Source organism: Miscanthus floridulus, chromosome 6 (assembly GCF_019320115.1).
Source record: "Miscanthus floridulus cultivar M001 chromosome 6, ASM1932011v1, whole genome shotgun sequence".
NCBI lineage: Eukaryota > Viridiplantae > Streptophyta > Magnoliopsida > Poales > Poaceae > Miscanthus > Miscanthus floridulus.
Window position 1 is genome coordinate 106962033 of NC_089585.1, and position 71105 is coordinate 107033137.

The window sequence follows — 71105 nt, forward strand, 5'->3', positions numbered from 1 at the left end:
TTCCCAGGAGCTGGTTTGAAAGGCCCGATCATGTCTAGTCCCCAGCATGCGAAGGGCCAAGAGGCTGGAATCGTCTGGATCTCATGTGCTGGTACATGGATTCTCTTGGAGAAGAACTGACAACCTTCACAGCGGCGGACTAGCTTCTCTGCGTCGGCCACTGCTGACGGCCAATAGAACCCTGCTCGGAAAGCCTTACCGACCAGTGTTCTTGAGGCCGCGTGGTTGCCGCAGGAGCCAGAGTGGATTTGGTCTAGGAGATGCTTGCCTTCCTCCTGGGTTATACACTTCATCAAGATTTCCTCCTTAGCGTTTTTGCGCCATAACTTGCCATCAACGAGCAGATACTGCTTACTACGACGCATCAGGCGTTCATTTTCTGTTTGATTGATATAACCGCTACCGTCTGTTAAGTACTTGATGAAAGGTGTTCTCCAGTCCGGCTCATGAGTGATCGGAAGCGGCTCGGTTGAGCTCAGCGCCGTAACCGTAGCCACTAATTGCTGGTCTGAAACTTTGTCGGTCGTTGAATCCTCGTCTTCAATGGAAGGCGTGAGCAGGTCTTGGACGAATACGCCATGTGGGATTTTGGCTCGGGGTGATCCTAACTTTGACAACGCATCCGCTGCCTGGTTCTTGTCCCGGACCACGTGTATGTACTCGATGCCATAGAACCTGCCTTCCAGCTTTCTTATCGATTTGCAATATGCGTCCATCTTTTCACTGGTCGTGTCCCAGTCCTTGTTGAGTTGGTTGATGACCAGAGCCAAATCTCTGTAAACATAGAGACGTTTAACTCCAAGCTCAACCGCAATGCGTAGACCATGCAGGCATGCTTCATACTCGGTGGCATTATTAGATGCTGGGAAATAAATCCTGAGGACGTACCGGAGCTGCTCCTTGGATGGTGATACGAAAAGAACTCCTGCTCCCGCACCGTCAATGTTGAGAGAACCGTCGAAGTACATCGTCCAATATTCGTCGGATCCCGAAGAGGTAGGCGTGCTTAAGTCTGTCCACTCGACGATGAAATCGACGAGTGCCTGAGACTTGATTGTAGTACGGCTTGCAAATTCCAAGGAAAAGGGGCATAGCTCCATTGCCCATTTGACGATGTGCCCGTTCGCATCCTTATTGCGAATAATGTCCCCCAAAGGATACTCGGTCATGACCACCACACGATATCCGTCGAAGTAATGTCTCAACTTTCGGGATGTTATCAGTATGGCGTAGAGCAGTTTCTGAATCTGTGGGTACCTGGTCTTGGATTCGTTAAGTACCTCACTAATGAAATAGATTGGCCGCTGTACCGTGTAGGCGTGGCCCGGCTCGTCGCGCTCGACCACCATTATAGTGGAAATCACCTGATCGGTTGCCGCAATGTAAAGTAGGAGAGTTTCGTCTTCTCTGGGAGCAGTAAGTACCGGAGGTGACATGAGGTATTGTTTCAGCTGCGTGAAGGCAGCGTCTGCTTCCTCCGACCACTCGAACTTCTTGGACGATTTGAGCAGTTTGAAGAACGGTAGTCCTTTTTCTCCTAATCTTGATATGAAACGGCTTAGAGCAGCCATGCAGCCGGTGAGCTTCTGGACATCCTTCACCTTTTTTGGGGGCTTCATGTCTAAGACAGCTTTGACTTTCTCCGGGTTAGGGCGTATGCCGTCGTAACTGACGACGTCGCCGAGCAGTAAGCCAGAAGGGACACCAAAGATGCACTTCTTTGGGTTTAATTTCCATTGGAACGTATTAAGGGCTGCGAAGGTGCGTTCCAGATTGTCAACAAGGGTATGTGCTTCCTTGGTTTTGACAACTACATCGTCGACGTAAGCCTCGACGAGGCCGTCTTTTATCTCGTCGTTGAGGCAGGCCTGTATAGCGCGTTGGTAGGTAGCACCGGCGTTTTTGAGCCCGAACGACATAGTCGTATAGCAGTAGGCGCCGAAAGGCGTGATGAAAGATGTCTTGATTTGGTCGTCCTTTTTGAGAGCGATCTGGTGATAACCAGAGTAGCAATCGAGAAAGGAAAGCAGCTCGCAACCGGCGGTTGAATCTACGACCTCGTCTATGCGAGGCAAGCCAAAGGGGTCCTTAGGGCAGTGTTTGTTGAGATCAGTGTAATCAACGCATATTCTCCATTCATTATTCTTTTTGCGTACAAGAACCGGGTTGGCTAACCATTCCGGATGATACACTTCTTTGATAAATCCGGCTGCCAAAAGCCGTGTAACTTCTACCCTAATCGCCTCCTTTTTGTCGCGAGCGAACCGTCGTAGCTTCTGCTTGATTGGTTTGGCTTTGCTGTTGACATTTAAGGAGTGCTCAATCAAGTCCCGAGGTACACCGGGCATGTCAGAAGGTTTCCATGCAAACACATCCACGTTGCCCCTCAAGAACCTGACGAGCGCGTCTTCCTATTTGGGATCCAGGTCGGCCCCGATGAGGGCTGTTTTGCTGGGATCGCCCTCGACCAGCTGGATCGTCTTGTGCTCCTTGGACCTGATGTTCTTGCGTGGGGCCTTGAGCTCTGGGATCTCCAAGTGGTCGGCTGTGGTCTTCTTAGCGTCGAGCATGGTCTTGGCCATGCGAATAGAGAGGTCGTGGGCCTCTGCTATTTTGAAGCTGTCGTCCTCGCAGGTATAAGCTACGTATACGTTGCCCCTGAGGGTTAAAACTCCTTTCTCAGTAGGCATCTTGAGCACCAGATACCTGTAATGAGGTATGGCCATGAACTTGGTGAGCGATGGTCGACCAAGAATAGCATGGTAGGTGCCGTCGAAATCAGCGACCACGAAGTTGACGTAGTCGGTGCGGAAGTGATCCGGAGTCCCAAACTGCACAGGTAGCGTGATCTGCCCGAGAGGTGTGGAGCTCTGTCCGGGGAGAACGCCCCAGAACTGTGCCTCGTACGGCTTCAGGTCCGCCTGGGCTATTTTCAGAGCGAGCAGGCTATTCTTGAACAGTATATCAATGGAGCTGCCGCCGTCGATCAGTACCTTGTCGAATTGAACCTTGTTGATACAAGGATCGAGGACCAGGGGAAAACGCCCTGGCTCGGGTATGGCGGCCCATTGGTCCTTCCTGCTGAAGTAGATTTCACGGTGAGACCACGGGGGAAGCCGCGGATCGGTGAGAAGAATGTCGGTGTTTGCCACGTTCAAGCAAGCGCGGGCGAGCAGCTTGCGTTCTCGTTTGGTCTCAGTGGACACCTTGCCGCCGATGATGGTGTGCACGCGATCAGTTGGCTTGACGTATTTATGACGAGGATCTGCATCGTCGCCGTCGTTGTCCTCGTTGCGCTGTTCCCCCGCGTCGTTAGGCTTGTCGGACGTATCCGGAGCCTGTTGACGCGTGTAGATAGTCTTGAGGACGCAGCAATTCTCCATGGTGTGGTTCGATTTAGGATGGAGCTGGCAGGGTCCCTTCAATGCTTTGGCGTAGTCGTCCTCGTAGTTTCGACGTCCGCTGCCCTTTTTCACAGTATTGACCTCGCCGTCGTCTTCCCGAATGCGCTTGCCCCTGTAATCGTCGCGGCGGTTGCGCCGCTGATTACATTGATCACGGTGGTCGCGGGAGTCGTTGCGCTGGCTGCGGCGGTCAAAATTGTCATTCCGACCACGATTGCCACGGTAATCGTCGCGGTGTGGGGGGTGGTCGGAGCGTGGAACCCTTGCTGCTTCTTCAACGATTATCTTTTTAGCGTCGTCAGCGTCCGCATATTTCTTGGCGGTGGCCAAAAGCGCTGTGACCGATTCGGGTCTCTTCCGGAGGAGCTTGTCTCTTAGGGTGTCGTGGAAGCGGAGGCCGGTGACGAAAGCCTCGATGGCTTCATTGTCGGATATTGATGGGACCTTGATGCACATCTCCGAGAAACGCCGAACGTACTCGCGCAGTGGTTCATCCTTTCGATCTTGGATCCGCTGCAGATCGTACTTGTTGCCTGGTTGTTCACAAGTAGCGATGAAGTTGTCGATGAAGGCCTGCCTGAGCTCTTGCCAAGAGTCAAAATAGTTCGCTGGCAAGCTAACCAGCCATTGGTGACCTGCATGACCAACAGCGACTGGGAAGTAGTTAGACATGACGTGCTCGTCAGCCATGGCTGAGCGGCACGTGGTTTCGTAGAGCATGACCCATAATTCGGGATTTTCCTTGCCGTCGTACTTCTGAAGCTTCTCGAGCTTGAAATTCTTGGGCCATATGACTTGGCGCAGGTGTGGAGTGAACTGCTTCAGACCCGGCGGACCGTGGGCGGTGTCGTACTCCATACGGCGATAGCTTTCATGGGATGCACGATCGTCGGCTCTCTGGTTGATGCGAGCACGCAGATCACGTCCACCGAGGTAATGGCGGAGATCGTTATTGCCATCGCGGCGATCTCGATTGCCATCTGGATTAGCCCTGCGACCGTGGTTATCACGGCGATTGTCGCGGTTATCTCGGCGGTTGTCGCCTCGAACGTCGTGGCGGTTATCCTCCCGGCGGCGGTTGTCGTCCCGACCACCATCATGACCACCGTTTCCGCCTTGTCGGTTGTCTGATGGGTCGTTATTGCGTGAGCCACGTAGGTTGAGTGGCTGTGAGCGACTTGAGTATTGGCGGCTGTGGCTTGATTCGACAGAAACGGATGGAGCCCGGGCTTGGTTCATCTCTGCGGTCTGAGCCATAGCAGCCGTCAGATAAGCTTGTATGTCATCACGGATTACTTGAGTCTCGGGAGTGTTGGGCAGCCGCTGCATTGTCGCCATGGCGACGGCTACGTTGGCACTTGGGGTCTTGAAGACTTGTTTATCCCCCACCCTGTCGAAAGCATTGTTGAGGTCACGCGGTTGGACCCTTATGCGTCGTGGCTCCTAGTCTGCTTCAGCTTCGGTTTGCCGGCGATTAAACTGGTCAATATTGCGTGCTTCGCGTGCAGTCTTTTCTTGTTCTGTTTCGCCAACTGCTGGCGGCTCGTCGTTGCTGACAACATGGATCAAATCCCCTCGTCTTGGTGGGAAAGACGGAAATTGGGGGAAACCCGGGGCGTGGTCTGGTAGATCCAGATCATATTTGACGCCTTCATCTTCGTGACGCTGAAGCTCGGTGTGGATAGATGCATTGGATGCGATGCCAGATGAAGAGCTGGAGTCACCTTCTCGGACTGTGTGGACGGATCCTTCCTGATAATCTTCAATCCGGACCATGTTGACGATGTTGCATGGCTTCGGCCGAGATCGGTGTACAGGACACAGATCCGAGCGGTGTCATAGGTTGTACGCGTAGCTGGAGGCAGCGTTTTGCAGGCCGTAGGGCTGGACCTGGTGGTTCTCCGTCGGGGCTTCGTACTCGCAGAGTCGGAGACCCGTCGCGATGTCTGGCCGGCGATGAGCGAAACGCCCCTCAGGAGTTGATATGACCACAAGATCTGTTCCAAGTCGCACAGGACGACTGGTCCGAGCTGGTCGGATAGATCTGTCGTGGAGAGCTGTTACCTGCTCGTTAGGTTGGATTTGAATCGTACTTACCAGAGCCAGGGTTTCAGCGAGTTGGATGCCGACCCGATCAACGGAGTCGAGCAGGTCGGTGTTGTCGATCTGCTTCCCTCTGTAGCGGGGAAGCGGACGACGGGTTGTTGGCATGGCTGTAGGCGTGGTCGGAGCCAGATGTCCCGTGGTCGGAGCCAGGTCCATCGTGGTCGGAGCCGTGTTCACCGTGGTCGGAGCCATAGCCGATGCAGGTGAAGTAGTCGTCGGCGCAAGCTGAATCCATGCCTCCTCCGTGGCCATGGCGATGGAGTCATCGGAGCTGGTGGTCCAGGTGATCTGGCCGACGGTGAACGTGAGGCCGTTGGGCGTAGCCATGGAGCCAGAGATGATGACCATCTTGTTTGCTTGGAGAGCAGTACGCACACCCCCTACCTGGCGCGCCACTGTCGACGAAATATGGTCGGCAGTCTACCTAGGGGTATGCCCAAGGTAGTAGATTATCGGCAGACAGATGCGCAAGCCCCAAACAAGACGGTGACGTAAGACAGACACGAGGTTTTATCCAGGTTCGGCCGCCAAGAAGGCGTAATACCTACGTCCTGCGTCTGATTTGTATTGTTGTATGTCAATGAGAGATCTTTTTTAGAGGGGTCCCCTGCCCGCCTTATATAGTCCGGGGGGCAGGGTTACAGATCTGGAAACTAATCCTGGTCAGTTACAATTGCCATATCTGGCCGGATAAGGATTCCTATTCTAACCGACCAGGATCCTGCTTGGTCGCCAAATCCGTCTTGATTCCTTGTGCGGGACTCCGATCAGGTTAACTGGGCCGCACGTCATCTTTCGGGTGGACTGAACCCATCGATCCGGGCCAGCCCAAGCTTAGCCGTAAGGGTATAGGGGTTAATACCCCCACAAGGTGTGTCTACACATGCACGACCCACGGGAACCTCACCTTGCAGCTCTGAAAGTGGATTTTTCGCTATGTTCGTGGTACTTTGGACTTGGGCCTTCATATCCGTGCCTCCAGTTAGTCTGATCTTGTGGTCTACTCAGATGCAGATTGGGCCGGTTGTCCTGACACTCGTAAGTCCACCTCGGGCTACGCTGTGTTCCTCGATGACAACTTGGTCTCCTGGTCCTCCAAGCGCCAGAACACTGTCTCCCGCTACAGTGCTGAAGCTGAGTACCATGCTGTAGCTAATGCGGCTGCAGAGGCTTCCTGGTTGCGCCAGCTATTGTTCGAGCTACATACACCTCTGCATCAAGCAACATTGGTGTATTGTGACAACATCAGTATAGTTTACATGTCTTCCAACCCCGTTCAGCATCAGCGTACCAAGCATATTGAGATCGATCTTCACTTCGTCCGAGAACGAGTGGCTCTTGGTGCTGTCCGCGTCCTTCACGTCCTGACGACGTCTCAGTTCGCCGACATCTTCACCAAATACTTGCCTTCTTCTATCTTCACGGAGTTTCGGTCCAGTCTCAACGTTCGCAAATACGACGCTGTGATTGCGTGAGGGTGTTAGACTGTAAATGTATATATGCGTGTGTATATGGGCCTGGGCCTTGGTATAGCCGGCCGGTCCTCTATTTGGTTAGAGAGATATGAGGAGATCTCGGTTTGGTTCTATTTCTATAAACCACAGGATCTTCTCTCTCATATATATATACATACATAGGTCTCTTTAATCAATCAATCTATTATTCCACGTAATTCTTATTGCTTTCGGGCCTCAATGGAGTACACGCCGGAAGTGAAAGTTGGAGAATGGAGATAGAGATGCGATAAGCATTAAGCAATATCCATCCACTAGTGGCTGGCAGGACACGACTAGAGGAACACGGGGTTTCGTGTGTTTATATTTCTGTATACAAATATAAACGAAATACTATGAAAGTGCCATCCAATATAGCGTGCGTCCGTATTCTTGAAAACGCCATTTCAGTTCTCAAAACACGCAATAATGTCATGGGCCATCCATCAGCCACTTCTGCTGCAAATACGCGGCGAAATGGCATTTCTTTTTTTCTCTCTCTTTTGTTTCTGGCCCGCCTATGTCTGTTTGCCTTCAGCATTTTCTGCACTGTAACTGTCACGAGCTGTGGCCACTCATTCCCCCGTCTGCAGCGATACTTTAACCACCAGAAATTAGATTCAAATCATAAAATAATACTGATGGTACAATCTGCATAGAAGTACTCCTAGGTAGCTCGTATTTTCTAGTCTATCTTCAATTGCTGACACATCATATGGCACATTAGCAGCCTGTTCGGGAGGCCGTAAATGAATTATTTACTATTGACTAGTTTGGTGTGATTCTAACTGAAAATTTACGATTGTTTACGAGCAAACGAACATGCTATAGAAGCTGTTTAAAACAAGAACGAAGTGAGCAAACAAAGGAATGCAAAACACAAAGAAGGTAGCAAAAAGTAATGTTTGGAAGGCTGGAACCAACCGTCACTATTTCTCTCTAGCACGCACATGTTCCTCGGTTTCTGTGAAAAATTCAAGTTGAAGTGGATGTTTTAATTCCTGTATTTTGTGAAAGAATGCTATCCTTTTAATAGAATTCCTGTGATCCAAACATAGTGTTACGTCATCGAAACATAGGAATCACATTCGTTTGAAGTTTCTTTGAGGATCTCCATTCCAAACGAGCCTAAACTAGTTTTTCTCGTCGCTGTGCTGCTACAAGTATGACGATGACGACCAGATTCCTGGCTCCCGCAAGCTGCATGCACCAAGCATCATGACAAATTCAGTCTTACTGGTCACTGGTCAGTTCAGAAAAATCACGAACTCGCGATCGTCATGTGTGACGCTGGCGATGCGCTGAGCGTGACGCGCGAAGGCGATGCATCGTCATCTGCTTCACACTCCAACGTCCACTCCGCTCTCAGGCGAGGAAAAAAGATCGCCGGGCATCAATGCATCATACGTGGCGAATCTGATCAGAGGCGGGCGTTCACACGGATACCTTTGATGCCATTCCAAAACAGCGATTCACGCCACGCCACGCCCGCTGGAGATGCCTCGTGCAGAATAAACCAGGCACCAGCCGGTGGCGTCCACGTAGGAGTATTGCGGTCTAACAGACTACAGAGCCCGTGTAAGCACTTTTCTAATTACTCCTATAGGCTAATCATGTGAGTGCCGCATTAGATTCATGCATATCTTAAACCGTGTACATGGCGTCATCCGACGCACCACCACCTAGACCCAGACAGTGCACGCCCTGTCTTTCCCTAGACCCCCTTCCTTTCGAGACTACAACAAAAGTTACTATACTATCTGCAGGTTATCTACGCATTTGTTTACGTGGATTTTCTCTGCTTTTTCAGTAAACTCGCGCGGAAAGGCAGCATCGATTAGAATCTATAGTATTTTTTTATAATAAATTAATTTCAGCTGTCTTCTCAACCGTGCGTAAGCTCACTCCACTTCTCGGGCCCACCAAAACATGATCACTCCCGAGTCCCAAGGCTCTCAGCCGCCGTGGGCTCACCCCACTGTTCCACACTTCCACTCCTATCCACCAACGGGATGCGTCCAACCGACACCGCCCACCGGGCCCCGCCGGGAGCACGGAATGGGGTGGTTCCACGTGGGGCGGCCGGCAGGTCGTGCGCGTACGTCCCGCGTGACTTGTCAGAGCGATGGGGGCGCGGGCATGTCATTTGGCGCCGTCGGATCCACCGATCCAGATTCGACGGCGCTGGTCTGTCCTGGGGTCGTGGGAGGACGGCTCATTGGATGCTGAATGTACGGCGCTGATTGGACCGGGGTGACCTGAGGTCTGAGGGCGCGATGGATATCCGATCCGAAGTGTTTGGTTTGGCAATAAACGGGCGGTTTCACAATTCTGCCCTCGGAAAGTGATTGACGCGTGCGATTGCTAATGAGGCACTTTTCTGCCCATAACCCCCCTATAGCCCAAAATTGTGTTTCATGCACGCTTCTGAGTGATGCTTCTGGGCTGTGTTACTAAAGGCAGTGCGTTCTATGGTTAGGTGTAGTCTTGTTACTCAGGGCGTGTTTCCTGTAGCAGCCACAGCTGTTTCTGCTGCCGCTGCAGTACCCTGTTGGGAGCCACGACAATCAACAAAAATGCCTATCGAACAAGCCCTTAGCTACTGCCTTCTTGTAACACACATCTTGTAAATTGAGACCTTACAAAGGCATCGGCGCCGGACCACGAAAGAAATATTTGGGAAATTCATCATGTTCGCGTGGCTTATAAGCCGTATTTTTTCAGCCAATAAATAATATTTTTCTCTCACACCAAATCAACCAACCATATTTTCAGCCATAACTTATCAGCCAAACGAATATGACCATGGTTGCTCCTACCCCACCCAATAAGAAGAGGGGAGCGGTTATGCAAAACTGCAAATGCCCGAGTACCTGAGAAGGAAACGCACCCACGTTTCCGCCACTTAACTCCACCAGCGAGAGCCAGCTCTGCTTCCTTCCGATTCAGCACTCCGTGCCACCTGTCTCCGCATTCTGCTGCTGTGGGGTTTTAGACAAAAATCACTCGTCCCATTTCTCGCGTCCCCAGGCCACGGTCGCGAGCAAGGCTAGGCTACCAGTAGTCCCACTCTCTCGATCCACCGATTCCCCTCCTCTTCCGTTCCTCCACGGATCTGCTCGCTGTGGAAGCGGAGGAGGACGCTGGAGGCGTCTCGGCAGCGCGAGGATTCGCGAGCTGTTGTGGTGGTGGGAAATGAGGATCTGCGAATTGGGAGACGGTGACGGGGGCCTGGTGTGGCAGCAGGAGCAGCAGGAGGGGGTTCAGGAGGCGAGCGGTGGCGGCGAGCTCGTTCGGCTTAAGGCGAAGCGCGCGCTCGTCGGCGCCGGCGCGAGGGTGCTGTTCTACCCGACGTTGCTCTACAACGTCTTGCGCAACCGGTTCGAGGCGGACTTCCGGTGGTGGGATCGCGTCGACCAGGTACTGGCCCTTCCTTGCTTTTGTTCTGCGTGGATTCTGTGGTTAGTAGTATTCTGGATGGTATTGTACGTTCTGATTATTATTGACTTATTCCTGTGGCTGAGATCAGTACTGTTAATGTTGGATTTGTGATGCTCGGATAGTTGGGTGTTTTATCAAGTTTTTTTTCCTCTGTAGTTATGCACTTGCTAGTGGCCATAAATTTGAGTTCTACGCAGGGATTGACTTTGCTTTGTTAACCTCGTTTGTGCTTAAGAGTGACTTTTACTCAGCAGCAGGGAAATATATCGCCCAACAAAGCTCGTTTGTGCTTAAGAGTGACTTCTACTCAGCAGTGAGGAAATATATCACCTCATTGCCCCCTTGTGAGCAGTGATTGTTCTCGTGCTTGCTTTTGTCAGACGTTCCAATTTTAACCCAGTTGTGAGAAGACTGTGGGTACTTGCCGTCAACGCGCATGTTTGTTTCAGCTCGTCCTTTTAGTATTTTGTGTATATATCATTTAGCACCGATGATGAATATTCACAAGCCTAGGGCCCTGGAGCCCTGCCTTCACAGGAGTAGCAAACCTTGAGTCCTTGACTGGTGTTATTAATTGTTTCATTTTTTCTTCAGTCTTCACACGACCTAGTTTTCTAAATTTCTAATTATGTATCAGAAGAATGTGCACTCTGAAATGCCTCTGCCTAATCTTTTTTTTCCTGATCTCCATTCAGTTTATTTTGCTTGGCGCTGTTCCTTTTCCAAGTGATGTTCCGCAATTGAAGCAGCTTGGAGTTCAAGGGGTTGTAACGTTGAATGAACCTTATGAAACTCTTGTCCCAACATCTTTATATCAGGTAACTCTTCCATCTTATGCTAGTTATGTGACTCCATTTGTGTTTAGAATTTGATAGAGTTGCCATCTTCAGCACTGGCCAAGTCTATCCTTTTGCATGTATGTTAGTTCAGAGTTCAGTGGACTCAATTGAACTGTTGTGCATATGCAATGTGAAAACATGTACAAATAACAACACATGTTTTCTTTTACTAGGCGAATGAGATTGAGCACCTGGTAATTCCAACAAGAGATTACCTCTTTGCACCTTCAGTCGAGGATATTTCTCAAGCCATAGATTTCATCCACTGTAAGTTCTTGCCCTTCCTTGTTTATTTTTATGTACAAAAAATACACGATAGCAAATTCATACTTTTTTTTTTCTGAAACATAACCCCAGCTCTGATCAGTTTCTATTATTTTATTTTCCTTGCATCCGTGGTACCTTTTTGTTATGGATTTTTTTCTTCCAAAGAGTAACCGTTGAATCATAGGTAGGAGAGTTGGTGGTGGTTGGCTCAAACTTAGGGAAGCAAAGCAGTAGCAGTTAACTCAGAAAAGGAAAGCGGGTTATTATTTTGATCACTGGTCAACTATTGTTTATGTCGTTAGGTATGTATTGCCAATTAGATTCTGCGGTGGTAGGTATGGTTACAAAGAAGCTGCAGCACTATCTTTTATTGCACAGTGCATCCCCAACCTCCGGACTATGGTTCTGTTAGATGTCATTGTATATGACATCATGCATGACAATTATGTGAAACTATTGTAGATTTGCTATTGAAATACATTGAAATGAGCCTAGCCATTACACAATGTCTGTCAGTCATTCAAACAAACAAACTAGAATCATAACCCATCAAAGCATGTCTATAATCTAAATTCTTGATTTGTGTCAAACAGCAATCTATGACAGGGCATGCCCAGCCAAATTCATTGGTATTTTTGCCAAAAGGTTATGCATATGTAGTATATAATATATATACTATGTACATGTATTAAAAAAAATGAAAATGACACAAAATGATAGGCTATTCAAGCATTCAACCCAAAATCAATTATACAATTAGTGCTATGTGATTTTTTAATCAGTTATACATTGCCAGAAGCTAGGATTTATGCAATCAGCAAATAAAATTTTTTTGTTACTCTTTGAAATTTTGAATACACACTCTCAAATTGGTAGATTCAATATATAGCTGCCTTCTTTTCAGGGAATGCATTACAAGGCCGTACTACGTATGTTCATTGTAAAGCTGGAAGAGGACGAAGCACCACTATTGTATTGTGCTACTTGGTAGGATGAACTACATTTGTATTTGGACTCAGTATGCATGCTCCTGTTTAATTTCCTGACAATCCTTGTGTTGCAGATTAAATACAGGAACATGACCCCTGAAGCAGCTTTGGATCATGTCCGATCCATTAGGCCTAGAGTGCTTTTGGCACCATCGCAGTGGCATGTATGGAGTCTTTTGTGATTGCATTCTAAGTTATTAGTACAATACTACTGGTGTTAAGACACTTTATGACAATTCACACAATTTTGCAGGCTGTTAGCTCATTTGGAACTCTCACCACTGGACAACTTCCGGTACGGAGTACAAACCTGGGCTGTTTCCTAGAAGCCATTGAAGCTCGCCATACGAACACAGAAAATGATGATTACCACGTGATGGAGTTTGACTGCGAAGATAGTGGCTTATTACTTTCTCAAATTATGCTATCTAAGCCAGCCAGCCCCACTGGGTGCACCGATGCAGTCCTCATAACTGAAGCAGATCTTGAGGGCTATGATACTTATATTGGTACTAGGAAAGATGCCGTGTTGTTGGTAGTTGCCACTCGCAGGCCCATCATGAAAAGATTGTCCTGCCTCTTTGGCTCCCTGAAACTTAACAACAGCAATTGTGAACCAGCTTCAAGCCGGTTCACTGAGGTTCGCGCCTGCTAGGTAGTGTCTTTCTCCAGTTTTCCATGTTGAATCAAGAGTGTATCTCTAGATAGGCAATCATCCAAATAGGATTTGTAGAAGCCTGGGTTTATAGCCATGGCAGTGCCATCGGGAAGAAAGTTGTGTGCATAGCCAGAGGGGTTGTTTAGTTTTTAGAGTGTAGAGCTGTGAACGCGTCAAATATCCTTGTTTTTTCTCAAAAGCATGTGATTCATTGCAATTTGCATCATTGTTTACTTGAAATAAAAACAGGTCTTTTCAGCCAACGGGACGGCATCGACCTCAATTTGATTGATTGTTGACAAATTTGTACTACCTGCGACTTAAGGGGGTGTTTGGTTTCATGGACTAAATTTTAGTTTATGTCACATCGGACGTTCGGATGCTATTTAGGAAAACTAAATATGAGTTAATTATAAAACTAATTATATAGATGGAGATTAATTTACGAGACGAATTTATTAAGCCTAATTAATCCACCATTAGTGCATATTTATTGTAGCACCACATTGTCAAATCATGGACTAATTAGGCTTAAAAAATTCGTCTCACAAATTAGCCACAATCTGTGCAATTAGTTATTTTTTTCGTCTATATTTAATACTTCATGCATGTGTTCAAACATCCGATGGGATAGGGACTAAAATTTTCATATAAAAACCAAACACCCCCTAAATTCCTTCTGTCTGTACATGAAATTGTCGTGAATTTGCATTCGACTTTGCTGACGTTATTCTCTTACTGCTTGACGTGCGTGGTGGTGTACTGTGAATCTGTGATCCTCGTTTCTTTGCTGATTTCTCATTTGTTCACTTTCTGGGGAGATATTCCATGGAATCTCCAAACGACGAAGCGATCATGGGAGCAGAACAAAAACGCAATCTCCAACTGAAACTGTAGTACATGTACTCCAAATGCCCAAGCTAGTGAACTGAAGATCGATCCCATTTCATAATTCAGAGAGGTGAAGGTGTGCGAGCAAACCCCAAACCCTGGTCCGAGGAAACATGTTCCGTACGAATCAAAATTGGACGAGCCAAACAAACCAACCAAAAACCCTCTCTTCCAACCTCCTCCTCCCTCCCTCCCGCCGCCACACGACCGGGGGCACGGCCATGGCGCGGATCGTGTCACGCGCGCTCCCGTTCGCCTCGCGCTCGTCCCTCCACCTCCCGCCACCGCCGCCCTTCCCCGGCGCGGCGCTGCCCCTGCCCCCCGCTGCCGGGGCTGCACTCGCGGCCTCGCTGCTCTCCTGGCGCGGGCACACGGGCACCCCTGAGCCCTCGATAGCGGCGCCGCCGCCGTTCGCAGGGTTCCTCGCTGGAATCCGCGGGTTCCGCAAGGGACGGCGCGGACAGGCGTCGGCGAAGCGGTCGCAGCCTCAGGACGCACCGCCGCCCCCGCCCCCACCTCCGCCGAAGGAGAGCGAGATCGAGCTCATCGCTCGCATCGGCGTCGAGGAGGACATGCCCGACGACCCAGAAGTGCTGGTACACATCACGCTTTATGGAACTTCTCCTTATTATTCCTGCTGCTTTAGTTGTGTTAATTGGAAATGCCGATGAGAATCCTGCAACTGTTTATATTTGGTGCACCGTTATGGTGCACCATGTTTTGTCCTGATATTGCAGAACAATTTAGAACTGTAAGACTGTTGCCTTTTGTTTTGATCAATGCAGCTGTTCATTTATGTAACTGGCTGATTAGAGACCATGTTTTGCCATTTTGAACTGGTTATGTCTCCATGTACTCAATATGAATGATTGGAGTGGCACATCCTGAGAAGTACCTAAGCACTAAGGACGTACATGTTTCAGGTCTCTCAGCACATGTTTTAGTAGAGATATCTTTCACCAGTAATATGTTGTCTAGGACAATGTAGGTTCTTTCTAAGGAAAAAAAAAAGAACTGTATTTGGCTTGTAATAATGGCTCAGATTTGTGTAGTTGATGCATTCTGGTTACTCAAGCTATTTGACCTATTTATGTTTAGTTATTGTGGACTTCCAGTATTATCTGGCTTTTGAGCTGTTTGTTTCCTCATGGTGAATGGTGGTGAATGCAGTTGATTTTTAGATATGTTTGTATGTTTGTTGCAGTTTTTGTTAAGTTTTAACATGGGTTTCTGGTAATGCACATCCCAAAAAGATACCTTTACATTAAATGGAAGTACTTTCTTCCCGATGGCACTGCCATAACAGTCTTGGTAGAATTTTCTTTGACCAAGACATGAGTAGCCTGGGAAAATGTAGGTCATACCTAAGTATACCTGTAACTGTGATTCTGGCTTTTGTTTGGGTAGTGGGTAGTTGGGTGCCTATTGGTCACCTAAATTTAGCTATTTATGTGTGTACGTATTGTTTTTGTGTTCTGTTGTGATTTAGCTTTAGTAGCCTACTTCTCTCAGACTGATGAGTTGTTCATATATGTTTGTAAATTTTCTGTCATATGCACGTGCAGAACATTGTAGAAATCCTAAAGTTAAATGTCCCAATGGCAATGAAGATTGCACTTGATGGACTTCTGGATTCCAGCTACAGCACCCGAGATACATCAATAAGTGATGTTGGGAAGTATGATAAGGTTGAGGTTTCTGTATTGCTTTGCAATGGTAACTTCATCCAAGATCTTAACAAAGAATGGAGAGGCGAGGACTGCACTACTGATATGCTCTCGATGTCCCAGTACATTCCAGATCTTGATGTTCCCATTGTAAGTAGGAATACTTTTTTGAATGTTGTTATGCTCTTAGCTTTACCCATGCATCTTATTTTCTTCTCCTTCTCTGAATATCTTTTTAATGCAGCTAATGTTAGGTGATATAGTAATATCTGTTGAGGCAGCTGCAAGGCAAGCTGAGGAGAAATGTGTTACACTTCTTGATGAAGTGCGGGTTCTAGTGGTATGGTTCTTTTACTTTTCTTCCCTGAATTCCTCACAGTTCCTTTGAAATTGATCATAGTTTGTGTATTCCTTATGGACATCTCAAGCCAAAATAAGTCCATCTAGGCACCTTTTCATTTCACATATCCAGTTTTACCTCTACTTAAATGCACCATAATCAATCTAGTAAGGTATTGCAAGCATACCATCTACCTCAATTTGTGTGCACAATTCCAAACTGCATAACTGCACCGACTCTTACAACTACCGCTTCAAATATTATTCTACACATTACTTGTTTACTCTATTAGGTTCGTGGCATATTGCATCTTCTTGGTTTTCATCACGAGTCGAGCAATGAGGCTGCAGCAGAATTGGAGAAGGAGGAGCATCTCATTTTAAAAAGTCTAAGGTGGAAAGGAAAAGGTCTAGCTAAGAGTGCTCTGGATTCAAGCAAGCCTCAAACAGATTCATTGGATGGTATATTCTTAATGAAATTTCTAAGTTAATATGTTATAGAAATGCCCACCACACACATGATCTAATCGAGCTCTGGGTGTCTAAGAATGTTTACAGGGCAAGTGACAAATGGTCTGAAGAAAGCTGGCAGCCTAAGATTTTACAAACCAAAATTCAAATATATTTTTTGTGATATGGATGGTATATCCTTTGCTCTTTGCACATCTTTACAGTCTAGATGTGCTATAGTTTTCACTATTATTGTTTTTTTCCTTTGAACAAGGCACGCTGCTCAACAGTAAAAGTCAAGTTACAGCAAGGAATGCAGAAGCTCTAAGAGAAGCCAGGTCAAGAGGCGTAAACATAGTTATTGCCACTGGAAAGGTATTATACATTCTTTGCTCTTGTTCAACTAATCTATTCGAAGAGCAGAGGTGCTATATGATTTTTTAATTATTTTAATTGAAACCATTGGATGACCTTGATATAGCCTACTAAGCCTAGTGTATCAAGATGCCAAAAGTGATCATCATAACTCTTGAGGAGCACTGTACTGGGCACTGTAGCCTGCTAAGCCTAGTGTATCAAGAATCATCATAGCGGGCACTCCAGCAGCACTGTAGTGCTACTGTGGCTGAGCCGCCGGAGCCCCCCAACACTGGCTCCTGTCTCTCCTCCCTGTTCCCTGTTCTATTTTGCCGGAGTCGCTACAGTGCCCCCGCTACACTGTTCTACAGGAACGCCTAGTGCAGCACAGTATGCGCGCAGGTGGAGCCGGAGCTGTCTGAAGCGGAACCAAACGAGGCTTAAGTTTGATTAGGCGTGTCACCTTTTTTTTTTAACAGGCAGGAGAGTTGCATATCTTTATATACTATAGAGAGGAAAAAACGGTCCTGTACAAGGGAACCCCCTTACCTACCCAGGAGGTAAGAGGAGATTGCAAAAAACATCTTAAGAGATAATCACCTAAAACCAAAGGAATGATCTGACCTGGGACCACTCACACTAGGGCATCAGGCATCACCCATGGGCAGAGGCAGCTTGGTTCCTGGGTATTCCAAGGAATACCCAACTTCTTTTTGCAAAAGATCATCTGTGTTTGACCAAAATGATTCTTGAGTTTTTTAGCAGCTCATCAAGCTCTAGATATTCTTTACTAGTCCCGCACTCCTGCATTGGTATGTTGGCCATCCTCTAGAGTATGAGGTAGCCTATGTCAATAGCCTTGTCATAAACTCATAATATGATACTCCAGGCGTGTTTGGAAGCAATCATTCACTTATCCAGCCATTGTGTTGGGCCGAGCATTGGCAGAGGATTTGGTAATCTAAGTTTAGCTGTGTGCCGATGTTTTTTTTTGTCTTGCGTGGGTGCACCAATATTTTGTGCCAATCCAGATGACCACACTGCTATCAGTCAACAGTCGCAAATTGGTCGTTGGACAAGCTGGAGGCAACATCCAAACCTCAATCTCTCTCCGCCTCTCTAGTCTTACGGCCCATAACCTAATTTGTTAAGCTTTTTTTCCTTGAACATAATTTGTATGAAGTTTGAATGGAAATTATTTGCCTTGGTTGTCTTTTTTTTTGGAGAATTAGATCTTTTCAGTACCGCTGATGATTATTTTGCTTCCATGCTCATTCTGAAATCAGGCACGTTCTGCTGTAATTGATGCTCTTAGTATGGTGGACTTATCTGGAAGAACTGGCATTGTTTCAGAATCATCGCCTGGTGTATTCCTTCAGGTTGTTATGAAGTACATTTAATGGAAAATGCAGTCATTTTAGTCATTAGTTGTCTTGAGTAATGAAAGTGCTACACCTCTAAACATCCTGATCATTATCAATACATTCAGTTTACTGAAAACCTTGTATTACTTACAACATGTCCTTATTGGGACCCTAACTACATCTGGGGTGATAAACCCAATAGGACAAATTATCGTGTATGTTTTTGTACTTTTTGCATTTTCTGTGTACTTGCAGAATTCACCAGAATTGGGAAAAATCTTAGGGGAAAGAAAAGGTTGAGAGACCTTTCTAACTAAAATAGTCATGGTCACCCTCAATCATAGGTGAAGGTTTCTATTGTCTATCTATAATCTATATACTTAAAACTTCCAGTTTGGGACTAATTCATCTACACACCACTCCACACAGTCCACTTGGGTCCCTATTAGCTGGCTGAGATGATACACGGATGGCATTGGACACAGAAAACTTATGTTTGTAATTCCATGGTGCTTAGTGCTTCTACTCTTCATCCAGTGTCCTGCTATATTTGATAGTTGATGTGCCCCCAATTATGTATGTCAATGTAGTTTATCGTTCTTTATTTCTATTATTATTTTGAAAAATATTGTTGTATTCTTATCGCATAACATAAATTACGCATCATTGAGTTTCCTTGTGATCATTATCCCCACTCTCATCGAGTGCATACTTCCACTTGTAGGGTCTGTTGGTTTATGGTTTGGAAGGGAGACAGCTTTATAAAAGAAATTTGGACCAAGAAGTATGTAGAGAGGTAAGCAACTATTTTTGTTTGAGAAAAAAAATGTGGACATAAGTGGCAGTATAGATAGAAGGGCACTGCTCTGTTCAAAATCTTGTGGCTTTTGAAATGCACTTATTTTCTTTATATTTAGTTGTGGTCTTGTGTATATCTTCTTTGGATCCATATCAACAGTCATACTATAGTTAGTAAATATGTCTGCACATAAATAGATTGTATTCATGCATGACAGCAACCATAATTGATGGTACATAATTTTCATGTTTTTTCTTGCACACTGGTATAATGTCTTATATGCTACCCCCTCTGTTCCATTTTTTTCTCGAACATGTAGGAGAGCTGAATATCATTATTAAGAAGAAAAGGGGAAGAGCCCTTACAACACACTCCACTCACACCAAGAACTAAAAATAATATGCGCCTTTTCTAGAACAAAACACGACCTCGACCCAAAAAAAACTAGACCAACCTGGGAGGAACTAGGTGGTATTTCGTTAAGAAAATAGGCACCCAAATTCACCTCGATGTGGACTTGAACCTGAGTGGTTTGGGTATACATCCACACCCTTGGCCAACTGAGCTTCCTCTCTGTTCCAAATTATCGTTCATTTGGTTTTGTTCTAAGTCAAACTTCTTTAACTTTGACCAAGTTTATAAAAAAATGCACCAACATCTGCAATGTCAAATTTGTTTCATTGAATTCGACGTGAAATATATTTCAAAAGTCCATTTATTTGAACTTGAAGATGTTAATACATTTTTCTGAATCTAAAACTTGGTCAGAGTTAGAGAGTTTTGACTTAGGACAAGACCAAACTCCAAAGCAGACTCTTATGTCTGAGATAATACCTGAATGCTCAAGAGAAAGAACTTGCAGAATTTTTATCCGAATAAACTAATCTTACTCTTCATTGTCTGTAGGCTACGCTGCTTGCTTGGTGCTCCTGTATCTATCTAGAAACTTGTGTTACTCCTTACTGATTAGTGGCATATTAGCACAGTTTTCTTTAGTGTGTTAGGCAACATATAACTATTCTTCTACGAATATGATATCATTGGCATTCATGCAGGCACTCTTATATTCTTTGGAGAACAAGATACCATTAGTAGCATTTAGTCAGGATCATTGTTATTCTATGTTTGACCACCCTTTGGTCGATTGTCTCCATTACATATACCATGAACCAAAGGTATGATGTGGGTTGGCAGTTTGTTCTTAATCACTCTTTGGGTATCGTATTCCTGTCCATTCTGAATGTAGTTTGAATTTCTTTTGCAGGCTAAAATAGTGCCGACTATTGATGAGCTTTTAGAAACAGCTGAGATACAGGTAAGTATGTTTATTATTTAAGTATCAAATGAACTTTCTGAATAGTTTATTCAGCAAATGCACGAATAATTTTAGTGTTCCCTCCCTTGAAAACTATATTAGCATCAGAGCATTTGTCTGTAGGTATTTTGTTACTTGAAAATCCATGCTCAAGTAGCAAGTTTCTAAGGTTATTTATTTAGTTGATATAAACATAAACAAGGTTTCTTACAGATGCATGGAGGAGGTTTAGGGTTACCTTCACAACAAAGACCAATTCCTGTTATAAAAAAATGTCGATTTTGATTGAATTTTCCATTTTGTATACAAGATAGGTACCATTTTATGGAACATCATTGGATCAATTGCACTTTCTTATGCTATTTGTGATGCTAAGACAAGTTGCAGCTTAACATTCCCATATTTTTCATATTCAGAAAGTATTGTTCCTTGAAACTCCTGAGGGAATTTCGTCTGCATTGAGACCGTACTGGGCAAAGGCGATAGAGGGAAGGGCCCATGTTGTTCAGGCACAACCTGATATGCTTGAACTTGTACCACCTGCAACTTCGAAAGGCAATGGTGTGAAGATTCTGTTGAACCACCTTTCCATTAGTCCGGATGAGGTACAACCAACCTAGTCCCCAGCTAATATATTTGCATTGCACCAATCAAAACTTGCTAGCCTTAGCTATGGTAGAATGTTGAAGTAGCTGCAGAAAAATTCAGTAAAAATAAGATACCAAAACATTGTTCCAGACCAACGAGATCAGTGTTAGCTCTAAACTGCTGTGACAAATGATTGCAGGACAAGAATTATGGTGGTACCTGATTTCTGCAATCCACATTATTTACCTTTTCTTCCAACATTTCTGACCGTGGAGTTTTGCATTGGACTCCTGGTCATTCAAGTGTTTGGTCATGAATCATGATAAATGTTTAGATACCAGTGAAGCAGCTGTGATAATGCTTCTGATGTTAATAGTGTCATGCTAATTGATCTTGAGGAGTTGTGTGTTTGGTTTGAGGAATGGGAAGATAAATGGATCTTTCTAATCTATAGCTCTGAACCTAGTCGTAATGTTTGGTCTGAGGATGCAGTTGGTCCTGGTCCCATCACTAACTCATTTGTCATAAGCACGTGTTACTAAAAAAAGGAATTGTGTTATCCTACCAAAACCACAGCATGGATTCATGATGGATCGAAATATTTTGAGCTTAGGGTGAGGTACTTACTCAAACGGAACACAAGACTAATCACTGCAGTTGTTCTCAAGACCATTTCTTTTGGTACTTATCGCTGTGTATAGTTTGTGAAACCTCTTCTGTTTTTATGACTTCAATAGTTCTACAGAACAAAACAACATAATTAAACTAAATCTGGCATGGATAGCAGCCCCTTGAGCAAGCACTAGTACTATTTCAGCCTATTTGACTTGAAAGAAGATCAGCTGCAATGTAATTGCCATTATGTATTAACTAATAAGTTGCAAGGTTCTGAAATTAATTTCTGTTGTGCAAGGTAATGGCAATTGGTGATGGAGAAAATGACATTGAAATGCTGCAACTTGCTTCGTTTGGTGTTGCCCTTGCAAATGGATCTGATAAGACTAAAGCAGTGGCAAATGTAATTGGCGCTACTAATGATGAAGATGGAGTTGCACAGGCTATTTATGAATATGCCTTCTAACAGCAATGAATCATTTTGGATTGGATTAAATCTGCTCTTTTGATTCCCCATTTTCCCCTGGATTCAACACAGAAGTCAAGTGGGTTCCAAGTACACCGTTCGAAAAATTACACTGGAGTGCGACCTCACTCTTGTGTTAGAAATTTTGAATTGTTAGCCTGTGAGACATTTTTTTGTGTGGGCAGGCACTGAAGTCCAGCTCTTCATACTCTTATAATTGGAATATGTAATCGAATTATTTTTCTCAAATTTGTATGTAGGCATCCTTTTTTTTACCCATTTTGTCTCTCTTCTTTACTCCGATCACAAAATAGCCAAGCTACGATCATGTGATATGGCAACGGTATCACTGTTATTCACACGAATCAATGTTTCGTGAACAAGATGATAAGAGATGATACTCTATTGAGAGCAGAGAAGGAAAACCTCTTATCTGGAATATGTAATCGGATTACTTTTCTCAAATTTGTATGTAGCTGTTCCTCTTTTACCGACTCTCTCTTCTTTACTTCGATCACAAAATAGCTAAGCTACCTGGATTCTTGTGATTGCCACAGTATCACTGTTATTTACACGAATCAATGTCTCATGAACAAGATACGAGATACTCTATTGAGAGCAGAGAAGGAAAACCTCTTCATCTGAGACAGGCCAATACGCCTGTCAACAAAATCCCTCTAAAATGAAAGGAAAAAAAAAGAACAGAGGTTGAAACCCTGGATAGAAACACAGACATGTCATAGAGCCTACTGATGGTATCCACTTTTGTTTACAGGGATTGGGGGAGGTCTGTAGAGCATGTTTTTGCTGTTGTTCCGGGCCACCAGGTTTGCGCAAGAACTTCCGGGTGCCCTGTTGTTAGGACCGGGCATATGACAGTCCTGCTCTTCGTCTAATGCCACATAACTCCTGGATGCCTTCATCTTCTTGTAGGGTGTCTCTTTCTTGCGCAGATCTTCCAGGCACCTCACCTCAGACATACACGCGAACGATTGAGACTTGCCGTCATAGTATTTGGATAGCCCTTTCCTGCAGAGAGAGGACAACACACGAGTTGAGAATTTTTGCCCCCCTTTCTCTCAATTTGATGTCTGTATGTAAAAAGAAAGAGAAGTCGGATGACTTACTTGACAGGGAGCTGTGCCATCATAGACGACAGATCGTAGAGGCTGTCAGAATTCAATCTCCGCACCGGCTGCTGCGATTGCTGCGTAAACTGGTGCTCCAGAGCTCCGGCGCCCTCCCCATCGGAGAACTGGTCCTCCTCATCGTCGGAGTCGCCGGAGATCGAAGACGATGTCTCGAACAGCTCCTCATCGTCTTCTTCGCGGTACACCGCGAGACCTGTAGCGCCGCTGAATCCGCCCATGCTTGCAACTCCGTGGAGATTTCTGGAGGTATGTGTGCGTGTGGTGTGTGGATGGATATATATTCTTCCTCTGCTCCTCCTCCTCTTGCTTTCCTTTCTTTCACGACCTTTTGCCAGGGCCGTGGGGAGGGAAGGGGGTATATATACACCGCGTGGTGCGCTTTGACTAGTACAATGCGCGCAACTTGCTGCATCGGTGACATCACCATCGTGCATCTGTCCCGTTTTTTTCCCCTTATTATACTTGCAGAATATAAAAGAGTGTGAAAGTGTCTGTTGGCCACTCGCACATGCCTTTGCCCAGATTCTGCAGCTGGTGCCCCGCATGATCTGATCTTATCTCTTCTTCAGTTTGCTGAATGTGACCAGGATTGTTCGCCTCTCTCTTTGGCAGGTCGGGCGTGAGACCGACGTGTGGGCCATGGATGTTGGGGTGGAGATCGTGTTGCTTGTTTATGTGGGAGCCGAGGAGGGACACGCGGCGCGCTGTTGTTGGGTTATCATCATCCAGCCTGTTCGGCTGGGGCTTATCGTGGCGTACGTTTGAGGAAATCTGGAATTGTGATGGCTTTACTTGTACCCCACAAACATCCTGGGATGGGGGAATTTGGGATTAGTTACCCGATTGATCGAACAGTCTTCCCCTGATTATCGCCAGAATACTCTTTTGCTGTTTCCTGTTTTCGAACAGAAGCCCTGCCTGCCTGCAGTGCCGCCGAACCCAGGAGGTGCAAATTTACTTATGCCGCAGCAGATCGAGCCTTTAGCTTCATTTTTACTCGTGGTTCTGGACCTTTTTTATTTCCCTTCGCAATACCGCCTCAGTCAAAACGAGAACCACAGTGGAATCCATGGGCCCTATCAAGGTAGGTGAGTGAACACGTGTATGGTTTTCCACTTTTCCGCATCGCATCTGTTTTTGCACTACATGTTGTTCATTCCTTCCTTGGCTTCCACTGCAAGGGAGTAAAAAGTGAAAAGTAACATGAGAATGTATGCCTGGCTCAAAATTTAAGTTGTAGATTACCTCACCTACAAATTATGCACTCACTAGTGTTGGCAACGTTACTTATTTTCCATGAATGAAAGTGCACATGATAATGTTGCTTTTCCCCCTCTACTATTATAGATAATGTTGCATTGAATACCACCGCTAGAGTATCAAGGCATTGTTTTTGTGTCTCAACCGCCTGCACTTTCGTGTTAGCGTTGTTTAAGACCTGAAGTGTCGACCAGCGTTAGAACGGCACCACCAGGAACTTGGACCTAGCCTGATGATGAGTGACGCAGAACTGGACACCTGTCGCGCGATCCAGCTGCGAGCCAGGCGCATGTTCAGTGAACAAACACAAACACCTCCTCACACGTATTCTGCCAATTGCCACCAAAGCAAACAGCAGATAATTAATTATAATAATTTTTAATAAGTAGTAGTACGAGTGTGAACAAGATTTGAGTGGACACATGGCAGGAGCAGCGTTTCTGGGGACACGGCCACAGGTCGGGCGGACCAACAAAACCGGCGGCGACAGCACCTCGTGTCCGCATGTGTGTTTCCCGACGTGGTTTCGAGTCCCGCCGATGCAGAAATCCATATGCCCATGTCTGCTCATGTGTTTCCCCCGCTTTCCTGCTCCAGCCAATCACGCGCCCTAATTCAGTCCGTTGCTTTTCTCGTCTATAAACAAATCTCGGTGCTCCAACACTAAGTTATGTGCTTTCGTCTTAACAAAATATATTACCGGTGCCTTTTTTCTGGTCAAGAGGGTGTCTGCTAAGAATCCGTGCTTCCGATCGTGGTGCTCTTAATCCTTATCCAAGCCCTGGACTTGTTCAAGCTTCTAGTGACTAGACTAGTGGTGGACAAGCTCAGAATTCTTCAATAGTAGTTCCGGGTATGGTGATGGTCCACCTGCCTCAGTCGAACGCAACATCCATGACTTGGCCTGTTGGAAGGTTTTTAGGTCTTTTTATTTATTTTCCTTCTTCTTTCCGAACCATTCAAACACTCTCGACGAGTAGTATGGCGACTCTTCCGGTTGGTTCTATCTGTTGTGCGCCGAGACCGCGACCCCAGGACAGCCAGGTGAATCTTTTCTCTCTCTCTCTTTTTCTCACTCGCTCTGTCGCTCAGTGCCTTGTTGTCGTGTGCGTTCAAACTTGAAACGCTCAGCTTGTTCGCTCGTTTGTTTCAGCCAATCCAAACCAGTCAACCAACAGTATTTTTCTCCTACAATAAATCAGCACCGACCAGTCCGAACCAACCAGCGAATAGGCCGGCTGAAAACGCGTCGACAACGGAACCAATCGTCCTGACCCACCTGACCAATCTAGCTCGTGCGTAGAACGTGGAACGCTACCACCCCCGTTTTATCCTATCCACCCACAGAAAACGACTCTTGAAGACGCGCGCGAAGCCATCACCCAAAAGGCACGCACGCCGCTCTCGCGTCGGTCCTCGTATACAACCTAACCCCGACAACGCGCCGCCGATAAGGGAGGAGGGTGCACGGAAAGAAGAGGATGATAAGAATGGGATCCGTAGCGGACCCGGCCGAATCGTGCGGGGATCCGACAACAGCGACCACCCGCGATACGATCGCAGCACGGCGCGCGCGGCGCCCCAGGAAAATCAAGTGCGACGACGGGGCCAGCCAAAATTTTTGCGCCAGAGTTTCGTGTGGACCACGCGTGGACTACCTGTCCCGGCTTCGCGCCAGGCGCGGGAACGTGGCCGGCGCGGGCGGGAAGGGGCGGCGCGGCGTGCCACTGCCAGCCAGGGCAGGGCATGTGACACCCGGGCCGCGGGATCGTCCACGGATCCGCGTCCGCGTCGCGTCGCTGTCCGGGCGATATTTTTTCGGCGCCTCACCCGCTGCTGCGGCGCTGCTCGCCGCGCGCATCCTGCCAGGATAGATGGATCATGGATGCGCCTAGAAAATAGAAACCCATGCCCGGACGCTGACGCGCGCCGCGCGGACTCGGGAGTCGGGAGACCTGCCGTTTCACGAGGGGGCGGCGGGCGGCGGGCGGCGTCCCCTCGCCACCCGGATCGGTTTTCTTTCTCTGATGAAGCCGGAACGGGCGTGGAGTCGGTGCGCGCCGCGCGCGCAGCGACAGAGGCAATTCATGGATGTCGGCTTCGTCTCCGCATAGGAGCGGGCTCTTTTCATTTTCCGTCTTCTCTCGTCGATTCTCATTCGATAATGCATAGGAGCGCTCTCCGTCCGTCCACACGCCACTTTCTGAACGTGCACGCTGCGCGGCGCGTGACAGGCCTGCTTGGTCTCCACGTCTCTCTCAAAATATCTCTCACTCCCGTGCTCGTCCATCATGTGCGGCTGCACGTGCGCTCGCTGCTCAGATGCTGCCGTGCACCCCATCTCGCCCCGCGCGGCTCCCCCATCTAGCGTTACGCTCCGATCCCACGCCACGCCCCCTCCGTCGCCCCACCGTGCCCGCTCTAGGTCGCTGCGCGCCGCCCCCCCTCTACTAAGCGTTGTGTCCCGTCCCCCACGCGTGTCGGGGTGCTTCTGGGGTGCCGCAACCGCAGTCGTTCCCCACCAGAAGGTCGTAGCCGCTGTCGACGTCGGGGCCGCCTTGACGCACGACCTCAGCAAGGAGATGTTGCGATGAAAGCGTATATTTTAAGTGTTTCAGATGTCTCAAATGTATGTTGCAATTGTTTCATATGGATGTTGCAAAAGTAGATGGGGGATGTTGCACATGTTGCAAGTGTTTTAGACGTGTTGTTCAAAATGTTTCATCTATTCCAGACGTATGTTGCAAGCATTTTGGTTTGGATGTTACATATGTTTCATACATATGTTGCAACAATTTGTTTCAAATGTTTTAGTTGTTTCAGTCTTATATTGCAGTAAGTATTTTTATGTTACAAGTTGCAAGTGTTTTCATCTGAAGTTGCATATGTTTCACACATATTTTCGGCATGTTCGCTGGTTGGTTTCTGGGCTGGTTTGGGCTGGCTGGTGCTGATCTGTTGTGAGAGGAAAACACTGTTGGCTGGCTGGTTTGGGCTGGTTGAAACCAACAAGCGAACAGGCTCATTGTAAGTGTATGTTCTATGTTTCATCCGTTTTTAAGTGTTTCATGTTGCACATGTTCATGTTGTTTGGAGAGTCAAGGGGTGCGGGGAGTGATGGTGGCACGGCACGGGCGCTGAGTAATGATGGGGCGCGGGCGAGCTAGGGGCTGGCGGACGAGGCGTGCGGCGCGCGGCGCGCCGGTGTCCCGCGGATGGGGCACGCTGGGGGCTACCGGTCGTGGCGCGACGAGGGCTTGTGCGTGTACTCGACGGGGCGAATGGCCTCGAATCAAGGTGGACAGGGCGGGCTGCGCGTGTGAGGTGAGTCGTGTGGACGCGTGGGCGCTGCGATAGGATGAGTGCGCGTGCGGGGCGGGAATAAAATCATCACACGGGGCAAGCTGCGCGGATGTCTGGACGCATCCTTGCGTCGGACGTCGTCCGGGCGCTAGTCGCTCCGAGCGTCCTGCTGTCCTCAACAGGAACATATAAATAGATAGCTAGAAGAGGTCTGAAAACAATAAAAAAAAACATCAGAGTGAATAGTTATGCAAGGTGTGAGAGATTATTTTTGGGAGATCGTGAGCGACTAGCTACTATGAACTTGCTAACTCTTTGATCACTCTGTTTGATAGCCAACATAAATTTTTCCTAAACTGGCTATTTGACAATCGTTGGGATGCCCTAAGGCTACGCTGCCCATCGCCCGTTGTTCGATCACTCCTCATGTAGTGGATGAACTCTTTACTCGTCGTGTATATGCAGGTTATTTGTGTAATTAAAACATATATATTTGTACTTTTTATATACGAATGAAAATCATAACTAGTGGAGGTTTCATATCTCTGTTTTCAAAATGTAACCATCTTAAAAACTGGATACGAAATAGCCTCTGTCAATGCACATTTTTATTTCACTATTTGATATGCTAGCTGTAGTATTTAATCATTCCATAGTGTTATTATCAAATATATGGCGTTTGAACTATGTAGTCACTTGTTATTTCTAACTATTAGCGTATTATAATAAGTGCACATAGACAAATAAACATGGTTTATCATATCTGGCCATCTCTTAAATGAGGAATTTTATATCGGCAAATAAACATTTTGTAAACGAAGGAGCGCGTGCGAGGAGTAGCTTCGACTTGTCTCATTGGTTCAGATGACATGAAATGAATGGTGGATCGATTCACCCCCACGAAACTCTTATCATTTCTCTTTTTATCAGTATCGTGTCAAATCATTATTTTCTATAAGATGTCACCCCATTTAATACCCGCGAAACTCTCATAATACTCATTGGAGACTTCATTGTATCTGCACATCATAAATGACAAGCATAAAAAGCATAATTTCCACATGAGAGCAATCCCAATGGACGGTTTTCATGACATTAATTAAGATATCAAGTAAGCAAAATACTGATGTGGCATTGAAATTAAAGATGAGAGATAAAGGAAATAGCTTCTTAGAGCAAGGTCAAAATAGAGCTAAGTGTTTAGCTATAAGTCAAGTTATAAGAGCTAAGTTATACAATAGTTGTCTTATATCTATCTCTAAAAAAGTTTTTTATTACTATGTGGTAGCATGTCTTATATTCTCTTTTTTGTTGCCTGCATGAGAGCCAATCTCTTCTCTCTTTTTTCCCTCCACGTTAGCAAAAATGCTGACTAGCTTGGCTATAGGTCAGTTACTGTATTTGCTCTTATACAAGAAACCATGTTCATGGAAACCAAGATTGTAAGAGTCGTTATGATAGATGATAAAAGAGGGAAGAGAGATAATTGGATGAAAATTTTGTACAAACTATCCATTAAGAATGTATGCCCTGTTCGCTTGGCTGATAAGCCATGACTGAAAGTACTGTTGGCTGATTTGTTGTGAGAAAAAAATACTGTTCGTTGGCTAAAAAAGTACGGCTAAGCCAAGCGAACGGTAGTTTTTATGTAGTTGTCCGTATCAATGGGTAACTATGTAAACTATTATATATTTTTATGATTGGAACTGGCTTTTACGATTCTAACGATGTATCATGAGACACGATAAATGAGTTCACAAGACGCAATAATGCAGCCACTAGCCACCACCAGCAAAGCTTGTATCAAGATGAGATTGCATCCAAGCTTGGTGTTCGGAATAGCTCTAGGTCGGGGGAGGACCTGTGGAATCGCTGTACGGCCTGTTCGCTGTTTGGTTTCTGGGCTGGTTTGAGCTGGCTGGTGCTGGTTTGTTGTGAGAGAAAAATATTATTGGTTGACTGGTTTGGGCTGATTGAAACCAACAAGCGAACAGGGTGGTAGTCTGTCTGAGCTCTCATTCTTAACGTTACTGTCGTGGGAGCCGACTCAACAATAACGGACCCGCAAAAGGGATTCAAAATGACGAGAAAAGGTGCGTAGGTCCAGCCGGCGCTATAGTTAGTGCTATCTGCTACGGAGTATACATAATAATCCTCAGTCCTGTGAATCAGCCGTCTCTCTCGAGAAAACCTACTTGCTGGCAGTCCACGATGGTCTGTACGTGGTAGGCAACTACGTATATCGATCTCTCTCTTATTGCTCTCGTGTCTCGCACGGCGCCTTGCTCTTGCTCAAACCTAACATTTGACAATCGTTGATGGTTTTGGATGCCAAGTCGTTCTTAGCTTCCTGCCGGCGGATACGGTCAGAGCTGTAGTAGCTTCTATATTCTTGAACCCTGGCTTACGGTATGTCTGAATCTACGCGACACGAAGACACGTCGCGGACTTGTTGAGCTCCTTTATTTAGGCCCCCGTTTGGGACGGCCTACGCCGGCCGGCTTTTCTGACAGCGACACTGTAGCACAAAGACGGTTTTCTCTCCTACTTTTTATGTCTCATTGTAGCACGCGTGCTGTAGCACTCAGGGAAAAAGCCAGAACAATGGCTTCTCCGGCTTCGATGAACAGTGCCGCTGGGGGTTTGAGAAAACCAGCTTCGTGCTACAGTGTGACTATAGTGTTTTTTTAAAAAAAGACGGAGCCGACGCGAGCCGTGTGCCAAACGGGGCCTTAGTGAACGAAGGATCCAAGCCACGTCCTACTACTGTACGGAAAAAACGCAACGCAGCTGAAGTCAGAATCCACGCGGTCAAAGGTACTACAGCTAAACTACAGCTATTCCTCTCCGCCTGGTTTCTTTCTCATGCGAAAACGTTTCGAAGCGCCCGTTGTCCGGTTTACCATCACTTCAGACTTCACCGTATCAGGTTCTGCCATCAGGAAGGGCAGGTTACCGGACTGGCCGTTCTGCAACCAGTGACCATGGTCATTGGGTTGGGCAGATGGATGCAGGTGGGTGGGAAGGTGGCTGCTGGGAGATGGCGGTTGGAACTTTTGGAACGCACAACGCGGCACAGGTAGCAGGCAGGCGAGCTGGGCCGCCGTTATATGTATGTTATCGCCAGGTGTGCTGGTCAGCCGTATGGATAAGGAGGGATGCCTATTTCCGACCATGATTTGGTCATACGGAGTAGTTCGGCAGATTGTAGCCAGATCATGCTTCATGAGTGGTGACGGGCCGACGCCGAGAGTTCTAGTAGAATGTTCAGGAGTCGTTTGTTTAGTCACTCTAAAATTCATATTACATCAAATGTTTAGATACTAATAAGGAGTCTTAAATATAGATTAATTATAAAACCAATTACATAGATGGAGGCTAATTTGCGAGACGAAATTTTTAAGCCTAATTAATCCGTCAGTATATGGTTACTGTAGCACCATGTTGTCAAATCATGGACTAATTAGGCTTAAAAGATTCGTCTCGCAAATTAGTCGTAAGTTGTGCAATTAGTTTTGTAATTAGTCTATATTTAATACTCTATACATGTGTCCAAACATTCAACGTGACAGAAATTTTAAGAGCTCTCGTAGAAACCAAACATTCCCTTAGCGACAAATGTACCGGCGTACAGCTAACTGTTAACAAGCCGCGGTCCAGAAGTGGATGGAGCGACGAGGAACGGGCCGAACAAAAGGCATGCCAGATTGCCAGACCCAGAGTTACAGAATTTGCAGTACTTATTTAAAAAAAATGAAATTTGGAGTCTTTTTCCAACAGGAACTTGAGGGTTGCGGATGATTCGAATTTCGACGGTATCCAAAAAAAAAAAAGAAGGCGGAACTCCGCGCTTGCATGCTAAGGCCCAACTCAGCCCCACCTGGAAAATGTGCTGGGCTGCAGCCCACGCTCCTATCGAGCTCTAGTTGTTCCTTTTTTTTCCAACGAAATTGTTGTTCCTATATTTTTCTCATTTTCTGCCATAGTGTCTGCGAAGGAGTCAATAGTTTGTTTATGAAAAAAAATAGTAATAACGATATGTGTTCATACAAGTACAAACTTTCCTGCAACAGGTTAGGCTATATTCGTATGTTATTCTCCGTTCGATGTCTATGTACTGAAACGTTCTAATAAGTGAACGCTGCTATGCTTAGAAGAGCATAAAAAAAAAGTATGTTCTAGTTTTTGCATTCAGATGATATGATATATACACGCCAAAAATAAATAAAGATAGTGCATGTTCGGTTTACCCCATATTCGATTTGTTCGGCCTTCTTTTTTTAGTCGGAACAGTGTTTTTCTCTCACAATAATTAAATAGGAACAGTGTTTTCAGCCATGTTTCACACCAGCGAACGGAGCCTTCCAGAGGTGTCAGCCACTGTTTCAGTTTACCTGCCCAAAATATCGTAGCATTTTTGGCATCGGTCAAAAAACCAATGCTTGAGACTTCCTTATAGATAGATTTGTCCTGAACATAAGCTTTATTTTGTACACCTTTTGACATCTAAACTTTTTTGGGAAAAAAGAGCATGCAAGATTGCTACAATATTTATTGTTCAGTCACAAGTAAGGCCCGTTTGGTAAATCTATGGTTCATTGGTGTAGTTTTTTTTTCTTTAGCTCCACAAATAACTCTAATGGTGGAGCTAAAATTATTTTAAACAAAGCTTGGTAGAACAACTTCTCATAGTAGATCTGTTAACCTAGGAGAAGATGTCATTTTAAGCTCCATCTGAGGTACACTCCTTGTCATACCGGATTTTAAGGAGCTCTACTTAAGAAGTTATTCCAATTTAACCCGTTTGACAAAAAAGAAGAAGCTCTAAATGACTCCTGAGTGTCGGTGTTTCGAGTAAACACCAACGAGTAAATTTCTAATATTGTGCGTCTGGCTCGGATGGTGTGCTAAGAGGACACGAGGTTTATACTGGTTCGGACAGAATGCCCCTACGTCCAGTTTGTTGCTGCTGCTCATGTTACTAGCACTGAAAGTTCGTGGTAGGGGTTACAAACGGACGAGAGAGGGACACATCCCAAGTCTCTGGTAGAAAGAACGAATGGGTACCGAGAGCCCGGTCGCTACTCGGCTGTGTGTTGGAGGTTCAATGGGTCTGTTGGTCAGATGATCAGATGAGTCGATCGTCCGATGATCCGATGCCAGTGGTTTCGATGCCCCTTATGGGACGCCCTGCTTTCCCTTTTATAGGTCAAGAGAAAACAGGGTTACAGCGGAGGGAGAGAGGAGAACAAGAGGGAGAGGAAGTCCTTTAGGATTATCGGGTCCTTCTTCTCCTCTATGCGGGTCCCGCCGACCCTGTAGACGTCAATAGGGACAACTTCACGTCGCGGCCCTATCCGTCACTAGCGCCACGCGCAGACGTCGTCCTCCGGTCATGGCGCTCCACTCCGCCATGACGGACGTCGTGGCGAACTGACGTGCTCGTCAGGGTTCGTACGAGGGTTAGGCAGAAGCACCGGTACGCCCGACGCTGTTCCTGATGCGAATCCCCCGGTATATCACATCACGGCCATGGGTTGTGTCGGGGCATGCCGGTCACCTCTCTAGTGTTAGAGCTTTGACATAGGCCCATTTGCTGGGACCTGGAGTGGTTGGCGACGGTATGGGTCTTCGTCGGGAGAGGCGGAGGCCGCCCTCAAGCTTTGACCCAGGCCCATTCGCTGGGACCTAGAGTGGTTGGTGGCGGTATGGGTCTTCATCGGGCGAGGCAGAGGCCGCCCTCAAGCTTTGACCCAGGCCCATTCGCTGGGACCTAGAGTGGTTGGCGGTGGTATGGGTCTCCATCGGGCGAGACGGAGGCTGCCCTCGGACGTCGGGCGAGGCAAAGGCCGCCCTCGGACATCGGGCGAGACGGAGCATGTGGTCTCGGTATCGGTCGAGGCGGAGCCCGCCCCTAGAGGTCGGGCGAGGTGGATCGCACAACCTTGGGGTCAGGCGAGGTAGAGCCTGCGGCCAGAGGTCGGGCGAGGTGAAGGCCGCCCACAGACGTCGGGCGAGGGGAAGCTCGTCCTCGAACGTTGGGCGATTCGCAGCCCGTCCTCGGATGTCGGGCGAGGCGGAGTCCGCCCTCAGAGGTTAGGCGAGGTAGAGCCAGCCCTTCGAGGTCAGGTGAGACAGAGCCCATGACCTCGGTATCAGTCGAGGCGGAGCCCGCCCCCAGAGGTTGGGCGAGGCGGATCGCACGACCTTGGGGTCGGGCGAGGCGGAGCCTGCGTACCTGGTGGTCGGTTGGATCTATAGTCGCGCCCTTAACTGTCTAGATGAATTAATGTTTAACAACCATTAGCCCCTCCTCTTTGGGTACCCTAGTACTGGTCCACGATAGTAGCCCCTGAGCCTTTAGAGGAGTAGAATACTCCTTCGAAGGCTTTTCAGAAGGGGAGGACTCTTAGGGCCCTGGCCTTCTTTTGTCGCCTATGGTGTGACCTGGGGGTGGTGATTCCCCTCCGTCAAGATCGAACCCTTCGTGGGTACGGCTATGAGATTTGGTGGGTTGGAAAAGGTCTTTCCTAATTGGGGCCCCGGCATCCCGTTCGTAGGAATCCAGCTAAGGTCAGCTGGTGACCGACTCTAGATTCTCAGCGGTCAATCCATATAGCTCTCAGGTCCATTCAACCGGTCCCGAGGGCTCTCTACTTTTCTTCGAGGAAAAACCATGGATCATATCCGATCGAGATTCGAATATGGGCCTAGATGCCTGCAGCGCTTGTGCGCCTAGGTTCTGGTCACTAGCGGGCCCATCCCTTTCTACTTCCTTACCTTGAAGGTGCCCAGAGCGGTTGTTGAACCTGTTGATGGGCCAACCTTCAAACTCCTAGGCCCAGACGGGCTGTCGAAGTGTTTTTAGATCCATATTCCTTGGACTTGTGACGAGTCGTGGCCCGTCTAGAGAAGTGAAACGTGCGGCAAATTTTCTGAGGGAACGTACAGAGATTGCGTGCGCATGTCCCACGGCGAGACGTTGTGGCAAATCATGGTAGGCATGGAGATCTAGGAGGACAGTTGGTTTCCTCTCATCCATCACCCCTATAAAACCGAAAGGGTCCACCCCCCGGATTCCATACCGTGCCTTCTTGCCTCCGTATCTACAACCGCCGTCGCCAATCGCTTAGGCTTCCTGCATCCACGTTCCCGCCATCGTCGAGCTCATATCCACCCACCCCAATCTCTAATGGACCCGTGGTGCCGCTCTAACATCACCGTCCAGCGCATGGAGGGCCTCGTCCATCACGGTCTCCTCCGCACGTGGACCACGGCCAAGGAGTGGTTGTTGCCCAGTGAGGAGGATCTGCCATCTCTGCTCGACAGCTACATGGTGTCATTCGCCCACTTCCATGAGCGTGGGTTCATGACCCCTGCCCATAGATTTCTCTAAGGGCTATTGCACTACTACAAGATCGAGCTGCAACATCTCAACCCTAATGGGATCCAGCACATGGCGGCTTTCGTTGCCCTGTGCGAGGGATTCCTAGGTATCAGCCCCACTTTGATCTATGGAGGCACTTATTTGCCAACACCCTCTAGAAGAAGAGGGAGAAGAGTGGTAGGCCGAAGCTGCACATGCAGATGCGGTGCGCCGGCATCCAACTCCGGAATAATCGGGTCGGCGAGTACCCGTCGATGTGGCTGTCAACGTCCAACAACGGGTGGCACTCATAGTGGTTCTACCTCAAGAACGATGTCGTCGCCCCTCTACCAGAGTTCACCGGGTGCCTGATCGAAGAGGCCCTAGAGTAGTGGAGGAAGTGGGGTGTCCCGGAGAAGGACAACAAGAAAATCCGAGACCATATCGCCGCCATCTAGATCCTCAAGGAGAACGGCTTGAAGGGGTTAGGCATCATTGGGGCCTACCAAGCAAGGAGGGTGGCACCGTTGATGACGCGCGCGCTCCTACCTTATGCGATGGCGCCTAAGGCGTCGTTTGATGAAACAGCGCTCGCCGAGGGGGCGCTTCCTAACTTCGAGATCACGCAACGGATCAAGGAGGTGATGGAGCCCTCGTGGTTCGACGTGGGTGCCCCCTAGATTTTGTCTTCCCAGCATCAGGGCATCCTCCGATGAGGCCAGAACTAGGCCACATCGTCTTCGTAAGTTTCCCCTCCTCATACCTCCTTTTCAATTGATTTCCTGACCTCTTGATACTAACTTTTTGAGGGGCCTTACCAGTCGAGGGACCTCATCTTCACGAATCACCTGGCTCCATTACCGAGGGATGTGTCCGTGAGGGTGGTGAATCACGCCGATGGAGAGAGGCTAAGGAAGGTGAAGGAGGACAAGAGAAAGAAGAAGCAATGGAAGGTGTAGGCGTGGTAGCGAGGGAAGAACACCGACAACGACGATGACAATGACGATGGGGGCGACGACGAGGTAGTCAACGACATTGAGTGGGATGACCTAGAGAATGAGGATGTACTGATAGGTGTCGGGACCCTTCGCGTTCCATGGAGGGGAGGGCACGTCCGGGGAGTCGGCAGAGGCAGGCCATACCATCGACCTCCCTCAGGAGTCAACAGGGGCGAGTAGCTCTGCCGCCGTGCCTGAGATGCCAGCAAAGGTGGGTGGCTCCACCGTCATGCCCCAAGTGTCAAGGGGAGCAAGCTCGTTTGCCCAGGAGCAGGGGGCGGTCTCGAAACGGCCTCGCCCCAATGAGGTGGAGCAGAGGCCGAGGGGTTCGTCCCCTAAACGTATCTGCCACCCGACGATGCTGAGGTGAGTTATCAGTTCCCCTGTTTTCTCTGCTTTTTATCCTTTGCAGCATCGGTAGGCAGCACAATCCTTTGGCACTGGCAACAAAGAAGAGCATCGCCCTTCAAGCAACATGGCAGCAGCTGGCTAACGCCATGCCCATTTTGGGCGGGAGCAGCGCCAGTGCGACTGTGTCTTTGGCTAGACAGGCGCTACCCACGGTGACGCCCGTGCCCTTGTTGGGACAGGGAGATACGGGGGCCCAAAGGGCGCCATCAAGGGTCACAGAGCAGCCAATGATTGCTGCGATACCGCTGCCAACGACGGGGCGAATGGGGCTACCGACCACGCTCATGGCACTGACCATTGTAGGCGCAATGTTGCTAGTTGGGACCCTACCAACACGAACAGAGGTGGTGGTGGCTGTGATAGGTGGGTCACAGTTGGGCGCCACCGGCGACCTAGGTGATAATGTCTGCTGTGGGCCAAATAGAGGGGGACGTGGCCAAGTGGTCCCCAGAGGTCATGGTGCTAGGAGAGGGGTCGGTGTCCGTACCACTAGCCCTTCCATCGCCGATGGGAGTGTCCCAGTGGGGATGTCACAGTGAGAAGTGTTGGCGGCGATTGGAGTCGGCAGGAGGCCGTCCCTAGCCTTGATGTCGGTGTGCAGTGACTCACCCTCGCGTGGTGAGCCCCTGCTCCGATGGGCAAATCCGGAGGATCCGACGTCGATGCTCTTCACTCTCGATGATGCCGTAGAGAGCATGGAGCGGGAGAGCCTCGATGTGGGGATCGCGTCCATGCTCGAAGCCCTAGACCACGCCTGAGGTGCCTTGCGTGACATTGTCATTCCCTCTAGCCGGGTATTTGCTTGATCCTGCTTCTCGCCCTTTTCTTTCTCTATATATTTTTGTATTCTGACCATTGTCTCCTTTTAGTCCCTTATCACTCGTAGCCGGGGGAAGTCTCGGTTCCTTTGTGAGCAAAAGGAAACCTGGGACCACCTCGTCGAGGAGGTGCGGCTATGTGGGGAGGTGACCACTCAGCTCGTTGCCACCTAGCAGAGGGTGGCTAAGCTGACTCCCATCACCGAGGAGGTGAATAGTCTTCGGTCATGGGTGGCTGAGGCCCGTCGACATGCTGATGAGGTCGAGAGGGTGTTTGAGGCCCTATTGGCGAGATCACGGAGGGACGAGGAGGAGGCCACCAAGGCCAAGAAGGAGCGGGACGAGCTGCTCTAGAAGGACGCCGAGACCCGCTAGTGGATCCTCGACCTCCTGGACAAGGTTGAGAAGGAAAGGGAGCTGAAGCTGGGGGCTAAGGAGAAGCTCGTGGCCCTAGAGAAGAGGGCAAGTCTGGATGCCACAGTGGTTGCCCGGCTGTGCAAGGAGCGGGATGAGCTACTCAAAACCATGGAGAGGCTCCGCTCAGAGCATGGCGCGGCTCACAAGGAGCATGACTAGACCCTCCGAGAGCGTGACCAGGCTGCTAAGAGCGCGACGGCATGCAGTAGAAGGTTGGCTCCCTCTAGGCGAAGCTCAGAAACGTGATGACCCAGAAGCTGGAGGCCGAGAGCGTCTCTGCCGGGATGGCCGTGGACCTCACCGAGGCGAGGAGGAGTCTTTAGGCGAAGAGCGACGAGCTCGGTATCTCGAGCTCCACCCTCAGAGTGGTTTGCAATGACCTTGAGGTGGTGCGGTCGGAGGGGACCAACTCGCTCATGGCCTATGCTATTGAGGTCATAGCTCAGGTGCGCCAGCTCAAGAGGAGTACCCTTCGCACCAGGGTGAATCAATCCTTCATGATTGCTCATTCTCATTATGGGGACAACATCAACTTGGAGACGATGAGCCACGGTTTCACGCCTGGCTATGAAGCCCACGAGCCGGAGGAGATGGAGACAGCGATGGCTCCCCTTTCGTAGGACCTGGCAAATAGAATATAGAGCATAGTTCTCCCCCGGTGGGGTTGGTTAGCCAGATAGGTCGGGTAATCATTCTTGTAACAAGCGAACAAGCTCTGACCCCTCTGTATCATTTAAACAAACTCGTCATTTGTTCTTTTGTTTTGTTTGATCGAATCTGTTTTTCTCCCTTTTTTATGTGTGAAAAGGGGTTAGTGCGTTTTGACCCTTCCATTTGTTAAGACCATAGAGCTCGAGGTGTAAGAGGGAAACTCTGATCATGCTGGTAAGCAAGAGTGTCGTAGCCGCTGGGGTGTAGGTTTCTTGTAGTCCGACCAGCCTCGCTTAGTCATTCATTTCCGTAGACCTTGCCGCTAGGTTTATCATGAGAAAAAGGTCTGGCGCGGTGACTATTTTAGAAAGGGTGCATATATACCCTTATCATACCCTTTTACTCTTATCAGCCCCCAAGTAAGAACCGACCCCTTGCCATTGCTAGGGTCGAGTGTTACTAAAGATCGAGGAGAGTGCAACGAAACTAGTAGGAGAAAAATGTCTCTTATTTTTGTGCCTACCCCCTTCCTAGGATCTGGGCCATCGTTCTATGAACATGCATTCAGTCTCCTTGTGAGTCCAACTTTCCTCGAGCCCCCACGCTTAGCAGGGGTGCGGTCAAGGGTCGGCTCATCTTTGTGATGGTTGCCCCATCCGTGGTTTCCATAATCAGAAGGGTTGAGCTAACGTCACTTGCCTCGGTGGCTCGAGTGACATGCTCGGTGAGCTCACTAACTGGTATGTTTGAGTGGAATCTGGGTCCATCGTTTGTGATAGGGTCGGCATAGCCCTCAAGTGCCGTTCCACTGCTCCTTAACCCGCCTCCCGATAGATGCCCGAGCCATTCTGGAGAGCAACTCAGATGGCCTTCTCTCAATGGGGATTCTATGGGATCGGCTCGAGGTTAAGATCGAACGAGAAGGTTGAGATGACCATGTCTGCTTCTAAGTGGGTTGTGCGAAGGCTGCTCGGGCTCATCTGTGTTTTCTCTCCTGGCTCTCTTTGATGCGAGGCGGCCTTGGGCCCTTCGCGGGGAACCTTCAAACCCCGATCAGTAGGACTCCTGATTTCAGGTCGGGCGGCTCGAGCCCCCGAGCCTCATCAGGCTCGGTAGGGGTCGGCCGAATTTCATGTGTCACCCCATCCTTGGTTTCTGCAATCAGAGGGCTGAGCTAATGACACTTGCCTCAATGGCTCGAGTGCCACGCTCGGTGAGCTCGCTAACGGGCATGTCCAAGTGGAATTCAGGTCCGTCATTCGTTGATGGGTCGGTAGAGCCCTCATATGGCATTCCAATGCTCCTTAACCCGCCTCCTAGAAGATGCCCAAGCTGTTCGATAGGCTCGAGTGGTCCGCTGGCCTCTCCTCGATGGAGATTCTATGGGCTTGGCTCGAGGTTAGAATCGAACGAGAAAGGTCGAGATGTCCCTGTCCGCTTTTAAGCGGGGTCAGGCAAGGGCCGCTGGGGCTCATCTTGATTTTTCTCCCCTGGCTCTAGTTGACACGAGGTGGCCTCGAGCCCTTTGCGGGCCGGCCTTTGAACCTCGGTCGGTTGCCGCTCATGTCGAATGAGACGACTACCGCTTCATGACGCAACACGAAGCGTTGTGATGCAGTAATTGCATATGCAATGCTCAGATGTATGGATAAATGTATGAATGCATGCATGAGCATGGATAAGTGAATGATCGTGTATTGGAAAAGAAAAGTGGGGTCGGTAAAGTTACCTTGATGCCTCGAGTGATGAATTCGAGGAGCTCTTACCAAATATGTTCGTGTGGGGTCCAGATCCATCATTCACGATGAAGTTGGCGTAACCTACATGGGGTACCCCATTGCTCCTTACCTATTTTTCAGCTATGACTCGAGCCGTTTCATTGGCTTTGGGTGACCCACTGGTCTCTCTTTGATGGAGATTCCATAGGTGGGCCCCTCCAAACCCTTCATGGGAAGGCGGAGGCTAAAAACTTGGGATGCAGGAACAGGAACTCTAATTACGCTGGTGAGCGACAAAAACGCCATAGCCACCGAGGCGTAGGTTTCTCGCAGTCCGACCAGGTTTACTCATGAGTTTGTTTCTGCACCCCTCGCCTCTAGGTTTCTTAATGTGAGGAGGGGTCAGGCATAGAGAATGTCTACCGAATAGACATTCTTGCCAGCCCCCGAGCGAGGTCTGACCCCATGCCATCGCTGGGGTCGAAGGCTCGATAGTGAGATTAATGTGAGAAAATGTGCATATAGTAACGGTGACCCGTCTCTCGGTAGTGGCCCGAATCATTTGATCGACTTGGGTGACCCGCTAGCACAGGACTTACCTCAGTGGCATGAGTGATGGGTTTGGAAAGCTTTTACTAGATAAGTTCGTGAGGAATCCGGATCCGTTTGTTCATGACGGGGTTGGCTTAACCCGTGTGGGGTATCTTGCTGCACCCTACCCATCCCTCGGTAGCGGCTAAGCCATCTAGTCGACTTGTATGACCCGTTGGGATAGGACTTACCTACGAAGATAGAGGTTGATAACATCCTGTGCAAGAATTCAATTAGGTAGATAAGCCAGGCGGCAAACTTGTAATGAATGGACAAGCTCTTAAATCTTGTTATAGCCTAATAGATTTTTAGCCTTTCTCCCCTTTTTTGTATAAAAAGGTTAGTACATTCTGACCCTTTTTGTCGTTAAGGCCATAAAGCTTGGGGTGTGGGTGAGCAAATTCTGATCACGCAAGTGAGCAAAGGTGCCGTAGCTGCCGAGGCATAGGTTTCTCGTAGTCCGACCTAGTTTACTCAGAGCTTGTTCCCACAAACCTAGCCTCTAGGTCTCAATGTGAGAGGGGGTCAGGCATAGAGAAATGTTTGCCAGACAGACATACTCTTAGATGCGCGTTGACTCTTTTCATAGCTAAGGCCAAAAGCCTGGGGTGCGGAACAAACTCTGGTCACACTGGTGAGCAAAGGCGATGTAGCCGTCAGGGGCATAGGTTTCTCGTAGTCCGACCAGGTTTACTCAGGGTTCATTTCGCAAACCTTGCTTTTGGGTCTTAACGTGAGAAAAGGTCGGGCGTAGAGAATGTCTACCGGGTACGTACGCTCTTATTAGCCCCCGAGTGAGGCTCGACCCCCGGCTGTTGCTGGGGTCAGGTGTCACTAAAGGTCGGCGAGTTCGATAGCGAAATTAATAAGAGAAAGTGTGCGTTTATTAAGGGTAAAAGTGATGTAGTTGCTCGATGTTCCAGGCATTGACGAAGACTTCGTCGACGATGGTTTTGAGCTTGTAGGCGCCTAGTCGGATCACCTTCGCGATGATGTATGGTCCCTCTCACAGTGGAGAGAGCTTGTGGCGGTCCTTGTTGCTCTAGATGAGGCAGAGCACCAGGTCTTCGACGTTGAAGGCCCGACCCCGTACTCGATGGCTGTGGTACCAGCACAAAGCTTGCTGGTACTTGGTTGAGCGGAGGAGGGTGATGTCTCTCGCTTCATCCATCTGGTCCATGGCATCCTCAAGGGATGCCTTAGCTCCCTGTTCATCATACACCCTAACCCTTGGTGCTCCATAGTCGAGGTCGGTCGGTAGGATGGCCTCGGAACCATAGACCATAAAGAATGGTGTGTAGCCGGTGGCATGGTTGGGGTTCGTCCTTAGGCTCCATAGTACCGCAGGAAGCTAGGCGACCCATCGTCCGCCAAACTTGTTCAACCGGTTGAAGATCTTAGGCTTGAGGCCTTGTAGGACCATGTCGTTCGTGTGCTCGACCTGCCCGTTCATGCGAAGGTGTGCCACGGTAGCCTAATCAACACGGATGTGGTATTCATCGCAGAATTGGAGGAACTTCTTTCTGGTGAACTGCATGCCGTTGTCCGTGATGATGGAGTTAGGGACCCCAAAGCGATGGACGATGTTGAGGAAGAATAGCATGGCTTGCTCGGACTTGATCACAGAGATTGGCTAAGCCTCTATCCACTTTGTAAACTTGTCTACGGTAACAAGCAAGTGGGTGTAGCCCCTAGGCGCTCTTTTGAGAGGCCCGACCAGATCGAGCCCCCAGACCGTGAACGACCACATGATGGAGATCGTCTGGAGTGCTTAGGCTGGTAGGTGGGTCTGTCGAGCATAGTATTGGCACCCTTTGTAGGTGCATACAATTTGTTCGGCGTCAGCTACGACGATCGGCCAGTAGAAGCCTTGTCGGAATGCATTTTCGACGAGGCTTCTTGACGTGGCATGGGGACCGCAGACCCCACCATGGATGTCACTTAGCTGCCACTTCCCCTACTCGATAGGGATGCAATGCTACAGGATCCCGATGTGTCTTTGCTTGTAGAGTTCGCCCTCAACAAGGTCGAAGGACTTGGCGCAATGTGCGAGCCGCCGAGGCTCCATTTTGTCCATCGGCAGTGCCTCACAGAGGAGGTAATCGAGGTAAGGCATCCTCCAGTCGACTAGAGGGTCAGGCTTCATTGCTGGATCCTCGTCTAGCTCCATGACTTCAGGGTCAGATGGAGCCGACGGTTGGTTAGCCCCTGAGCCTAGGGTAGGGGGCCCACTGCTAGATTATTCTGGCTCCTCATAGCGGACCGAGGGCTTGTGCTAATCATTGGTGAAGAGACCCATCAGCACTAGCTCTCGATCGGATGCTGCTTTCATCAGCGTGTCAACCGCTTCATTGAGACTCCTTGGTATGTGGTTGAGTTCGAGACCGTCGAACTTGTCCTCCAGCTAGTGGACTTCTTGGCAATATGCGGCCATCATGGTGTTGACGCAGCTCGACTCCTTCATGACTTGGTCGATGACCAGCTAGGAGTCACCTCGGACATCGAGGCATCGAATGCCCAACTCGATAACGATGCACATGTCATTGATGAGAGCCTCATATTTAGCGATATTGTTTGAGGAAGAGAAATGGAAGCGAACCATGTACCACATGCGTACTCCGAGGTGTGAAATGAAGACCAGCTCCATGCCAGCACCTTTCTTCATCAACGATACATCGAAGTACGTTGTCCAGTACTCTCGGTCAACGACCGCTGGTGGCATTTGGACCTCGGTCCATCCTACAATGAAATCTGCCAGCACTTGGGACTTGATGGCCGTCCAAGAGGCATACGCAATGCCCTGACCCATTAGCTCGAGTTCCCACTTCATGATTCTTCTTGTGCCATCCTAGTTTTGGATGACCTCACCGAGGGGGAAGGACATCATGATGATCACTAGATGTGACTCGAAGTAGTGGTGTAGCTTAGTCTTGGCGATGAGGACAGCGTACAGGAGCTTCTGGATTTGGGGGTAGCGGGTCTTAGAATCAGACAGGACCTCGCTAATGAAGTACATGGGACATTGTACTTTGAGGGTGTGCCCCTCTTCTTCTCACTCCACTACCAGGGTGGCATTGACCACTTGCATGGTGGCTACAATGTAGAGCAGAAGGGGTTCTCCATCGGTCGGAGGAACTAGGATCGAGGCCTTCATCAGAAGCTGCTTGACCATGTCAAGTGCCTCCTAGGCCTCGGACGTCCATTCGAAGTGGTCAGCCTTCTTTAGAAACCAGTAAAGGGGGGGACCTCATTTGCTGAGGCACGAGATGAAGCGGCTGAACACGGCGAGGCACCCTATAACTCGTTGTACCCCCTATATGTTTTGAATTGGGCCCATCCTTGTGATGGCCAAGATCTTCTCTGGGTTGGCTTCGATGCCACGCTCGGCGATGATGAAACCAAGCAGCATACCCCTTGGGACCCCAAAAATGCACTTCTTGGGGTTGAGCTTAATGCCATTTCCTCGGAGCTTTGCGAATGTCTACTCAAGGTCGACTATGACCTGGTCAGCCCATTTGGACTTGACCACGATGTTGTCCATGTAGGCCTCAATGGTCTGCCCGATGAGGTCCCCAAAACACTTGAGCATACAACGCTGGTATGTAGCCTTAGCGTTCTTCTGACTGAATGACATTGTGACATAGCAGAACGATCCAAATGGGGTGATAAAAGATGTCACGAGCTGGTCAGACTCTTTCATCGCAATTTGATGGTACTCAGAGTATGCATCAAGGAAGCAAAGGGTTTCACACCCTGAGGTAGAGTCGACTATTTGGTCTATGCGCGGCAAAGGAAATAGATCATTTGGGCATGCTTTGTTGAGACCCATGTAGTGAACACATATCCTCCATTTCCCACTCTTCTTTCGTACAAGAACGGGATTGGCTAACCACTCAGGGTGGTACACTTCCTTGATGAACCCAGCCACCAAAAGCTTCACGATCTCCTCACTGATGACCCTATGTTTCCCGTCGTCGAAGCGACATAGGCATTGCTTCACCAACTTGGAGCATCGCCGGATCTTTAGGGCATGCTCGGCAACTTCCCTTAGAATGTTTGGCATGTTTGAGGGTTTCCACGCAAAGATGTCTCTATTGGCGTGGAGGAAGCCAATGAGTGTGCTTTCCTATTTGGAGGAAAGCATGGTGCCAATGCGCACCACTTTGCCCTCGGGGCTGCTGGGGTCTATCAGGACCTCCTTAGCACCCTCTACTCGCTCAAAAGACCTAGCCGACCGCTTGGGGTCGGGTGCTTCTTCGACAACCTCCTTCTTGATGGCCATGAGCTCTTTGGAGGTGACAAGGTGCCGACGGTGATGACCCTGCCTGGGCCTGGTATTTTTAGCTTTAGGTAGGTGTAGTTGGGCAAGTCCATGAACTTCGCGTAGCATGGCCGTCCCAGGATGGCGTGGTAGGTTCCATGGAACCCAACCACTTCAAAGGTGAGGGTCTCCATCCTATAATTGGATGGATCCCCAAAGGTGACGGGCAGATTGATCTACCCAAGTGGTACGACCTGCTTTCTAGGCATGATGCCGTGGCAAGGCGCTCTGATCGGTTGGATGCGCGATCGGTCGATGCCCATGGCGTCGATCGTCTCGGCGTACATGATGTTGAGGCCGCTGCCTCCGTCCATCAGTACCTTAGAGAGTCGTTTCATGCCGATGAGCGGGTTGACCATGAGTAGATATCTCCCTGGTTGTGGGACGCTCTCTGGGTGGTCGATCCGATCAAAGGTTATGGTGGACTTCGACCATCGGAGGAAGGTAGGTGCGGCCGGCTCGGCCGTATAGACCTCATGGCGTGTGAGCTTTTGATCGCGCTAGAGTCATAGGCTACCAACCCTCCGAAGATCATGAGGTAGCCATCCGGCATTGGAAAGCCACCGTCCTTCCCCTCGGCATCGTCCGTGGTTGGGTCGGGGTCCTTCCCGTGCTCCCCTTTGTTGGAGCCTCTGGATAGGAACCGCTTCATGAGGCCACAGTCCTTGTATAGATGCTTGATAGGGAAGGCATGGTTCGGGCATAGCCCCTTGAGTAGCTTTTCGAAGTGGTTCAGGTTGCCCTCTACATGCTTCTGACCCCCCTATGGTCGACGGTGGCCACGAGCGAGCCCTCACGCCACTGCTTGTTCTTCTTTTTGATGGGATAGTTGGAGGTGCCTTTATTGGCATCCTCGTCCGACTTTGCCTTGCCTTTGAGGTAGTCGAAGATTGCTCCAACCGCCTCCTCACCCGAGGCATGGCTAGTGGCAATGTCGAGGAGCTCCTTGTGAACCAAGGACTCACAGGTGGTCCTAGATAGGAAAGCTCCTATAACGTTGGCATCGGCGATGTTAGGCAGCTCGTTGCACTACCGGGAGAAGCATCAGATGTACCCACGAAGGGTTTCTCTAGCATTCTATCGGTAGTTTTTGAGATCCCATGGGTTCCCAGGATGCTTGTATATGCCCTAGAAGTTCCCCATGAAGATCTCTTTCAGGTCCGCCCAACTATGGATTCTGTTGGACAGAAGGTATTCCAACCATGTTCTCGCCGAATCAGTCAGGAACAATGGAAGGTTGCGGATAATGAAATCATCATTATCTACCCCGTCGGCTTGGTAGGCAAGCTGATAATCCTAGAGCCATAGTCCGGGGTTTGTCTCCCTAGAGTATTTTGGGATATTGGTTGGTGGTCGATACCTTGGCGGTAAGACGACATTGAGGATGTGTCGACCGAAGGCCTGAGGTCCTGGTAGGCCGAGGCTCAGGCTTCGGTCCTTGCTGCTATCATAGTGTCCGCGGCTAGCCCTCTCCCCCGCATCACCGTGCGTCCGCCTGTGGGCATCGAGGGTGTCGCACACGTCACGGTTGTAGCCAAGACGCTCATGCACTGGGCCCGTGATGCGCTACTTACCGCCTTGTGGTGCCTGGTGGACTGACACGTTCTTGTTGGGTCTAAAAGGATCAAGATGCTCAAGAGGGGGGGTGAATTGGGCTAATTCTCAAATTCTTTGCAATAATTAAACCCTACACTTAGTCCACTTCACCCCTTGTGCCTAGAAAGTGATTCTATTGATCTACCACACAAAAGTTTAGCACCCTAAGTTCCAATCCTACTCTAGCATGGCAATTCTAAGAATGTAAAGACAAGAATTGAATTGCTCAAATGTAAATGCTTAAAGTAAAGAGAGGAGAAGGAACGCGGTGATGTTTTGCTGAGGTATTGGAGAGTCGCCACTCCCCACTAGTCCTCATTGGAGCACCCACGCAAGGGTGTAGCTCCCCCTTGTTCCGTGCAAGGATCAAATGCTCTCTACGGGCTGATTCTTCGACACTCCATCATGGTGAATCACCCACAACCGCTCACAACTTGAGTTGGGTCATCCACAAGCTCCACCGGATGATCACCAAACTCTCGATCACCACCAAGCCATCTAGGTGATGGCAATCACCAAGAGTAACAAGCACGAACTCTCACTTAACCACAACAAGCCAAATGAGAAGGGTGGATGTACACTTGCTACTCTCCTTGCACTAATGAGGCCTTAATCTTGGATTCTTAAATCTCAATCACCTCACTAGGCTCTTGCTCTCCTAAGCACTCTTAAGGGTGTTTCTCAACTGATCAAATGGGCAAGAGACCTCCTTGGATGAATAGAGGAAGTATTTATACCCCCTCATTCAAAATGAACCGTTAGGAGGTTGGGTCAGCACCCTATAGGGTGACCAGACAATACAGTCAAGGTGACCAAATGCTCCAGTCAGTTCTCTCTGCCATAGAGCCGTTAAGTGGTGACCAGACTCTAACCTGTGTCCGGTCAGCACCGACCGGACGTGTCCAATCACAAAAAGTGCTCTCTAGAACCTTACTGATGTTGACCGGTCGCTAGCACCCAGAGTCCAATCGCGTCACTGTTCAGCGTCCGGTCAGTAACCGGAACCTGACCAGTGTCCGGTCAGCACTGATAGGACATGTTCGATCAGGATTCTCTCTCTCTGGAACCTCTTTGGAGTTGATCAGACTCTGGCACCCAGCATCTGGTCACAACCAAATGACTTTTGCTTGATCAAATGAACTGACCGGACTCTAGTGCCAGTGTCCGGTCACTACCGGATCAGCGTCCGGTCAACATTTGACCCTCCATTCACTTCTAACTCGAAATCATATATGAATGAAGTTCGCTCCAATTGATCTTAGGGCTACTTCGAAGCTACCTAGTGCTAGATTTGACAAGTGTGCACCACACCTAACCCACTAGACTCACTTAGGTCAAGCTACTAGTCCATACCCCCTTGATAGTACAGCCAAAGGAAAAACAAAGTCTTAAACTACTCTAAGTGTCTCTTCAACACCAAACGACACTTAGAACTAGTCCATCCTTAACCTTGTCGTCCATCCTTTGAAAACCAAAATAATTTCCATCGTAGGGGCATGACAACCATGATTGCCCAATCAATTGCCATTACCATGACCTAACTTAATTGCTTCTGCAAAATACACGTTAGTCATAGTAGTCTCGTATTGTCATTAATCACTGAAACCCAACTGGGGCCTAGATGCTTTCAATCTCCCCTTTTTTGTGATTGATGATAATACAACCTCGAGTATGTGAAAGAGATGAGGTTTTCAACATGCTTGGTTCATATAAGCTTTTGACAATAAGAGCAAAGAAGTTAGACAAGCTTATATGACCCAAGCCAACATAATGTACTCAATAGATATGAAATAAGAATGAGTATAAGAAACAAAGCTCATTTGAATTAGAGTAAAACGCGGAAGCAAAGCAAATGAGCATAACCAAGTGACATGACATATAAATAGTTCAAAGTAGAGAGCACATGTCACATATCACATAAATTTCACAATCACACGTACGTAGTTCAATGCATGAAAGTAAACATGAATGCATAATAATGTATCTCACATAAAAAGCCAAATATAATAAATATGCTCCCCTAGATATAACGATCCCCCTAGATCTAACATACTTGATCCCTCTCCCCCTTTGGCGTCAAGCACCAAAACCTAAGGGTCTATCGGTGGGGCTAGAGAGGACGAGTTGGGCGCTGAGGTACGGTGAGCGATCTGAAGCTATGTAGCATCATCCTCTGATCTAGAGCTCTAAGCGATCTGAAGCTGTGTAGCATCATCCTCTGATCTGGAGCTCTGAGTTGTCTGACCCTCTATCACTAGAACTGAAGCTAAAGCGGTCTAGGTCTGCTCTGGGATATGTGCGGCCTATGACTCTACAGGTATCACTGAAGCAGGTGGCTCTGATGATGCAACAGATGAAGGGAGCATCTCTGTAGTCCTAGTGACTGGAGCAACGGTGGTAGGTATAGGGACATGTAGCTCTGGCGGTGTAGGCTGCCCTGTAAGCTCGCTGAATGTCGCACCATGGCTCCTAGAAACTAGGGTGTCAGTCACAAGCACTAAGGAGCTCTGAGCCGGTGTGAAGCCCATAACAATAGGTGTGAAGTGCAGGTCTATCACTAGTGAAGCAAACCACTAGAACACCTGCTCTGTCGGTGAAACAAACTATGTAGCTAGCTATCCCTGACTCTGAAGCCCAATGGGCTGTATAGCTGGAGTCGCTGAAGTGGTGGCAGGCTAGCCAAGCTGAGGTGTAGACGGTGGCAGAGCAACTCCAATAGCATTGACAACATGCTGCATAAATCTAAGTAAGTGTTGTTGCATCGAGGGTTGCTGCTGCTGCTGCATGGCCAGCTGTGGCTACTATCGCTGGACCTCATCCTATCTGGCCTGAACTGATGTAGGGTAGATGCGGTCTCCTAGGTGTAGCGAGCCTGATCCTACCTCATCCGCTCAAGAATAGCAAGAAGAGCGGGGTCTGTCTTTGGTGGTTGGGGTGGAGCTGAGCTAGAGCCACCGGCCTCACTATCATGTCATCGAGGAGGCATCTGAGGAATGGCCTGATAGTCATCATCTAAACTATCACTAGGATCGCTCTCGACCATACCCTCCTGCTAAACATCTAGCTGCTCCTCCTCTATCGCTGGAACGCCCCTGATGGTCTCATCCTACTGGGCTACAAACTCTAGCACCTCTGGGCAATGGCGTGGCTAGCTAGGTGTCCTCGCACTACTGTGACAGAGCATCTAGGTCATGTTTTATGGAGGAAACTCAGTAGTAGCACCAGTATACTATGCCATAGTCTTTGGGGACTTGACTGTAACTGCCTTGCGAATCAAGAATGTGATCTAGTGAGCATAAGACAACTATCGATGGCCTCTGAACCCCTCTGCAAGAGTGTCCTCCATCTCTGATAGAATAACATCCCAAATATCAAAAATTGTTTGCTAAATCAGAGAGTTCACTAGCCATAACTGAATGCAAGTCAATCCCTCGCGATAACTCATCCTCGGGAGCAGGGTCCTCCTCATGATAGCATCAAGCAGTCTAGCTGTAGGAGTAAGATCCCTAGGTATCCTGCTCGACCCCTCGCCAAAAGGCTCTATGAAGCAAGGTCGGACCATATATGTGGGAGGCACAAGACCACCTTAAGGGTGTATAGGAGTCTCTATCTAACCATAGCAAACCTCATGAAGCTGGATGGGTGCCTCTGGTATCCTAAGAATCTCTCTGACCTAAAAGCTCATCAGCCTATAGTCATGGCCTCTGAATGCAAAGTGTATAAACCTGTGGCCCAGGTCAATCCAAAGTGAAGCATAGAACTCATGGACCTATGATGGAACATATCGGCCAGTCTGTCCAAATAAGTCTATCAACCCTGGTAGATAAGATAGATGGGGACAAATCTGCTCTCCTACTACTGCAATAACTGTCTCATTAGAGCAAACCCTCTGAGATCTAAATGCAACACCACTGTTAAGATATGCATTATAGAAATCCTCCTATAGTGGTGTATAGAATCCCTCTGAAGCATGCTCATCTTGCCTCGGTGGAAACCAGTCCTCCAACTGTACAAACTTGAGCTGCTGCACCTGCTTGGCTGTGGCTGCCCTCAAGTCAAGGTGAGTCACTAGAGGTGGACCCTGTGGTCTAGGAGGCGGATGAGAACCCCTCCTCTGTGTCTCAGGCCTCGGTGTCACCTAAGCACGAGTATGGCTAGAGCGTTGTAACTATGGCCTCGGTGTTAGCTGGGTACCCTCTGACTACTCTGCTGGCTATGCCTACTGCTGTGGCTCCCCCTAAGGCTAACTCTCCTCTAAAGCGACCCGCCATCCTTCAAGCATGATAGTCCTAGCTAGACTACCATGATGACGCTCAACCTGCTTGATGGTGGCCCTCTGAGCTGGTGAAAGCTGGTCTACAATGCGAACACCACTTTGAGCTCCTCCTCTCTCTGCACGCTCTATGGCAGCTGCAACTGCTGCTGCTTTCTTAGTATCAGCATCTACAAACTTGCTCTTCTTTGTCGTAAGCTTCTTTGCCTTGCCTTTCATCTTAGCAGGCAAGCGAGGCGGAGGCCTTGGATCCTCATCACCTGGACCACCTTCGGCATTCTTGACACGTGCCATTGCTGGAGCTGAAAAGAACTACTACCACTGATAAGAACTGACTGCCAACTAACACTTCCGAGGCTTGGCCTTGATCCATACTCGTGGGCTTGGCCCCAAGTTAACTGACAACTGCCAAAGTAACCTCAACAACACAGACTCACTGCACAATAGAATAGATCGGATATATGAATAATTACAATATACATCTAGAGATACGAAACCCTAAGAAGCAAGCAATAGATATGAAATTAGAGGCGATGGCTTGCTACCTGACGAACCGGCAAACCAAAGAGCAAAGGAACGGATCACGGAGAACCACTGGGTTGGCAATTGAACTTCTAGGGTTAGGGTTTGAAGTAGTGCGGCGGCCGAGCAATGCAGTGGAGAGACGGTCGCAAGCGTTGCTAGGGCACGACAGTGGACCATGACGGTAGTGGTGCTTATGGCACTGGCAGGTGGTGTCGCTAGGGCACAACTCGGTGGAAGTGTGGAGTGGAGGTGTGGCGCGGGTGAGACGGCGCGACGTCTGGGGCTGGCGACGTGGGCACGTGGCATAGGAAGGTGGCGAGGACAGGCGGCGTGGGTAGGTGGCTACGGAGGCATGATGCGAGTGTGGCGGGATTAGGTCACGGGCATGGTGGCATAGGCGAAGTCGGCGCAAGACTATATGGTGCCCCCCCATGACGTAAGAGACAAGAAAAGGAATAGAGTTTTGAATCCGCACGACTTCTACTGACCGGATGCTCCGATGGCAATGACCGGATGCTGCCACATAGAGTTCGGTCGACAACAGAGAGGTCCAAATCCTCTCTGGTTGTGACCAGACGCGTTCGATTACCCTTGACTGGATGCAGCCAGAGTTCGGTCGATCCTGTATTCCTCTTCTTTGCTTAACTGGACACAAGACCACCGTCTGACCGGACGTAGGGAGAACACTGTTTTAGTGTCCAGTCACTCCTTTGCGCTTCTGTTCACCACCTGTGAACTGACCAGACGCTAGAATCCAGAGTTCGATGTAGTGTTCGGTCGCCCTTTTTCAGCAAATCTTCAATGTTCCTTCATGCTGCCTGTTCCCAATCAAGTCCCAACTTCAATAAGATCCAAATAAACACCAATTGAGACTAATGTGAGTGACCTCTCTCAAACCCTCAAAATTTTTAAAGTATTTTGCCTTAGGCTATAATTCTTTTTAAGAAAATAGGCAATAAATGGGTAATCGAAAGAAAACGATAAAACAACATACATTCATATGCAATGCAATACTTGAAAGTAATTCTAGTTGCTTGTCAAGTTTGATCCAAGGTTAAGCTTCTTCACTCGCTTTTCGGTGGTTATCTTAACCATGTTAGACAATCCCTAAATGCATTACCAAAAATTAAATATGTTGTATATTACAATGCAATGTAAGGGACAATACAAGCTTATTTTCTAGTGAAGTTACTAAAATCAAGCACATTGAGCTCATTCCTCAACCGACAAAATGTCGCCTCATCTAGCGGTATAGTGAAGATATCCGCCAATTGATCCTCGGTCCTTACACCTTCTAGTGATATATCATTTTTAGCAACATGATCTCTAAGAAAGTGATGACAGATATCTATGTGCTTGGTGCGAGAGTGTTGAACCGGATTATTAGCAAGCTTTACCGCACTCTCATTGTCACACAAAAGAGGTACCTTTTCTAGAACTACACCATAGTATAGCAAAGTTTGCTTCATGTAAAGTATTTGTGCATAACAAGCACCCGTGGCATTGTATTTTGCTTCGGCGGTGGACAAAGCCACACTATTTTGCTTCTTGGAGGACTAAGACATAAGTGATCTACCAAGCAAATGGCACCCTCCGGATGTGCTTTTCCTATCAACTTTGTAACCGGCATAATTCAAATCAAAATAGCCAACTAATTCAAATCTAGCTCCTTTGGGATACCAAAGGCCAATGCTTGGTGTGTGCTTAAGGTACCTAAGGATTCTTTTAATGGGCTACCAAATGAGCTTCCTTAGGATTAGCTTGAAATCTAGCACACATACACACACTAAACATGATGTCGGGTCTAGATGCGGTTAAATATAACAAGCTACCAATCATAGAGCGGTAGAGAGTTTGATCAACCGTTTTACCTCCCTCATCTAGGTCGAGATGTCCATTAGATGGCATTGGTGTCTTGATTGGCTTACATTCATCCATACTGAACCTCTTGAGAAGATCCTTGGTATACTTTTCGTGAGAGATGAAAATCCCTTCTCTCATTTGCTTCACTTGACAACCAAGAAAGAATGTAAGCTCTCCAACCATTGACATCTCGAACTCCATCAACATTAATTCACCAAACTCTTTGTAATAATCTTCATTTGATGATCCAAAGATGATATCATCAACATATATTTGACAAATGAAGATTTCTCCATCATGCTTCTTGGTGAATAGTGTGGTGTCGACCTTCCCAATGGTGAAGCCCTTCTTAATGAGGAAATCCAAAAGGCGCTCATACCAAGCTCTTGGGGCTTGCTTAAGCGCATATAGCGCCTTGGACAACCTATAAACATGATTAGGATATCTAGGGTCTTCAAACCTGGGAGGTTGATCAACATAGACTAGTTCATTTGTGAAGCCATTTAAAAATGCACTTTTAACATCCATTTGATATAATTTTATTTCATGATGTGATGCATATGCAAGGAGGATATGAATGGCTTCAAGTCTTGCAACTGGTGCAAAGGTCTCTCCAAAATCCAACCCTTTAACTTGAGAGAACCCCTTTGCAACTAGTCTTGCCTTGTCCTCACTACAACGCCTTGATCATCTTGCTTGTTGTGGAACACCCACTTTGTTCCAATGACTCTTGCACCTTGTGGTTGCTCTTCAAGAGTCCAAACTTCATTGCGAGTGAAGTTGTTCAACTCTTCATGCATGGCATTAATCTAATCCAAATCTTGAAGAGCTTCTTCTACATTCTTAAGTTCAACACAAGAGACAAAGGAGTGATGTTCAATAAATGAAGCAAGTTTTTGAGATCGAGTCATTACACCCTTTGAAGGACTCCCTATGATAAGATCTTATGGATGAGCTTGTAGTAGAGTTAAATTTCTTCTATCAACCACTTGAGGGGGAGGTTGTGGAGCATCAACATCTTGTGCTTGTGCCACCATTTAATCATGAGAGACATGAGTATCTTCATTTTCTACTCTCCCATCTTTATCACCATCTTGTGGCACATTTGATGAAGAAGGTGGATCAATCACTTGTACATCATCTTCATCATCTTTAGGCTTGATGTCTCCAACCAGAATGTTCTTCATAGCCTCCCTCAATGGTTCATCACCTACATCATCAAGATTCTCATGTGCTCCTTGGGAGCTGTTAGATTCATCAAATTTCACATCATATGTTTCTTCAATCAAACCGGTGGCATAATTAAATACTCTATATGCTTTGGACTTTGATGAGTAACCAACAAGAAAGCCAATATCACAACATCTTTGAAACTTTCCTAGGTGTTGCCGCTTCTTGTAGATGTAGCATTTGCAACCAAACACCCAGAAGAATGAGACATCCGGCTTCTTCCCATTAAGCAACTCATAAGGTGTCTTGCCAAGAAACTTTTGAAAAAATAGGTGGTTGGATGCATAACATGCGGTGTTGATAGCTTTCACCCATAGAGCTTCGAGTGTGTTGTACTCATCAAGCATTGTTCTTGCAAGAGTGATAAGTGTTTGGTTCTTTCTCTCAACTACACCATTTTATTGAGGAGTATATGTTACGGAGACCTCATGCTTGATCCCAACTTCATCATAATAAGCTTCAATGTTTGTGTTGTCAAACTCTTTTCCATTATCACTTCTTATCTTCTTGAGCTTCACTTCAAACTCATTTTGTGCTCTCTTGGTAAACTTCTTGAAATATGATGCAACTTTGGTCTTGTCATGAAGGAAGAACACCCATGTATATCTAGAGTAGTCATCAACAATCACAAGACAATAAAGATTTCCTCCCAAACTCTTGTAAGTTGTTGGTCCAAATAAGTCCATGTGAAGGAGCTCTAGCGCTCTTGTTGTTGACATGAAAGCTTTTGTAGGATGAGTGTTTGTAACTTGTTTGCTGGCTTGACATGCACTACAAAGCTTGTTCTTCTCAAATTTCACATCCTTCAACCCTCTCACCAATTCATTCTTCATAAGCTTCTTGAGTGAGCCCATCCCAACATGAGCAAGTCTTCTATGTCATAGACACCCAAGTGATGTTTAGGTGAATAGGCATGTCTTCAAGTTAGCATCTTTGGAGGTGAAATCCACTAGATATATGTTGTATCTAAATCCCTTGAATATAACTTGATTATTATCTTTCTTAGATACAACCACTTCCTTCTCGGTAAAGAAGCATTGAAAGCCAAGATCACATAATTGTCCAACGGATAGCAAGTTGAAACTTAAAGAAGCAACATATAGCACATTTGAGATTGAATGATCATTTGATATTGCCACTTTGCCCAATCCTTTAACTTTGCCCTTTGAATTATCACCAAATGTAATTCTTTCGTGATTATCAACTTCTTCATCAAGTGAGGTGAACATACGAGGATCACCGGCCATATGTTGAGTGCAACCACTATCTATTACCCAATGACTTCCACCGGTCTTGTTGTTCACCTACACACAAGAGATCAAGCTTGTTTAGGGATCCAAACTTGTTGAGGGCCCTTGACTTTCTCAACAAGTGACTTTGTAACCCAAATTTTCTTAGGCCTATTCTTGTTGGGAGCTCCTAAGAATATGACTTTCATTTTACCACTAGAGTCCTTTCTAAGCATGTAATGAGCATTGAAAGCAAAAGGTCTAGCATGCTTGGGCAAGGGTTGTGGTGGTGGAGTTTGACACTCATGTGCAAAGTGACCTTTTTGTCCACACTCAAAACACCTCTTTGGCTTTGGCTTTGACTTATGTTGTTGTTAGTGTTGTGCTTGAGCCTTCTTCTCTTGATGTGCCAAGTACCAAATGCCACTTCTATCCATCTTCATGACGGTGTTCATGAGTAGCTCACTTTGAAGACGGTGGCCTCTTATAAATTTGCTCAACCTAGTCTTGAGATGTTCTTTTTCTAACTTGAGCTTCTTGTTCTCTTCCTTGAGCTCATCATGATTTTTCTCCTTCTTGAGTCTCTTGTTTTCTTCCTTAAGCTTCTCATTCTCAAGAGCTAAATCACTATCATGGTCAAGGTTCTCTATCACAATGGTGTTGGTGGTTGATAGCTTTTCAAGATCTTTCTTTAGCTTCTCATTCTCATCCTTGATCTTGACATACTCATCATAGTTATCAGACTCGACCACTTGCTTGCCTTTGCTACTAGAACATTGCTCAATGCTCTCAATGATCAAGTCATCACATGATGTAGCTATATCAATCTTAACAACATGGTTAGTAGCATCATGTGGCTCATTGGATAAAAACTCATAAGAGACAACAAGATTATCATAATTAAACTTGAGGTTTGTAAATTCTTCTTTTAGCCTATTATAGCTAGTGACGAGCTTATTATGTATCTCCTCAAGTTTATCATGTTTTTCTTTAATCTCTTTCTTAGAAGATTTGAGCTCCTTGAGTTTGGATGACATAGCATCATTTGGTTCTCTAAGTTCAACACTAGCCTTTTCCGCATGTCACATTTAGCTAAAAGAGAGTCATTCTTAAGTTCTAGCTTTTCATTCTTAGCTCTTGACTTTCTAATGATCTTAGTGTATTGATTTAGCAATTTAACAAGATCATCATATGAAGGTGATTCAAATTCATCATCATCACTATCACTATCATCATTGCTAGCATGTTCATCACCACTACTTTCATCATCATTTGATACCTTTCATTCACCCTTGGCCATAAGGCATAGGTGTGTAGAGGATGATGGCGGTGGTGTTGGTGAAGATGATGATGAGTCAATCACAATAGCGGCCACCTTCTCATTCTCACTATCATCATCGGATGAGCAACTTGATGAATCAATATCCATGAGCCAATCACCGATGATGTATGCCTTGCCATTTTTCTTCTTCTTGTGGAAATCCTTCTTCTTGCCATCTTTCTACTTGTATGGCTTGTTTTTCTTCTTCTCATCATCATCTTCATTGCTTGAGTCATCTTTATTGCCCTTGTACTTCTTCTTGTACTTATCTTTCTTGGGTTGGGGCATTGATATGCGAGATGACCAAGTTCTCCACAATTATAGCAATCCATCTCGGAGATTGGCTTCCTTCTATTGCTAGTGAAGAACTTCTTTTTCCTACCATCAAACTTGACACCATTCTTGTTGAGCTTCTTTAGCATCTTGGTGGTTCTTCTCACCATGAGAGCAAGACTTGCATTATCAATTTCATCATCACTTGAGCTCTCATACTCAACTCTTGCTTTGTCCTTCTCTTGGCTAGCCTTGAATGCCAAGTCTTTGTCTTTCTTCTTGGTAGAAGAAGAGCCATCTTGTGGTGTGGTGTGCATATACATCTCATGAGCGTTGATCTTTCCCAAGATTTGAGTTGGTGTAGCGGTGGAAAGATCACCTTGATGAAGCAGGGTCATGATATGCCCATATTTGTCAATGGGGAGGACACTCAAGATCTTTCTTACAACATCGGATGGTTGCATTTGTGTAAGTCCAAGCCCATTGACTTCCTCTACAAGAACATTTAAGCGTGAGTACATCTCATTAGCACTTTCTTTAGGAAGCATATCAAAAGAATTAAGCTTTTTCATGACGAGATGATAGCATTCCTCACGCTCACTCTTTGTTCTCTTATGGAGCGCACAAATGTCCGACCATAGTGCATGGGTGTCCTTGTGGTTCCGCACACGATTAAACACATCTTTGCAAAGACCTCTAAAGATGGTGTTTCTAGCCTTTGCATTCCATTTCTCATAATTGACCTCATCGCCTTGAAGATGTGCGGGATCCCTAGGTTTTGGGAAGCCTTGAGAGGTGGCTCTAGGAATTCCAACATCTAGAGCTTCTAAGTATGCCTCCATACAGATTTTCCAATAAGGAAAATTATCTCCCTCAAAGATAGGAGGAGGTCCATCCCCGTGGAACATCTTTCTCTAGACGGTTAAGCCTAAATACGTGGGCACAAGGCTCTGATACCAATTGAAAGGATCAAGACGCCCAAGAGGGGGGGCTGAATTGGGCTAATTCTAAAATTCTTTGCAATAATTAAACCCTACACTTAGCCCACTTCACCCCTTGTGCCTAGAAAGTGATTCTATTGATCTACCGCACAAAAGTTTAGCACCCTAAGTTCCAATCCTACTCTAGCATGGCAATTCTAAGAATATAAAGATAAGAATTGAATTGCTCAAATGTAAATGCTTAAAGTAAAGAGAGGAGAAGGAACATGGTGATGCTTTGCTGAGATATCAGAGAGTCGCCACTCCCCACTAGTCCTCATTGGAGCACCCGCGCAAGGGTGTAGCTCCCCCTTGATCCACGCAAGGATCAAGTGCTCTCTACGGGCTAATTCTTCGACACTCCGTTGCGGTGAATCACCCACAATCGCTCACAACTTGAGTTGGGTCATCCACAAGCTCCACCGAATGATCACCAAACTCCTGATCACCACCAAACCGTCTAGGTGATGGCGATCACCAAGAGTAACAAGCATGAACTCTCACTTAACCACAACAAGCCTAATGAGAAGGGTGGATGCACACTTGCTACTCTCCTTGCACTAATGAGGCCTTAATCTTGGATTCTCAAATCTCAATCACCTCACTAGGCTCTTGCTCTCCTAAGCACTCTCAAGGGTGTTTCTCAGCTGATCAAATGGGCAAGAGACCTCCTTGGATGAATAGAGGAAGTATTTATACCCCCTCATTCAAAATGAACCATTAGGAGGTTGAGTCAGCACCCTACGGGGTGACCAGACGATACGGTCAAGGTGACCAAATGCTCCGGTCAGTTCTCTCCGCCATAGAGCCGTTAAGTGGTGACCAGACTCTGACCTGTGTCCGGTCAGCACCGACCGGACGTGTCCGATCACAAAAAGTGCTCTCTAGAACCTTACTAATGTTGACCGGTCGCTGGCACCCAGAGTCCAATCGCGTCACTGTTCAGCGTCCGGTCAGTAACCGGAACCTGACCAGTGTCCGGTCAGCACTGATAGGACGTGTCCGATCAGGATTCTCTCTCTCTAGAACCTCTTTGGAGTTGATCGGACTCTGGCACCCAGCGTCTGGTCATAACCAAATGACTTTTGCTTGATCAAATGAACTGACCGGACTCTAGTGCCAGTGTCCGGTCACTACCGGATCAGCGTCCGGTCAACATTTGACCCTTCATTCACTTCTAACTCGAAATCATATGTGAATGAAGTTCGCTCCAATTGATCTTAGGGCTACTTTGAAGCTACCTAGTGCTAGATTTGACAAGTGTGCACCACACCTAACCCACTAGACTCACTTAGGTCAAGCTACTAGTCCATACCCCCTTGATAGTACAGCCAAAGGAAAAACAAAGTCTTAAACTACTCTAAGTGTCTCTTCAACACCAAACGATACTTAGAACTAGTCCATCCTTTGAAAACCAAAATGATTTACATCGTAGGGGCATGACAACCATGATTGCCCAATCAATTGCCACTACCATGACCTAACATAATTGCTTCAGCAAAACACATGTTAGTCATAGTAATCTCATATTGTCAATAATCATGAAAACCTAACTAGGGGCCTAGATGCTTTTAGGGTCGCTCTAAGGGCGTGCACTGGCTGGCATCCAGCTCGCACCGCCGAGACGGTGAGCTCTCAGCCTACTATGCCACTACACCCTCGAGCAGCGTTCGAATCTCGCGGTGGGCCCAACGATCCTCGGGCGTTGCGGGCCCCAGAAGCCCACAGAGCAAGGCCACCACAGTAGTGATGTTCTGGCTCACCTAGGCGAAGTATGGGAGGGCTTCATCGTCCGCAATGATCCTTTGGTTCATGTCGCGGGCCATGGCGCATGCGCGCCCACCGTCTCCATGGTGCTCGATCTCCTAATCGAGCTCTGTGCGTTCCTGCTTGAGCTAGAGTCATGCTTCCTCGAGCTCTAGGTGCCGGGCCTTCAGCTACTCGACCTATAGGCATGGTGGGGCCCCTATCTCCCCCTTGACCTCGTCGTCGAGGTCATTCATTGGGGTAGCCTCCTCCTCATGGATGCTCTAGATGTGTCCTTCAGGGATACCAGCCACAAAACACTCACGAGAGGGGTGACGAGTCCTCCTGCTAGAGTCAGTGCCGGAGGGTGACTCTAAATCTCTAGTGAAGAGGTCGTGGAAAGATTCCATGACATATTCGGTCATCCCCACGAACTCGTCGTTCGTAGGGGACCGAGGAATGCATCGCGCCACAAAGTGGCCAATGGTCTCTGTAGTGTTGCGTAGACCGAACGGGAGCGCTATTAGGGCGCTTCGGATGAGGTATTCTGGAGAGAGAGGTTCTCCCCCATCAAGCTGCGCCATGACATTAGCGAATGAGAAGGTAGGTGGCATAGGTCCTCCCAGGATGGTCGAGGTCCCAGAAAGGCGCCGAGCTGGTGCTCCAACCTCCCGTAGTCGAAGTTGAGGAGTTAACTGCTCCCGAGGGCATGGGCCTCCGGTGCATGCAGTTGCAGCTCCTTGAGTGCCTTGGCGATCGCGTTGAGGCCAACAGAGTGGAGAGTCTGAATGACGACGTGTGCCCATGCCAGCTCTCCCTCTGTTGTGATGATGAAGTCCAGGTCCCCAAAATGCACGTGCGTGCCCGGAACCTAGCTGATGTCGTGACTAGCCATTCGAGGCCTGGTGTTGGATGTCGAGACGTGCAAAAGCCCTCTACCTGGCGCGCCAACTGTCGGTGTTTTGAGTAAATACCAATGAGTAAATTTCTAATATTGCGCGTCTGGCTCGGATAGTGTGCTAAGAGGACATGAGGTTTATACTAGTTTGGGCAGAATGTCCCTATGTCTAGTTTGTTGCTGCTGCTCGTGTTACTAGCACTGAAAGTTTGTAGTAGGGGTTACAAATGGGCGAGAAAGGGACATGTCCCAAGTCTCTGGTAGAAAGAACGAATGGGTACCAAGAGCTCGGTCGCTACTTAGCTATGTGTTCGAGGTTTGATGGGTCTGTTGATCAGATGAGTCAATCGTCTGATGATTCGATGCCAGTGGTTTCGATGCCTCTTATGGGACACCCTGCTTTCCCTTTTATAGGCCAAGGGAAAGCAGGGTTACAATAGAGGGAGAGAGGAGAACGAGAGGAAGAGAAAGTCCTTCAGGATTGTCGGGTTCTTCTTCTCCTCCATGCTGGTCCCGCCAACCCTGTAGACGTCAAAAGGGACAACTTCATGTCGTGGCCCTATCTGTCACTGGTGCCACCCGTAGACGTCGTCCATCGGTCATGGCGCTCCACTCCGCCTAGGTGGACGTCATGGCGAACTAACGTGCTGATCAGGGTTCATACGAGGGTTAGGTAGAACAACACCGGTACGCCCGACGTTGTTCCTGATGCGAATCCCCTGGTATGGCACATCATGGCCACGGGTTGTGTCAGGGCGTGCTGGTCACCTCTTTGGTGTTAGAGCTTTGACCTAGGCCCATTTGCTAGGACCTGGAGTGCTTAGCGGCGGTATGGGTCTCTGTCGGGCGAGGCAGAGGCCGCCCTCGGACATCGAATGTGGTGGAGCCCGTCCTCAGACATCGAGCAAGGCAGAGCCTGCCCTCGGACATCGGGTGAGGCGAAGGCCACCCTCGAGCTTTGACCTAGGCCCATTCGCTAGGACCTAGAGTGGTTGGCGGCGATATGGGTCTCCATCGGGCGAGGCGAAGCCCGCCCTCAGACATTGGGTGAGGCAGAGGCCACCCTCGAGCTTTGACCCAGGCCATTCGCTATGACCTAGAGTGGTTGGTGGCGGTATGGGTCTCCATCGGGTGAGGCAGAGCCTGCTCTCAGAGATCGGGTGAGGCAGAGCCTGCCCTCGAATGTCGAGCGAGGCAGAGCCTGCCCTTAGAGGTCGAGCAAGGCAGAGGCCACCCTTGGACATCGGGTGAGGCGAAGCCTACCCTTAGACGTAGGGCAAGACGGAGCCCGTGGCCTCGGTATCAGTCGAGGCGAAGCCCGTCCCCAGAGGTCGGGCAAGGCAGAGCCCGTGGTCAGAGGTCAAGCGAGGCGGAGGTCGCCCTCAGACGTCGAGCGAGGCGGAGCTCGCCCTCAAACGTCGGGCGAGGGGGAGCCCGTGGTAAGGAAATTGGACCCTAGGCCCATTTACGTTGGATTTTGGTGTTTGATGACCAACACAACCAAATTGGACAAGCAAATTTACAAGCATTTGTTTTATAGTTCAATAGGGTGCAAGACGTGACTTTGATGAAGGCGACATGATGATCCAATGATCAACACCACAAGCAAGACCTTAGGAGCACAAGAGAAGACCCAAGATATTAAGCAAAGTCCAAGCACGAAGATAGGAGCCAAGCCGCACGCAAGATCGCGAAGAAATGAGCTCACAGAAGTGACCGGACACTGGACCGAATGCTGGAGGAAAGTGACCGGATGCTCCGATTAGTGGCTCAGTAACAGCAGGTGTCAGCAGCAGTGACCGGACACTGAACAAGTAAATCAACCGAACACACCGATGGCACTGTTCATTAGCCCGGCAACACACTCAGCATTGACCGAACACTGGTGGCAAATCGACCGGGCGCACGACAGCAGCGTCCAATCGAGTACAGAGAGGTTCCAGAGCTATGAAATTGCGACCGGACGCTAGCAGCGTCTAATCAGTAGTTCGCGGCTCCAACGGTCGGGACGACCAGATATGTCCGATTAGGACGACTCCAGCGTCTGGTCGGTAGCAGAAAAGCAGGATTTCGTCCCCAACTGCTACTTTCTCAGTGGGGCTTATAAATACAACCCCCAACCGGCCATTTGATAGAGGTGGAGCTGAAGAAACATATCAAAGGTGTTGATACACCATTTTAGTGATCTCCACTTGCATAGTGCTTAGTGTTTTATTAGGTGATTAGCGCAGGTGCTTTGCGAAGTGCTTAGGTTGATTAGACCACCGCTTATGCGCTTGCTCTAGGTTTAGGGCTAGTGTTTAGTGAGGTTTGCATAACTCTTACCACTCGGTGCTTGCACGCACCATTGTTGTACATCAGAGGGTCTTGTAGTCTTGCGAGATCAGACCAATCGAGTTTGTGGTGTGGCCGCCACCATGTACCGGAGGGAACAAGGCCCGCGGCGTTTCGGCCGGAAGCTTGATAGTGAAGATGGCGGGGAGCATCTGAGAGAGGCTTGTCAGAAGGCACGTTGGAGACCCACTTGCGTGTGGGGAAGGCCCAAGGCTATCCACGAAGTTACCCGACCGGCAGCTTGGCCCTTGCGAGGGATTCCTTGCGAGGGGCTCCAATGAGGACTAGGGGGAAGCTTACGCACTTCTCGATACCTTAGTAAAAATACCAGAGTCGTTGATGGGAGTTTGCATATCTCTACCTTGCTCTTTAGCTTCCACATTTACATTGATTGTATTACTCCTTTTGTGGTATAGATAGCAACACACTAGCAAAAACATAGTTGCATATTTAGATAGTTTATCTTTTGCATAGGTTTTGCTAGGGTTAGAAAAAGAGGTCATAGTTTAGAGTTAGACTTTTAAGTGTCTAATTCACCCCCCTCTTAGGTGTCATGGTCCCCCTTCATTTGGTATCAGAGCCGGTTGGCTCAATTTGGACCTTTGGCTTAACCGCCGTTGAGCCGATGCTGTTTAGAGTGGTTGGGATGGATACCTCTAGGCCACCGCACTTTGACGGCACTAAATTCCCATACTATAGAGCTAGAATGTCTTGCTACCATGAGGTGGTTGATTCAAGAGTTTGGAGAGTCACTCGTGATGGGATAAAACCCATTAAGAATCACGATAAACCCACGAAGAGTGATGAAAAGGAAATTCATTTCAATGCTAGAGCAAAGAATTGCTTGTTTGAATCATTTAGCATGGATATGTTTAACCAAGTATTGACTCTAAACACGGCACATGAAATTTGGTTAAAACTTCAAGAGCTCCATGACGGCACAAGTAATATCTGTGAGCAAAAACATTGTCTAGCCAAACAAAATTATGATTTCTTCGAAATGAATGATGATGAGCTTGTTTGTGATATGTATTCTCATTTGAATCTAATTATCAATGAGCTCCATTCTATAGGATTAACAAAGCTAGATGATGCGGACATCGTGAGGAAGATCATCTCTGTGCTACCACAAAAGAAATATGCAAGCATCATCACCATCCTTCATAACATGGAGGACTTGAGCACCATGACCCTGGCCATAGTCATTGGCAAGATAGTGGCATTTGAAATGTCACGCAAGATGGGTCAAGAAGAAGCCTCTTCATCAAGCAAAGGCAAAGCTCTTGCATGTGGCAAGAAAAAGAAGATGAATGGCAAGCAAGTTGAGACAAGCTCAAGCTCAAGCTCCTCAAGTGAAGAAGAAGAAGAAGATGAGGATGATGAAGATTCAAGTGATGATGATCAGTCTTCCTCCTCCACCCCTGACCTTGATGAAGAATCAATCAAACTTATCAATAAGGTGGAGAAGATAATCCAAAGGCTCAATGTCAAGGGTGTGCCCATCCAAATTCAAGATATCATCTTCACCAATCAAAGAAATGAGCAAAGAAAGAGAGGATGCTATGGATGCGGCGAGTTGGGGCACTTTGTGGAAGCTTGTCCAAATAAGTCCACACCTAAGACAAAAAAGAAGGCATGCAAGAAATAAGCCCTCACATCAATAAGGATATGGGATGATTCTTTAAGTGAAGAAGAACACCATCACAAGAGGCGAGGGCGCAAACACTCATCATCAAGCTCTTCTCGTGTGTGCCTTATGGCACGAGGTAACGAAAGCTCATCCTGTAGTGAGAGTGATAGTGATGATGAAATGCCTTCTTATGAAGAAATTGTGCAACAAAATCTTAATTATGCTAAAGTTTGCACTAGTCAACAAAAGAAGCTCGGAAAGATTATAGAAAAGCTAGATAGTTCACAAGAAGCATACAAAACTTTGCTTGAACAACATGAGAACTTTGCTAATCTTAATGTTCAACTATCTACTAAAATTGAGCAACTTGTGGCTAGCGCAACAAGAAATGCATGCACAATCAATGATGAGCAACTTGTAAAGAAAATGAAAAATTAAAAGAAAAATTAGCTAGCTCACAAGATGCTTATAAAAGTTTGCTTGCTAAAATGGAAACCATGTGCAAACATTATGATGAGCTAACTAATAAAGTTGCTAATCTTGAAGCTATTAGTACAACTCCCACTAAGGCATCTAAAAGGAAAAGTTCTAACATGTCTAAAAAGGATGCCTCTACTTCTTGTAATGATTTATGTTTAGACTCATCCTTGTGCAACCAAGTTTATGTTGAGAAAGTTATTGTAGATACATGCACATAAGAGGTTGTAAAGGAGAATGAGCAACTCAAGCAAGAAGTAGCTCGCCTCACCAAGGACTTGACTCAAGTGAAAGGCAAGGCGAAGCAAGCCCAACTTCATCAAGATAATACCGTCAAGGGAGTGAAGAAGCTTGATGAAGGACAAACTGTGGTTTGCTACGTGTGCCACAAGGAAGGCCACAAGTCCTATGAGTGTAAGGTGAAGAATGGGGGAGGAGCAAAGAAGAAGGAGAAAAAGCAAACAAGCAAGCTCTCCAACACCGACACCAACAAGGTGGACAAGAAGGCCTCCGCACCTTATCACTTGAAGAAAAAGAAAAATGACAAGGTGGTGACCATCAAGGTGAACAAGCAAGCCAACAATGGAGTCAAACGCTTTTGGGTGCCAAAGGAAATCATCTCCAACATGAAGAGCACCAAGAAGGTTTGGATCCAGAAAGGGAAGTGAGAAGTCCAATGGACGTCGGAGAATTTGGAGACTTGGCAAAAGTATAGATGCATTTCATGGGGTGCATCATGATGGACAAAATCATTGCCAAGTGGGTTAGTGAATACTATGGATCCAAATTCCCCTTCCCATATTAGGTAACTAGATTCAATTTGCTTCAATTGGTATTAGATTTAAATTTTCCTACAATTGGTATCTTTTAGCATCTAGTTACTCTTCATGCCTAGGTTTGCATTTGCATTCTTATATCTTTTGTTATGCATACACTAGGTATATCATATGGTAGTCTTGCTCGGTTTTATTCTTTTTCCTTGGAGCAATCCTATATAGTTTAAAATTATTTAGGAGCATGGCACATAGCTTGTCTTTCAATTTGTACATCTAATATGTGCCAAAGTTCAAATTGTAAATAATTTCTCTTGAATATCGCCTTTGAAAATGACTCTCACATTTATGTGATGTCATCTTTCAAGTAGTATTTTTTATTCTAAAATCAATGTGCATGTTTCCTATAAGTATTCCACACTTGTGTGCACAAATTTAGGGGGAAGTTACTCTACAAGTTGGATGCTTTGAGACTAACACCTTTTTAAGCTTATCATGTGTATAGTAGTCTCATTGCAAGAAAAATGGAGTCCCCGGAGATAAGCATCATACTTCAAATATCCACCACCTATTGCAAGTGGTAGAAATCAAATTGGTTTCCACATGTGGTATTTCTAAACCTATATCATCATGTTGATTTCATTTTGATATTTATATGCTTTCTCCATGCATTATATAGATTAAATTCCCTTGTGCAATAATTTTTCAATTATGCATATGCTTTGTTTTCCACCATATGTATGCATATTTTTAGGAGGGGCTTAATCTATATAATGTAAGAGTCAAATTTTGTGATCTATTCCACTTTACACACAAAGGATCACAAAGTTTGACCCTCTCTTGTGCTACTTATGTCTTCCTTTTTGGTGTTTGATTCCAATGGGGGAAAATTTAGAGGACCAAAAGCAAGCATTAATTTATAGTAATGGTCCAAGAAAGGGAAAATAGTGGATTATGGATTAGCCTATGTAATGGAAAGAATTTGTAGGAAGCAAGGCTTAAATCCATAATACCACATAGAGATATTTGTAAGGGCAAGATAAGTTTTTATATAGTCTTACAAGTAGTATCTTTTAGCATTGCATCCTAGCAAGTAGGTAGTTTTTAAATTTCAAAATTTTATTATTTGCTTGCTTTGGTCGTATTGTCATCAATCACAAAAAATGGGGAGATTGTAAGGAAAATGGACCCTAGGCCCATTTACGTTGAATTTTGGTGTTTAATGACCAACACAACCAAATTGGACTAATGAATTTGTAAGTATCTTTTATATAATATTACCCCTTGCACTGCATCCTAGCAAGTAGGTAGTTTTTAAATTTCAAAATTTTATTATTTGCTTGCTTTGGTCGTGTTGTCATCAATCACCAAAAAGGGAGATATTGTAAGGAAAATGGATCCTAGGCCCATTTACGTTGAATTTTGGTGTTTGATGACCAACACAACCAAATTGGACAAGCGAATTTGCAAGCATTTGTTTTGTAGTTCAATAGGGTGCAAGATGTGACTTTGATGAAGGCGACATGATGATCCGATGATCAACACCACAAGCCAGACCTTAGGAGCACAAGAGAAGACCCAAGATATTAAGCAAAGTCCAAGCACGAAGATAGGAACCAAGCCGCATGCAAGATCGTGAAGAAACGAGCTCACAGAAGTGACCGGACGCTGGACCGGACGCTGGAGGAAAGTGATCGGACACTCCGATCAGTGGCTCAGCAACAGCAGGCATCAGCAGCAGTGACCGGACGCTGAACAAGTAAATCAACCAAACACACTGATGGCACTATTCATTAGCCCGGCAACACACTCAACATTGACCGAACGCTGGCGGCAAATTGATCGGGCGCACGACAGCAGCGTCCGATCGAGTACAGAGAGGTTCCAGAGCTGTGAAATTGCGACCGGACGCTGGCAGCGTCTGATCAGTAGTTCGTGGCTCCAACGGTCGGGATGACCAGATATGTTCGATCAGGACGACTCCAGCGTCTGGTCAGTAGCAGAAAAGCGGGATTTCATCCCCAACGGCTACTTTCTCAGTGGGGCTTATAAATACAACCCCAACCGGCCATTTGATAGAGGTGGAGCTGAAGAAACATATCAAGGGTGTTGATACACCATTTTTGTGATCTCCACTTGCATAGTGCTTAGTGTTTTATTAGGTGATTAGCGCAGGTGCTTTGTGAAGTGCTTAGGTTGATTAGACCACCGCTTATGCGCTTGCTCTAGGTTTAGGGCTAGTGTTTAGTGAGGTTTGCATAACTCTTACCACTTGGCGCTTATGCGCACCATTGTTGTACATCAGAGGGTCTTGTAGTCTTGCGAGATCAGACCAATCGAGTTTGTGGTGTGGCCGCCACCGTGTACCGGAGGGAACAAGGCCCGCGGCATTTCGGCCGGAAGCTTGGTAGTGAAGACGGTGGGGAGCATCCGAGAGAGGCTTGTCAGAAGGCATATTGGAGACCCACTTGCATGTGGGGATGGCCCGAGGCTATCCACGAAGTTACCCGACCGGGAGCTTGGCCCTTGCGAGGGATTTCTTCCGAGGGGCTCCAACGAGGACTAGGGGGCAGCTCGCGTGCTTCTCGATACCTCGGTAAAAATACCGGAGTCGTCGATGGGAGTTTGCATATCTCTACCTTGCTCTTTAGCTTCCACATTTACATTGATTGTATTACTCCTTTTGCGGTAGAGATAGCAACACACTAGTAAAACCGTAGTTGCACATTTAGATAGTTTATCTTTTGCATATGTTTTGCTAGGGTTAGAAAAAGAGGTTATAGTTTAGAGTTGGACTTTTAAGTTGCCTAATTCACCCCCCTTTTAGGCGTCACGGTTGAAAGGTCCTAATGGCTAGAGGGGGGTGAATAGCCTAATAAAATTTCTACAACAACACTTTAACAAAGTAGTTAGATAATTATGAGGCGAATCAAGTGTTGCGCTAGCCTACTCAAAAAGCAAGCCACCTACCATAATTCTAGGTTAGATCGTATCTATTCACATAATAGCTATTATACTACTCTATGTTAGTGTGCTCTCAAAAGCTAACTAAAGAGTCATACCAACCAACCAAGCAAGCTCTCACAACTAGGTACACTAAAGAGCTTGATAACTAGTTTGTGGTAATGTAATGAGAGTGATCAAGAAGGTTATACCGCCGTGTAGATGAAGGAACCAATCAATCACAAGGATGAATAACGATGAAGACCAATCACCTCGGAATCAAAGATGAACACAATGATTTTTACCGAGGTTCACTTGCTTGCCGGCAAGCTAGTCCTCGTTGTGGCGATTCACCCACTTGGAGGTTCACGCGCCAATTGGCTTCACACGCCAAACCCTCAATAGGGTGCCGCACAACCAACACAAGATGAGGATCACACAAGCCACGAGCAATCCACTAGAGTACCTTTTGGCTCTCCGTCGGGGAAAGATCAAGAACCCCTCATAATCACCACGATCAGAGCCGGAGACAATCACCACTCTCCGCTCGACGATCCTCGCTGCTCCAAGCCGTCTAGGTGGCGGCAACCACCAAGAGTAACAAGTGAAATCCGTAGCAAAACATGAACACCAAGTGCCTCTAGATGCAAACACTCAAGCAATGCACTTGGATTCTCTCCTAATCTCACAAAGATGATGAATCAATGATGGAGATGAGTGGGAGGGCTTTGGCTAAGCTCACAAGGTTGTTATGTCAATGAAAATGGCCAAAGATGTGAGCTTCAACCGGCCATGGGGCTTAAATAGACGTCCCCACGAAATAGAGCCGTTGTACCCCTTCACTGGGCATAATGCGGGCTGACCGGACGCTCCGGTCAGTTGACCGGATGCTGAGCCCCCAGCGTCCGGTCGCTCGCAGTCAGCCACGTGTCCTAACTTCAACGGTCATCAGTCTTGACCGAACACTGCGCTTGAGTTGACCGGACGCTGAACACCAGCGTCCGATCGTTTACAGTATGGTTCCAAAACCGACTTTTGCCGACCGGACGCGTCTGGTCATGCTCGATCGGACCCTGCCAGCGTCCGGTCACACTATGACTACTTACTGTGCTGACCAACAACACGATCGGACGCAGCCCTTCAGCGTCCGATCGCTTAGCGACCCAGCATCCGGTCAGTTGACCGACGCCAGCATCTTTGTGACCAACTCTATTTCACCTCTAACTTCTTCACCCTTGCTCAAATGTGCCAATCACCAAGTGTATCACCTTGTGCACATGTGTTAGCATATTTTCACAAACATTTTTAAGGGTGTTAGCATTCCACTAGATCCTAAATGCATATGTAATGAGTTAAAGCATCAAGTGGCACTTTGATAACCGCATTTCGATACAAGTTTCACCCCTCTTAATAGTACGGCTACCAAACCTAAATATGATCACACTCTCTAAGTGTCTTGATCACCAAAACAAAATAGCTCCTATGGTTTATACCTTTGCCTTGAGCTTTTTGTTTTTCTCTTTCTTCTATCCAAGTCCAAGCACTTGATCATCACCATGGCATCATCTTCATCATGCTATGATCTTTGTTTGCTTCGCAACTTGGAGTGTGCTATCTATCTCATGATTACTTGATAAACTAGGTTATCACTTAGGGTTTCATCAATTCACCAAAATCAAACTAGAGCTTTCAACGGTCCCCCTTCACCCGCCCTCGGACGTCGGGCGAGGGGGGGCCCGCCCTCAGACGTCGGGCGAGATGGAGCCTACGGCCTCGGTATTGGTCGAGGCGGAGCCTGCGTACCTGGGGGTCGATTGGATCTGTAGTCGTGTCCTTGACTGTCTGGACGAATTAATGTTTAACGACCATTAGCCCCTTCTCTTCGGGTACCATAGTACTGGTCCACGACACTGAGGCTGCTGAAGAAGTTGTGCCAAACATTGCCTATAAAGTGGAACAAT

The 71105-nt window shown here is 47.4% G+C and overlaps 3 protein-coding genes across 3 annotated transcripts; 2 read left to right on the forward strand and 1 right to left on the reverse strand.

The window, feature by feature from the left end:
• The first annotated feature begins 9903 nt into the window (after positions 1 to 9903).
• Positions 9904 to 13491, forward strand: LOC136456518 (phosphatidylglycerophosphate phosphatase PTPMT2-like). Its single transcript, XM_066456421.1, has 6 exons — positions 9904 to 10423; positions 11140 to 11262; positions 11457 to 11550; positions 12455 to 12537; positions 12614 to 12703; positions 12793 to 13491. The coding sequence occupies exons 1-6, from the start codon at positions 10199 to 10201 to the stop codon at positions 13192 to 13194; spliced, it is 1017 nt and encodes a 338-aa protein (XP_066312518.1). The 5' UTR covers positions 9904 to 10198; the 3' UTR covers positions 13195 to 13491.
• Positions 13492 to 13618: 127 nt separating this feature from the next.
• Positions 13619 to 22459, forward strand: LOC136456513 (endoribonuclease YBEY, chloroplastic-like). Its single transcript, XM_066456417.1, has 12 exons — positions 13619 to 14684; positions 15654 to 15905; positions 16000 to 16095; positions 16388 to 16556; positions 16653 to 16736; positions 16819 to 16919; positions 18188 to 18280; positions 18990 to 19061; positions 20120 to 20239; positions 20329 to 20379; positions 20796 to 20984; positions 21881 to 22459. The coding sequence occupies exons 1-12, from the start codon at positions 14202 to 14204 to the stop codon at positions 22046 to 22048; spliced, it is 1878 nt and encodes a 625-aa protein (XP_066312514.1). The 5' UTR covers positions 13619 to 14201; the 3' UTR covers positions 22049 to 22459.
• Positions 22460 to 22630: 171 nt separating this feature from the next.
• On the reverse strand, positions 22631 to 23535 carry LOC136456519 (protein OXIDATIVE STRESS 3-like). The gene is made up of 2 exons (XM_066456422.1): positions 23176 to 23535; positions 22631 to 23077 (listed from the first exon to the last, which is right to left on the reverse strand). The coding sequence occupies exons 1-2, from the start codon at positions 23415 to 23417 to the stop codon at positions 22795 to 22797; spliced, it is 525 nt and encodes a 174-aa protein (XP_066312519.1). The 5' UTR covers positions 23418 to 23535; the 3' UTR covers positions 22631 to 22794.
• Positions 23536 to 71105: the final 47570 nt, after the last annotated feature.

Excerpts from the sequence above, each read along its gene's own strand:
- LOC136456518 (XM_066456421.1), top strand. The coding sequence starts at position 10,199 with ATGAGGATCTGCGAATTGGGAGACGGTGACGGGGGCCTGGTGTGGCAG. Across the intron at positions 11,263-11,456 it reads TCCCAACATCTTTATATCAG|GCGAATGAGATTGAGCACCT; the intron begins GTAACTCTTCCA and ends TTCTTTTACTAG. Across the intron at positions 11,551-12,454 it reads AGCCATAGATTTCATCCACT|GGAATGCATTACAAGGCCGT; the intron begins GTAAGTTCTTGC and ends CCTTCTTTTCAG.
- LOC136456513 (XM_066456417.1), top strand. The coding sequence starts at position 14,202 with ATGTTCCGTACGAATCAAAATTGGACGAGCCAAACAAACCAACCAAAA. Across the intron at positions 16,096-16,387 it reads ATGAAGTGCGGGTTCTAGTG|GTTCGTGGCATATTGCATCT; the intron begins GTATGGTTCTTT and ends TTACTCTATTAG. Across the intron at positions 20,380-20,795 it reads TAGAAACAGCTGAGATACAG|AAAGTATTGTTCCTTGAAAC; the intron begins GTAAGTATGTTT and ends TTTCATATTCAG.
- LOC136456519 (XM_066456422.1), bottom strand. The coding sequence starts at position 23,417 with ATGGGCGGATTCAGCGGCGCTACAGGTCTCGCGGTGTACCGCGAAGAA. Across the intron at positions 23,078-23,175 it reads ATGGCACAGCTCCCTGTCAA|GAAAGGGCTATCCAAATACT; the intron begins GTAAGTCATCCG and ends CTCTCTCTGCAG.